Below are 72089 nucleotides of genomic sequence, written 5' to 3'. Positions count from 1 at the left end.
TTGTCCTTTCAAATAATTTAAGCATTTGCAATTTTTTGGAAATAGGTCTTGTCCCTATTTGTATTATTCAGAAGTAAAGCAAGTCTCTCTCTCTCTCTCCCCCCCCCCCCCAGTTGTATGCCACATTTGGTCTTTGAAGATAGTCACTTTTTTAAAAACTTTTAATTTTGACACAGATAAATCAGGAGTGAAAAAAAAAAAAAAAAACATTGCATTTCAATTATAAACTTTCAAGTGGTTTATTTGGTACTTATTTCTCAATATTCTTTGATCAATTCAGTTCTAGGGTGGTTTAAAGTTTTGTTGTAAAGTAAATTTGGCACAATTTCTTTTTATAAGACCTTACCTAGAAAATATAAATGTAAATTGTTTAAAGGTGGAATTCATTTTTAAAAATCAAAATGTCATATTTCACAAATGATTGTAAATAACATTCATATGTAAATACCAATTAAAGTAAGCAAATTTTTACAGAAAATGTATATTTATTTATGAGGCAGTGCGAAGCAAAGGGATGTAAGTGCCAACATTAAAAATTTGTAGATAACCAGTACCTGGAGATGAACCTCTCTCCTTTTTTAATGCAAGAGATAGTACTAGTAGACATGTTACATGCTGCTATACAGCACGACTTACAAAAACTTTTCAACAAAAGCCTACCTAGGACTCTAGGACTCCCTAAACTCAAGGGAAAACACAGCTCCCCTCTCATACCAACAGTCCCCTATTGACAAAATTTCCAAGAAAAGGGATGAAAAACGTTAAGCAATTGTACCTGGTACTGGTTTTACTACAAAAATTGCCAAAGGAAAACAAGAATTAAAACTTGCTTCTGTGCAAAAATTTTGACATATCAAGGATTTCGAAAAATAAATTTCGAGATAACTATGGAAAATACATAGGGGTTTTTATAGAAAATGCTGAGGAAAATGTTTTTTTTTTTTTGAGACATCAAGGGTTTTGTGATAAGGAGGTTCAAGCTATCAAGGTTTGATGTACCGTCAAAGAAATTGTAAAAGTCTACCTGTGGCGGGCCGAGGTGGCGTCCAGGAGACTCCATTGCACCTACAGCCTTGAAATTTGGTACAGAATTACTTGGAGCATCGGGAATTTGCACCTGGAGTTTTATTTTTGAAATTTCGATATATTATTATTATTTGTAACTATTTTTTTTAAAGCTAAAATTTCTCATAAATTGCCTATTGAGGAGATGAAAAATTTCCCACACTCCCTCAACATCATATGAGGCAGTGAGAAGCAAAGGGATGTAAGTGGCAAAATTAAAAATTTGGAGATAACCTGTACAAATGGTAGGTGAACCTCTCTTCTGTTTTGGGACAAAAGATAGTACTAGTTGCTGCTATGCAGCATGATTTAGAAAAAAAAATCAATGAAAGTCTACCAAAATTGTTATCTTTAAACGCGTTTTAAAGAAAATAAACAACAACAGAGCATGGGTGCAAGACCTTCCGTCTTGGACAAAATTTCGGAGACGGAGGTCGAGACGGAAAGAAATTCGATGACTGTTTGCTATAAAACATAACTGGACCTTTCCATAACCACGAATTTACATCAACATTCTCCCGATTTTCCGCCATGGACTTGTTTTGTTTACAACGTGCTTTTGGAGGGATTGCTTTTAGACTCGCGCCGTTTGACTTTTAATTTAGGTAGCTCTGTTATTTTCAACTCACTGCATTGCAGACCACGGAGTTGCTCGCTAATATCTCGAATTGATCGCCTTTTGTCTCTATTTTTCTCTTGCTATTTTCAATCATCCTTTCGTTTTTTTCTCATTTGCGTTTTTTTTTGGAAACTTTACACGCATAAATGAAAATTATGTGCGCTCTTAAATTGTCTTAGAGTTGAATCTGAATCACCGGTTGAGAGTGATTGCTGACAGAATGAAATGTTTACGCCACATCAAAGGGCCTCCACATGACATGTAAAACGGGAACTGTCAGGGATTTTGAAGATTTCAATGAGAATGGGAATCCTGGAGAGAATCGGAGGTAAATTTCAAGCTGGTTTGAAACACCGATGGGCAACTGTTCTTGAATTTTTGACATGTTTCTGGTAAAATATTCTAAGACTTTAGGAATCACTAAATTCCAATGACTTTACATCTAACACTCGCTAGAATGGAAATATGGGGGGGGGGGCTGAGAGAGAGAGAGAGAGAGAAAGGTAACAAAAAAAATAACGGCAGCACGAGTTTGCGAAAAAACGCTACTCTTGCAAAGAGGGTAAGTCTGCAAATTCCCACGGTACTGAAGTCTTAAAATGTTTATATTTTGGAGAATCTAGGGGGGGGGGCACTCAAGGGCCCCAGAATAAAAGATCGAAAAACTTAATTGTAAGCAATTTTTGGATCTAGGAGTGACTTGGGATTTCTCCTCTGCAAACTCTAAATAAAAGGTCAAAAATGTTTAGGCTGTCTTTAATGATGTAAAAAAGGGGAGGGTTAGTTAAAAAAAAAATCGGAAACTGGAGTCTTAAAAACACCACTATAGGCAATCTTCGGTGAATTTATGAGAGATCGTTTCGGTGTTCCAACCTGAAAATGTTTTGCAGCTGATGTATTAATAACTATTTAACGCTATACTTAAATGACTTAAGACAAAGGGTATTCGGGACCCTCTTCCGAAAAATGTTTGTAATTGAAGTTTTTAAACTTTTAGGCTGTCTTTGGCAATGTCAAGAGGGGGGGGGGCTCTCTTTAGGCGAAATTCCGAAACTGGAGTCTTAAAAGCACAACTTTAGATTACCTTTAATGAACATAGAGGCAGAGGGTGGGGTTAGGGGTCCCTCTCCCCCTTCAAAGCTGAAGTATTCAGAATTCTGCTTTAGGTAATCTTTGAGGGACTTAAAAAGAGGGAATTCAAAGGCTTTCTCTCAATAAATTTTAGAAATTAAATTCTTTAAACTTCAGTGATGAAAAGGGAAAACCGCAAATTTAGTGAACTTAGGGGAAAGAGTTAGGGGGAGGGGGGTCTCCCCCCCCCCCCCCCCCGAAAATTTCTCCATGCTGAAGTATTGAAATACTATTTTGGAGATTTTTGAGTGAGTTAAAAGTTTGGGATAAAAACTTGGGAATCTTTCTCGAAACATTTTCGAAATTAAAGTCTTGAAACTTTGGTTGTCTTTGGCGATGTGGGAAAGGGAGTTGCTCTTTCAATATAAAAATAAATCTTAAACAAATTTACACTGCCTGTAGTGTGTCTGCTTCACGCATAGAGAGGGGGGTATTCCGCCGCCCAGCCTGAAAATTTTCATTTCTGAAGTTTTAAGAACTCTGTTTTGGGCTATCATTGGATGACTTATGTGGGAAGGGAGTCGGAAGCTTCTGTCAAAAAGTTTCCGAAATTAAAGTATTAAAACTTTTAGACGGTCATAAGTCATGTACATAGGCAAAGGGGTTACTGTTCCTTGGAAAAAAATTTAGAAACTGAAGCCTTAAAAACTCAAACTAAGGTTGCGTTCGGGAATTCTCTTCTGAAAATTTTTTGATCCTGAAATATTTCAAACGCTTCTTTAGGCTGTATTGAGTGCCTTTTGAGGGATATGATTCGAGGGCCCTTCCCTGGGGAGAAGAATCGGTTCCCTATTTTTTTTTTAATTAATGAATATTGGATAATGTTCCTCGTTTAAAAAATATATTAAATTCCCTGTAGCTGTCTTTTATTGCTAATTTTACCACCTACAATATTATAAAAGAATTCTTTTACAAATAAAGACTGGGGGGGGGATGGTTCCAGTTACCATAATCGCCCATACCCTTCCCCCACATTTCCTTTATCCCGTTCACACCCAGCGTCACGTGGACGCTGCGCAACAATTCCTCTCTTATCAGCCCAGCGGCACGTATCCGCTACGCGCTCTGATCGACGCTGACATCCCAGCGTCACATATACGCTTTCTGGAAATGGAACGATTGAATTGAATATTTAAACGATAATAGATGGCGCTAAATGGGTATAACTTTGATCATATTCGAGTCACATGGTATTTGACCTTCATGTACACGCTTTAGTTTCTTATTTGGACCTCTCAATGGGATAGATTTTTTTTTTATGTAAACAACAGTGAATCACTGCTCTGCGCATACAATTTATGAGGTCTCAATTGCTCTTGTTTATATCTTTGCTTCTCTTTTTTTGTTGCGAGTAATTGAAAAAGTTATACATCTAGCTGAATAAATTATGGGGCAGGGGGAGGAAGGTTAAAATATTTTTGCGTATGTGTTCCAGACTTTTGGGATTCCCCGTTCGATGAGAGTACAGGAATGATTTCAAGCGGCACTGAAGTTTATGATTATTTTTGAATCCTTTCTGATATTGTTCTTCTTTATTTATTCTTTTTTATTTGGAGACTGGAACATTGCAATAAAAATGGTTAGCGAAGTGAGTGAAAGGGAATGTTTTCGAGAGAATTATGAAGCAATTTTGAGACTTGTTGCGTGGGAATTTAACTAGTTTAAATTCGTTGACCTAAGTTGTTTTAATTAAAATTACATAAGGAACATATTTTTTTTGCTACATTTCTTTTTCTTTGATTGCACACTCACGATGTCTAACTCTAACTTTGTTTTTGTGCACATATTATTTATCTTTGTGCACATAGTTAAAGTTTTAGTAATCTGCTTGTTTCACTCCCTTCTAATAATGTAATAGTCTTTATATTAATAATTAGTAATCAGTAGTACATTGTTTAAGCAAATTTAAAATTTCAAGTCATTATTTTGAAATGCTGATTTTATATGAATATTTTTGTTCAGTTAGGCTTAACTGCTGTAAATGCTCGGGCCGATGGCGGCGTTCCATTTCGGAACGTTCGGTCCCGTAGCAGCGCTTCGTTTTCCATGCGCTGGTCCTCAAGAGGTTATTTCTGGTTTGTTCGAGCTATCTTGGGTAGACTTTCTGATCAGAACCGATTTATTTTGGGAAAAGTGAAAATCTTGTGTCCCAAGCGATTTTATTGCTGCAATAAAAATGTTTACGATCGGCAAAAAACTAATGACGGGGAGCCCCGAACGCTTTTACCCCTAACATCATCCAACATCATCTGAAATTGCGCTTTTGGAACTTCCATTTCGAAATATTGCCGAAGGAAAGTTTTTGAACTCCATCCCTTCAAATGCATTCAAAAAGCGTATAAATGTTATGAAAGATGGAGTACAATTTCGTTTTTAAAGCTTCAATTTCAAAATCTTCAAAGCTTCAATTTCGGGGAGAGCCAGCGGGCCCCCCCCCCCTTCCTCATATATCTTTGAATGCCCAATATTGTGCTTTTGGATACATCAGTTGGAAAAATTTGATGTAAGAGAGTCCTTGAACCCCTTCTTTCCCTGAACTTTACCAAAATGGCCTACCATTGCGTTTTTTTGGACTTTAAATTAAAAAATTTCTAAAGGAGAGCCCTTATACCCCCCCCCCCTTATTGGCTGTTTTTAGATTTTTGGAAGTACGATGTCAAAATGCTTAAATATTACAATTTAAACAAGGTCCATGTTGTTAAAAAAGACAAAAGCTTAAAATTCAGATTAAACACAGATTCCAAAACTGCCATTGTTAAAATCTCCAACATTTTTTTTTTCCAATGGCACATTTAAAGACAGTTGAATATCAAAAGGATAACAACAAAACTATAAATGAAAACGAGCAATCCAATAGCGTTCCCAGATGGATGTCCGAGGGAGAGCAGGACATCTGGATCAAATGAGGCATGTCCATTACTTCGTGGAGATCACACAAAGTGCAGAAAGGGTCAGGAACCACGTTGATACGACAGAGATGTTTTCGTAGGCAATCATGGCCAGATAATAAACGAAACATGGTGACAGATTTCATCCTAGGCCAATTAGGGACATTCAGAATCAGCTCAAACATTTCTCCAACATTTACACTCATAAATTTTTCCTAAAGCACGCATGTGGGGGAGAGGAGGGAGGGGGGGCTCAAAATGTTCTCCGTCTTGAACACATCACCAAACTTGCACCCATTACACAGAGTAATTGGAGGATGCAGTTTCTATTCAGATTTTGGTTTGAGCTGACTGAAAATATCAGATATTTTAGATATTTTAAAACCTAGACATTCTATCATAGGCGGATTTAGGACTGAGTTCCTGGAGAGGCAGGATTTTTTTTTTCTTTTTTTTTCTAGCAACATTTTAAATTGCCCCCCACCTCCCCCCCCCCCCCATGTTTTTGTCTGTTTTCCTGTGATGCATAAGGCCATGCTTTCCTTTTTTTTTTTTTTTTTTTGTGTGTGTGTGTGTGTGTCGTTTTCATTAATATGTGTTTTCATACTGTCCTTTTTGAATTGACCTTATGAGAGGTGACTGGTATCAAGAGTGACGCATGGCTCCTTTTTAAGTGGGATATAGAATATCTCCAATTTTAGAGAGTCCAGGGGTTTCTCCCCTGGAGGAAATTTTGTAAAATGGATAGAAATTTTTGCATTTTGAAGCCTTATAAGAGTTAATTGGATAGACAAAAATCTCGGGGGAAAAATGGACAAATTTTTTTTTTTTTTAAGTTTCATGATTTAAATGTGCTTTGTGATGTAAGTTAATACTTTTAAAAAAATTAGAAAATATGTAACATGAGAGTAACATACTACAGTAGGCACCGCTTAATGTGATTACTTTGGAACAAATACAATTTGATAACAATAACCGACTGATAACACTAACTGAAAAGAATCCAGGGGACACAAAATAATGATTTTTTTTTCAATTAAGGTGCATTTATTTTGGCAATCTAAAATTAAAATTGCAATGACTCGAACAGTTTTAAATTATAAATTATTAAATCAACAGAATGGAAATATCTGAATTATAAAAAGTTGAAGCTAAATTATGCAATTTTTAATCACATAGTAATAGGTGAAGTAAAATATGACCGTTTTCCCTGACATTTGTAAACTAGTTTGAAAGCACATTCAGCTTTTCTATCTTTTCCAGCATGGTTTTGCTTGTTGTTTAAATTTTAATTTAGCTTTGCTTTGTTTTCATTCTCGACACAATTCTTCAATAATTTACAAAGTAATAGCAACAATGGAGGTCCTACATCAATGCTTGCAACATGTCCAGCGACTGAATTTTTTTAGGTGCGAAAGAAAGTTTTCTTAGGGGGTGTCTGTGGTCGCTGGGGGCGAACTTTCTGTAGCTTCATTCCTAGAAAAATTTTGAACTGCTATTGAAAACCAGAAAATGCTACACAGAAAGTTAGTCTCGTCAGGTTTTGCCTATGTATTTCTGCTAATTGAGGTATAAAAACGGAGAAAAAATTGAAAGTTTATGAAAAAGTGATAACAATAATTGAAGACACTGATTACAATATCCGAATTTTTTAACGTGTATTAACATACAAGTGTTCCGGGACTTCGTGATTCTGATAACATTAAGCGAATGATAACATTAAGCGGGATCACATTAAGCGGCGCCTGCTGTACTTATTAGAACAATTCATAATTTATACACTTGATAAGAAATAAAATAGAAGCATACTTTGCTTAGGAGTTGTCTAATTATTTTCAAGGTTTGAATGGTTAGATTAGGAGTTTTGGCATAAGAGCCCTAGTAGGTTATACTGCGTCAATTCTTTTCAAGGATTTTAGAACATTTAATAATTAAGGACCCTCATTTGCCCTTTCCAATCTCTGAAATTGAGTACTAGATTATACAGTTGTACAGTATTATTCAAACTTTGTTTAAAAAGAAAAAAAACAGCTATTTTAAGTTTAAAAGAAAAAATAAATTATAGAATTCTCTCACTACAACAACCTTCTTTTTAATTATAAGCAGCGCAGAAAACGAAAAGAAATAGAGGTAGTGTATCATTTTTTCTGGGCTAAACAGATTAACAATATGCAGTAGAAGCAAGATAAAAGCAATCAATACAAAAGAATTTTCAAACTACTGCATTTGGGATTAAATAAGTAGCAAGATATGAAATATGTGAGACACAAAAATTTATTTCAAGTAATATATTACAAATGAAAGAACCATGATTTTTACACTTTTGATGCAGGATGTAGCAAGGAGCTGAATTTGACATATTTGAGCATTCCCCCCCCCCCCCACCCCCTGCCATTTGTTAGAAATTTTAAAATTTAAGGTTTGTAGCCACATATTTCCAAATATTCAAGGTTTTCAAGCACTTGAAAATGAAATTAGTTTTTTCAAGCACTTCCCATTTTTTAAGGAACAAATCATGTAATTTTTTTGCGAGTTACAGACCCACTTCAAAGCAGTAGCCCGAAGCTATAGCTTGTTTATCTTATAGGCAAATCTGGCCCTATATGTAATTCACTCTTACCTGCAGGTTTTTGTAATTTTTACCAAAATTTGTCAGTTTTTACGGTTAAAGGATTTTTACAATTTTACCAATATGAACGTGTGAATTCCAGAAGGTTCTTCAAAATCTTTCGTCTGTAACAACACAAAATATCTAGTCTTTTTGAAATCATGCAAATAGAAAATGAACATTCTGAAAAGAAAGAAAACAAATCGTAACGAGTAGATCATTCTGTTAGCGCAAATGGGGGAGGGGGGGTTCCCTTTGTTTTAGGTTCTAATTTAAAAATAATCGTCAGTTATTCTAAGTGTTGCAGCTGAATGTATAGCTCGTTTAGCCTATATTTTCATTTATATACTTGCCCAAGTGGCTTTCAATCCAAAATAAAGAGTATAGGCATATTTTCAGCACCCTAAGTGAAAGCTGTACTATTTGTATTTAAGGTCTCTTTATTTTCATTGAACTATTCAAAAAAGAAAAAAATAATGATTTTTTTTGTTTTAAGATTTTGGAAGATGTGTTGTTACTATTTTAGGTCCTCCCAAAACTGGGGGGCATCGTCCCCTATGCCCCCCCCTTCCCCTATAAATCCACCGATGCCCTTCTAAAGTAGTCAAAAAAGAAAAAAAAATAATGATTTTTTAAAAAAGTTTAGATAGATGTGTTGTTACTATATGAAGTCCTCCCAAAACTGGAGGGGTAATGCCCCCTCTGCCCCCTTAAATCCACCCATGCATACTATAAGATAGCCATTTGTTTATAAAACTTTTTGAATGCGATAATAGCAAATTTTCAATCATATTAGATATGTTTTTCTGATTTAGAAAAGTATTATCAAATTTTTGTAATGTCACTTTTACTCATTATACTATATCTTATAATGACTCCTAAGAAAAGGATTTTCCTCGAAATTTAAAACTCATCAGTTACCTGGATTTAAATTACAAAAGTTCTTAATAAATCTAGGGAAAGGGAAGAAGAAGAAGCGTTGGAACGTGCTCGCAAGACGCAGCAACAGCAGCAGGCAGCACAACAGCAGCAAAAAGAAGTTGTGGTTTGTAAACAAGAATTGCAACAGCCAGTAACACCTGTTGCTCCCAAAGTTGAGCCTCCATCCCCGGTGCCATCCCCTGCTATAAGTGAAAGGGAGGAACTTAGGAGGCTTGAACAAGAAAAAAGGAGAAGAGAAGCAGTGAGTGCATTATTTATTTTCTATTGAAGTTTTGCAAATTATACACATGCAACAGTACTTGTAAATAATTTTTAAAGCAATGATTGTAGCTGTCCTATTATTCCTATAGTTTCTTTTCTATTTTTAATCAAAAAAAAAGTTTGCTTTTCTGTGTGTACACACACACACATGGGGCTTGATTTCTGACAAAAAAAGAGGAAGAGCTCAATTGTCTTCAGAACAAATCCTTATGACCATATAGTTTGAGTCCTGTCCAATAAGTGGATATTCACATAACCCAAAGTTTGTAAAATCTGCCCCAATTGTTTCGAACTTGTTTTAAAATTTTGACACATTTTACTCCAAAAATGGCGATAATTGCCAGTTTTGTATCAGCCTGCACCAAAAATTAAAAATAATAATTGAAAGTTTTGTTTTTAAAAGCTCTTTAAAGAGTCACAAATAGGCTACCAAAGGTTTTTGCATTTTGCAGTGCTAGAACTTCCAGTACTAGAATAAATACAGAAAACAAAATGCTAAGGCATAAAGTAGTGTATGCAGAAAGTTTCTATTCTTACTAATATCTTTCAAGCTAAAAAGATTTTTGATGCAAGAAAATTTTAACAAATTTTTAAGCCTCTCTATTATTAAGCTCTATTTTCTTAATGTCTTCCTCGTATAACTAAAACCGCTGATTTAGAGGCATGCCAACATCACAAACATGCATCGCCCACCTATGATGTGCTTAAAGTTTTAATTTGTTGCATCCTAAAGATATTTTAATTATTTTAGAAGTTGCAAGTTATTTTAGTCCATGACACTTAAAGTAGCCTATTTCATGCTTTATTTTAATACACAGTCCAGTCACATTCATGTGACCACCACGTACTTTCCACGTCAGAGTTAAATATCCAATCACAGAAGGCAGGTCGCAGCACAGTGCAGTTGAGCATATATAAAGGGTGTGTGAGGGCTTCGGGAAACATTTCAATCGTTGGCGTAATGCAGAAACGAAGCGATTTATCCGAAGTCCAAAAGAGCATGATCATTGGCTTTCGGGCCAAGGGTGGAAGCATTTCCGAAACGGCTGAGTTTGTGAACTGTTCGCGTGCCGCCGTGGTAAAAGTGTACCGTGCATGGCAAAATGGAACTGTCCAAAATTAGAGACGTGGCAAATGTAGTGCACCACGGGCCATAGATGACAGAGGCGAGCGACGGTTGCGGAGATGCATTCGGGCAGATAGACGGGCTACCGTTGAGCAACTGACCACCAAAATGAACCAAGGGGCTACCAAAAGTGTCTCCCAAACTACTATTCAGCGAACATTGCTACGTCTGGGCCTCCAAAGCAGACGCCTGGTTCGTGCACCTATGCTGACTGCTGTTCATCGATGACGAAGGCTAGAATTTGCACGTCAGTACAGCAGCTGAACGTCCACTGAGTGGCGACAGGTAACGTTTTCAGATGAATCGCGTTTTATGCTCCATTGGACAGATGGACATTAGCGTATAAGGCGTGAAACCTTTGAAAGGAACCACCCTGCAACCATTGCCGGAACGGTCCAAGCTGGAGGCGGGAGCATTATGGTCTGGGGAATGTTTTCCTGGCACTCTCTGGGTTCACTGATCATTGTGGAAGGCACGATGGATCAATACAAGTACGCATCTGTCCTTGCGGACCATGTCCCCCCTACATGCGCATTGTTTTTCCTCAGGATGATGGCATCTTCCAGCAGGAGAATGCGAGGTGCCATACAGCTGCCAGTGTACGTGCGTGGTTCGAAGAGCACCAAGATGAGTTTACCGTCCTCCCCTGGCCAGCTAACTCACCTGACTCACCCAGCTAACCCAATTGAGCATCTGTGGGACCATCTCGATCGAGTTGTTCGCGCCATGGATCCTTAACCGCATAATCTAGCGCAGCTGGCCACGGCATTAGAGTCGGCATGGCTCAACATCCCAGAGAACACCTTCAGGGACCTAAGGAACTCTCTTCCTGCACGTCTTGCTGCAATCCGCTCTGCGAAAGGTGGTTATTCTGGCTTTTGATAGATGGTCACATTAATGTGACTGGACTGTGTAGTAGGTGTTGTATTATTCCTTAACTTGATTTAGCATTGCTTTAAGGCCTTCCAGTTTTTTGACCCAATTTTTCTTCATTTCTGCTACATAAACAGGGATAAGATTTTTCCGGCTTTTGCCGGATTATTTTTAAATTTTTGGTTCCCAAATTCTTATTCTTTCTATTTCCCCCCTCGAATCTTCATCCTCCACGATATCTGCCGAAAACGTATATTTTAGAATCATATCAACGACATCCAACACTTGCTGCGTCGAAAGTTACGTGCCTCTTCACAGAGCTTCTTTGACTTTCCTAGTGCAGCTGTGGCACATTTTTATCTTTGTGCAGGACATGACTGTTTGCCTGGTTATTTACATTGGCTCAAAGTTCGGGGCTCCCCCCCCCCCCTTTCCCCAACCCTTAAGTTGGTTAACCCATATTTTTTTTGTCTCACATCTTGACTCGTGTTCTACGCTTTTGTTTTTATCTTGCAATGATGAAAGATATTGGAAGGCATGAGATTTAATGACGTCTTAGCCATTCTTCTTGGCTTTTGCAGGGATGAGATTTTGCCGAAATTCCGGCTTTTTCTGTTGACTTTAAAAATCTTTCCTCCTTTTCCTCGCCTCTTTCAGGCCTTATTTTTTTTCAAAAATGGGAAAAAAATAAGATTTAAAAAAATTTTCAGTTCTTGATTACTTATTCTTTCTATTTTTTTCTTTCAAATCTTCATCTTACACAATATCTGCTAAAAATGTACGTTTTGGAATCATGCCAAGGAAGTCAAAGACTTGCTGCATCAAAAATTGCATGCCTCGTTTGAGATTTCAAACTTTTTGCATCCTGCTAGTAGTTCAATTATTTTTAATGTTGGGTGGTTTTTTACTATGTTCTACCTTATATCTGCTTATTTTATTCATCATTTCAATTATATTTTTATTTCTTTAGTTTATTTGAGAAAAAATACAAAAATCAATCAAAAAATGTGGCATAGCACCCACAGTCTCGAATTTTATTGAAACTTGGCATGGTTTCTTTTTTGATGTATTTACGAAAGTGGAAAAATTATTTATGGTGAATATTAAATGGCTTAGGCTTTACAGCCCGTTAGAAGTTTTGAGATTTCATGATTAAATGAGGCAGCTGCAAGTTGTTCTTTTGATTCCGAAATCATATTAGGAAGTTTTTAAAAACAAATTTTGGCTTCCAATGCAAAGAAAAAGATAACCAATTGTTTATATTCATATATATATATATTTCTTTTCAATTCTTACTATGAAAGGTATGTTCTACGACATAAATAAATTTTAGATTTTTCTCTCTGTTGTAAATTTTTACTTTGCAAACAGACCTAATTTTAAAATTTATGTTCTCACTCGTTTAACACTATAAACTCAAATATTTTTAATGAAAAAATGTATTTTTCTGACACTATTGTATGATGCAACTAAGATTGACCTCTGACTGCCCAACCCTTTGTTCAAGGATTGAAGGATTAGAAATTGTTGCCTCTTTTTAAAAATTTTGATTTATTTAGGAATAAAAACTCTCGCAAGAAATGGTACAATGCAGTGAATTGTACAAAATTATTACTTATACTTGATTAAATACGTATTACCTTTAAAACTGGTAAATTAGCCATTTTTCATTGAATTTTGGAATATCATGTCTTCCAGGTTCTATTTTGATGCGGTTTTAGATATCGTTCCTTTGACTAATTTTTGGATATCATTCCTTTTACGTTTTTTTTTTTTTTTTTTTTTGGATTTCCTCCTTTTTGCTCTCTGACTGATGACACTCTCATCCCTGCATAAAGAAGCCATATTTTGGAACCATACCAACATCCAAGGCATATTTCATCACAAATTGCATCCGTGCTTGAGTTTTCAATCCTTTTGCATCTAGTAAATATTTCAATTACTTCAAAAGTCAAGAGTTTTTTTTAATTGGAACTAATTTAAATTGGCATATTTTATATTTTGATATATATTTTATTTTTGAAATATGGTTTAAATTGTTATTAAACTATAGTCAGACCTCGATTTAACGAATTCATAGGGACCAAAACTTTTATGCTTTAAATCGGGGTTATTCTTAATATCGAGGCGAGTAAAAAAATTTAAATACTGCACTTAGCTTATCTAAAAGCTCTAAGAATCAACTGTGCAAAAACATATATAATTAGAAAATGTAGACTTTACTCAGCATTTAATGATTTATTGCACTAGTTAATTTGAAATTTTATACATTTATTTTTTTTAAACTACTTGCAATGGATATTTGATAATTTCCTTGATATTTGACTCGAAATAGTTCTCTTTCGACTTTAAGAAGAAAATACTGTGTCATTTACAGCCTGCTGCATGAGATATGTTTTTAGTTTCCAGACCGTGAAAAGCATTTGAAAAAGTAACAGTTTTAATGGGAGTTTCATTATCGCTTTCTGCATCAGAATCGCTATTCATTGGTTTCCCCCTTGCCTATCAAAAATTGCTGAATCCAAGAAAAGTCTTTCTGCTTCGGACAATATGGGTTAAGTAAGTCATTTGGAAAACAATCCAATATTTCCTAACTCAAATTAACAACAAAAAAAATCGGCTGTTAGAATAATTCATAAATTCGGGGTTTAATATCCGGTAAATAGGGGTTTTCACCTTCATTTTAGTTGGAAAAAAAGAAAATTTCGCGAAATTTGTTAAATCGGGGTCCGACTGTGTACTAGTTTTACTTTGTAAATTCATCTAAAGAGCCCAAAATCCCTTCAAAAATTCACATTGCAACCCATATATGTACCAAATTTCACTTGATTTCACGAAGTAGTTTTTTCCACACTATAAAAACTCACATACATTGCGACAGAGAGACATTTTCCAAAAATGGTCTTAACAGATTTGTTACTCCTCTAACTGTGCAATTCTGTTGAAATTCGAAAAATTTCATGCATCCAATATTTTCTTCTATATATTAGACATAGAAGAGAGTAAAAATTAGGACAAAAGGTTTTCCTCCGAAAAAGGCAAAAACTAAAAGACAGCTGCTGAATTTAGAATTTTTATGGGTATTTCTAGGTTTTGAAGAAAGTTTTTGTGATGACCACAACATACTAGTTAATTTTGCAGAAATATGAATGATATGTTGTTTTTATGACTCAAAAAATGAACTGATATCTATTCTTTTTTTTTTTTTTTTTTCCAGAGAGCCAGTCATATTGATATGAACAGGCAAAGTGACATAATGGCAACTTTTGAAGAAAATTTGTGATGGTTTTTGTTGTGCTTTTAAAAGGTAGCTGGCAGTCTACTTGAAAGTTGAGTCAAGTTCTTGTACATAATATGCAAAAAAAACTCGTGGTGCTGCAAACCACATGTTAATATATGCTTGTGCAAAAATGTGTATATTTGATGCAAGCACATGTGTACTGTGGTAATTATCATGGATACATATTCTGTATGCCTTGAATGCAATATTTCATTCCTTATCATCTGGGCTTTTTATGCCCAAGCAGTCAAAATGCAGAGACATTTTAAAGCGATTCACTTTGTATAAAGACATTGTTCATCAGAGAAATTACATCATACGAGAGGTAGGAGCGAGACTCAGGATTATGTTAATACTCATCTCCATACATGATGAATCCTCAACTCATCTTAAATTTTAGCAATAGTGAAAAAATGTATTTAAAAAAAAACTAAGAAAAATATACTGCTTTTCTACTTGTTCATTTTGCAAACCATAGTGATGTGAATTTTTAGAATTAATTTTGCGGAATTGGAGAAATAGGATTTATTTGAATATTGTACTGTGCTAAAGCAAGTGGAGAGAATTAATTGTTCACATCCAACATTCTACTTTTCAAAGAAGAAAACACTTGTGAGAAAGGGATCAGTACCTGCAAGTCCTCAGTGGCTTAAATTCAAAAAAAATGGGTGCAAATATCATTGCTAATGAAATACACAGTCTTTCCAATGTAAACCCAGTATATATATATATATATAGAATTTTGTAACTTTGCCTAAAGGATGAAGAAAATTAATTTATTGATGAAGGATTGTTTGTCTGCTTGTGTATATATTTTGATGTTAGTGCAAGGTACTGTCACTTCAATAGAAAGTATGTCCAAGAGAAAACATTTTTGTAACTGTTGCATTACCTTGCATGTCCTAATATTTTAAAATATAATTTGACGTCTCACTACCTCTTGTCTTATTTATTTGTCATAAAAACATATAAAATGCATTTATTTTATTGCTAACGTATCACAATTGTTTCATTTGTGGTGTTCGGTAGATAAGTGTTTTTATCTCATTGTAATCAATCTACGTCATCAATAGCGTATCATCAAGCTCGGACAGTGTTCCGATTTACAAAGTCATTTGTTTATTTTCATTTGTTGAAAAGTAAATTATAAAAAAGATTTTATTTGTGTATCTTTGCTTTAGTCAGTAGATAATGAATTCACAAATTGTAGATCTACTGAAAAAGCATAGAACCAATCTTCGTGACAAGTGATATTGTCTTTTTCTGAATACTTTTTACAACTGAGCTTTTCTAATAAAATATTCTAATGTAAAACCCTAAATAAAAAGCAATTACATTTCATTTTCCTTTTCATGTGTTAAAACACGTAAATACAAAGTCTCAATTTCTCATCTTCTTGTAAATCATGCCAAAATATTTTTTCCATATTTTGAATAAAGCATATAAATACATGTGTGGCGCACTCAGTTACAGTTTAGGTTTCCAAGAAGTGACAAGCAAGAGAACCTTGGACAATGTAGGTAAATTCATAGAATTTACAAAAAAAAAAAAGCTGCACTATTGCCTTTTATCAACTGCATGCCCTATGTACAGAAGTTGACCATCTGTATGTTGTAATATTTAATAACTGAATTTTTAATTATGCATTCGTATACAATATGCTGGTCATATTTAATTTTCCTGGCTAGACTTATAAATTTTCATTTGTACTTAAACACGTTGAGGTATTGGGTGGCATCAGGCTTGGAACCCTCTGATTCACTCTAGCGCCCCATTCCAAAGCTCTCTGCAGCCAGTTCAAATATACTTACCAAATAATATTTTTAAAATGCTTTGTTCCTATCTCCTTTCAATAAGGCAAAATTTTCCAAGTTACACATTCATTGTTAGAATATAACACATAAATGGTGAAAAAAAATCTTTTAAATCAAGGAAAGCTTCAGAAACCTTGACTATTTTCAAAGCTTGAAAAGTTTCAAAAGTTGTTCTATCCACAATTTTATGCTTTCTTACATTAAAATTGATTTGTTAACTTTACAACAATTCTCCTCTGCTCTGTGCCAAATCCACAAAACTGCTTTCAAACTTATGCGCGAACTTGATGCGTGCGTGTGTTGTGTAGTGATCCTCTTCTCTAAAAAAAAATGGGAACATTTTACCCCAATTTTCGAAAATAAACTTTTCAAAAAGAGGAAATAGCAAATGTTATGAACTTTCCTGCAATCGAAAATGGGCATTTGAATCGGGGGGGGGGGGAGGGATTTTAGTACAAAAAGGTTTCTTTCTGCAAATGTGAACTAAATATTTCACTATGTGAAAAAATTGACTTTTTCTTTTTTTTAGAAGTTTTATGCAATTTAGTAGCAGAATATGATTTTTCTTGTAAAGAACAGTAAGTCTGCTTATTTGAGGTTTGTTATGCACATTCTCAGATTTTCAATCATTCAGATTGAATTTGGTCACACTCAGTCCGGATAACCGAGATTTTACATGACATTAAGTTACATTTTCATTTGATGAATAGTTTTATTTAATATATACAGGGTGTTCCGTTTTAACCTGCAAGACCTTTATTTTCACAACCGTTAATCCTAGATGTATACTTCCAATTGCAAAAATTTTCAAAATCAGATGTAGAGTTAAGATATTGAAAGTTGGAAGCAAAAATATAAATGAGTCAAAAAATATGAAATTTAACTTTTTTTATATGGGCCCTAGTTCCTCTAACTAATATTTAGAGAAATAATCTCCATTGAAAACTATTACTAACACAGAAAACTTGACATTTGTGCGACCAAAACTCAAGGAGATATTCCATTTTAAAGTTTTAAGGGACCATACGAGGATGAGACTGAACTTATCGCTCTTTCAGAAGAATGACAGGTCGTCAAAGTGAGAAAAATAAATGCAAATGTTTTGCCGTGGTACACACAAACACTCGACAAAACCTCGAATAATTTGAAAAGTCACACTCTATGCACAAATGTAATTTTAAACACTTGTTAACCCAAAACGTGTTATTGACAGCGAGTGAAAAGTGGTGTAAGTCGCAAAATGCTGCGTTTCATAGCTCGGTGAATATTGATCGTACTTATTTCAAACTTTTTGTGTTGTAATTATTTTTCAATGGAGAATTTTCCCCTAAATATAAGTTAGGGGACCTAAGGCTGGTATATAAAGTTAAATTTATGTATTTTTTGACTCTTTTTTAATTTCACTTTAAAGCCTTAATATCTTAACCCTTCATCTGATTTTGAACATTTTTGCAATTGGAAGTATACATCTAGTTATAACAGTTGCGAAAATAAAGGTATTGCAGGTTAAAACAGAACACCCAGTATGTTCATACTTAAAATTTTTTACAAGAATTCATTAAACAATTTTCATTTTAAGTTATTGTTTTCGATTTTGTAAAAATATGCACACATTATAGTAACAAACTGCGTTTGTCAGAACTTTTTTTTTTTCCCATTTCTTTGCATAGTGCCTTATTTCTTCATTGTGTTCATTTTTAAAATGTTCTGAATAGGGTAGCTACCAACAATTAAGAAGCAATTAATTTAAAAGCTTTCACTGGCCACTGACTAAAAATATGAATTTTCAGGTTAAGTAAGGGAGAGAAGATTTGAATACATATTTTTTTTAAAAAAAGGTCAAGGAAAGGAAGATTAAAACCTAGTCGGGAAATATTATGTAGAAAGATTGTACTGAGACAAAGGAAAAGGCAGAACTTGTAACATTTTGAGTTCTCAAGAGGTTTTTTAAGTTAAGTTAGAATAAATGATTACCTTTTAAAAAAATGATTAAAATAACTGATTTAAGCCCTTAACACCCTGCTTCAAAATGATATAAGTGAAGCGACATCTTGACAAAATATATAAACGGTAACTTATAACATACCTGCCGAGCTGCCGACTCTAACCAATTTGTTCGGGAAGACCCATGTTTCGAAGTCTTCTCTCAGAATTCCCCCAAAAAGGAACTTTTAGTGAGACGGTTTGAAAAACCCTACCTTAAAATGATTCCAATAGCAAAACATGTTCATAAACTAGTATGAGAATTTATAATCTATGTTCGATCATTGTCCAAACATGTTAATGTCATTTTCCTTATTTTTATCATTTTTCCCCCAAAAACATTAGGTAAAACGTTACCGATTTTTCTTTTTCAAACCTAGGTTCAGATTTTCTGTTTATTTGTGTACAGTAGACAGAATCCTACTCTGCATCGAACCATGTGAACGTAATTCTAAAAAAAAATCCTTTGTAATTATTTACCAGTGTTAAAAGAGCACACGTCCCAGCCTTTGTATGCACCAGGCAAAGGTTTTTCCTCTCTCCTGTAAAGTAGCAATTATGTGACTTACGCTAGGCTGACTCTTAGATACAAAATTAACTTCGAAACTTTTATGCGGGAGCGTTTTCCCTCCCCTGGCCGACATCATTAAAAATAGTCTCAACTGAATAACTAACAGGGTAAAGCTCTTAAAACTTAACCTGTGCTTAGTTTTCATAGGAGCTCACAAGAATTAAGCTCCTGCTTTTTTTCTGTAACAAATTTTTACTAGTTGGGCAATAAGCAGTGGTCTTCATCAACCCTAAACGGGTCAAAATGTCGTCAGTCTAAGAGGTTGCCGGTTCAAAATTCACTCATTCAATTGGTACAAAAAATGTAAATGTACAAAAATGCTGTTTAGCGTCAAATTTGCAAATGTCTCCATTAAAAAAAAAAAGGACTGGACTAAATGAGTTTCTTGATAAATTCTAAGAAAATTCTCCCGTTTTGATTCGTAACTCTCGGCTGTTTTTCAGCAAATGAATAGTATACAAACAAACGCACGTTTCCTTTTTTACGTGTTATCTTATTTTTTTTGTGACTCGCTATCTATCAATTGTAAAACGTTCTGACAGCGTTCAGTTCTGAAGTGTGCTGAATTCTTTTGGACCTTTCCTCAAGGATAATGTGCGTGACCGATTTTTTACGGCCACTCTACCTCAAAACCTGTTGCAATAATTCAAACGAAATTTGGTACCCGCTAGTACTTGCATATAATATAGGGCTGAGTGGTGTTTTGCATCAATTCGTTCAAGGTAGTGGAGCAAGTTAACGTTTTCATTGATATGGGTGACTGACACTTCTCAAGAAATGATGGCAGGGTGGTGACAGATCAGGGAAAAGTCAGAGAACTTTATTGATCAGGGAATTTCAAAAAAATAAAAATTCAGGGAAAAATGATCAAATGAAGAAAAAAAAATTTTTTTGCTTTGAAAAATTAAATATCCTTTTCTCCTATGCATTTTTCGCCAATTATTTGTTTTTAAAAAAGTTAAATTATAGAGGTGTGATTATATACTGAAGCATATTTGTCCATCTTTTCTCCTCAAGTTCAAAATATAAAGAATCTTAAGTTATTAAGCACAGGATGAACTTCCTAAGCTGCTCTGTCTGTAAAGTTGTTTATTTTACATAGCTTGAATTTTTCTGCCACATTCCATGCTACATAAAATAAACAACCTACAGGCAAAGAGGAAGCGGTCATTAATGACTTGGCCCTTTTGCCTTTACTCATTGTCTTGAAGCAATTAGCATACTGATACTGTAATCACAATTTCAAGAAAAAATCTTTGTTTTTTAAAATTCATATTGCTAAAAGCTTAAAAGCTATTACTTGGCATACATGAAATACACCGCCAGCTCAGTCATTTCCAGCCGAGGACTTCACTTTCGCGCTTATTAGCACTCATCAGCCAGGCATAGGAAAGTGACTGAGCTGGAGATGGAAAACCTCTTAAGGAAGCCAAGAGTGCCAAACAAACTGGTAGCTAAGATAGACTTAGCACAGACCAGACGAGTGACCGAAGCAATGGTTCGGTTCAACTCGAAAATTGATGGCAAGGCATGGTATATTCAAGAAATGGCCATAACGGGAGATTTTTCCCCGAGTAACGAATTTTAGGACTAACGCGAATTCTTCTTCTGCCGTACGCTTTTTTTTTGGAAGGAAGTATCGGTTTCTTTATTGTGTCCTAAATATTGATTTCGTGAATATATTTTATCCCTATTGCATCACTGATAGCGAAAGTTCCCTTCAACCATACTAGTCCCCGCATCACTTTATTAGTGCGTCAAGTAACTACTTGGCGTCTTTCTTTTTTCTATCTAAAATATTAAAGTTGATGAAATAAAATGGCACCTTAGTTCACTGTTTCAACTAAAGTTTGTAAAGATGCTTAACTAAAAAGTACGTCGGCAGTAGCACAATATTAAGTATAAGTGATGCACGTGCCATGTAGTTTTATTATATGTCTTTCCCTGCCATTGATCATTTATTTTGTGCATCTTAACAGTTTTTTTTTTTTTTTTTTATGTTGAATGAAGCAGCTTTTTTATGTTTTAAATACAGTAAAAGTACAGTTCTTAACTATAATGAACTTTAATGTTTTGTTGAGGAATGCTTTACAGCCGTTTGAGGGGTGTTTATAAGTGTCTTAAAGAATTTGGTATGTTTCAAAAAAATCTGTATACATACCCTTTTCTACAACGCGAAATTTCAACTTACGCTAAGAGTCTTGGAACGCAACAATCGCGTAAGTCGGGACTCAACTGTATTGTTTTAAGGCAATCGTTAATGTAATTCATTGTTTTGGCGATTTGTTTTGAAGGAAAAGAAACTTGATTTGTTTTTATCCGAGTGAAATGTACGACATTTTCTTCTTTTTTTTCTGACAATGATTTTTGAATGTTCCACAGGATTTTTTTTTTTTTTTTTTTTTTTTTTGTTTGACGGATGGATTATGATAGCGTGGTTGCTGGGCAAGTTTGGCGATAAACAATAGAGCTGCGAAATTATTTTTGCACTTGAAAGATATTATTTTATGTCTTTTTTTTGTTTATTTGGCGAAATATTTTAAATTGCAGTAAAAACCGCTTCACTCCCTAAATTCAGTTTTAAAACTGTAAATCTAATTTAATGATTTGACGAACAGTTTTAAACTCCAAAGAAACTTAAATAGTTTTTATTTTTTTTTTGAAAAGGTGTGTACTCATTTTATACAAAGAAAAACGATCATTTCACATCAGAGGCAAAGGGGGCGTCAATTCTTTTTATTCAACGGACTTAAATTAAATTTTTAGCACGGGCATCGCTGTGCAGGTACTGCTAGTTAACTATAATAATGATACAATTCTTTTATCACCTGTGAAACTGATATTTTTATCCATTGAATAATATTACTTATACAAATATTTGGATGGGGGGGGGGGGCTTAGTTCAGCACTTAAGGCAGCCTCTTTAGAACTAAATAGGCATAATGATACATTTTGACTTGAACCAGGAATGCTGGTAGTCTCACTGAAGGATAGATGAAGCTGAGCTTCATCTTTATTTAGTTTAAAATTATTTTTATATTTTTCTATCTTCTAATGCTTCTTGATAGCGAGAGAAAAAAAAATTTAAGCACTTTTCAAAAGTATGAAAATATTTTTCAAGGTACTATCCTAAATTTGCACTATAAATATTACATGCAGATTTCATTTAATGCTAACATATAAATAACAAAGTAATGTCAGAAGTATAGGAAAACAAACTGCTTTTTCTACAAGAGACACTTTGATAAAATATTTACTGTTCTGAAGATTTTCGTAAAAATCCCCGAAATGCTTAATCACAAAGAGAAGCAGATCACATAAGGCTTAGTTTTGCAATTTTCATATTCAAAGTATATTTTCAAGAATCATAAAACTTAGATTAAAAAGAAAAAAAAAACATCTATGATTGCAAGGCCATGAGTGCTTTAAATTTTTATGGGGGGGGGGGACAATTCCCCTCTTTAACAGGCATCATGAAAAATGATGTTAATAAATTCAACTTAATAAAATTTTATAATTCAACATTGTTTTAAATACAAACACAAAGCTAAAATGGTCATGCACACAATTGTTTACATTTAATACCCCCCCCCCTACAAAACAGTAATAACCAAAAATAAGCCAATAATAATTAAAACTAAGTTTGCAAAACTAGAAATTTGAATTTAAAACAAAATATTAATTTTTTAGTTATTTAAATAAAAATTAAAACGAGTTAATCTAATGTAGCATGTCAAAACAACTTCAAATTGCCAATAATATAAACATATTTATTAAATACAAAACGATTGAAAGCTCAAATAAGCAAATTTTCACGAACCAAATTCAATTTTTGCATATTTCCCATAAAATAAATTTATTTATTTTCTAATAAATTAAACATAAAACATGCTAATCTAAGGTAGCATTTTGAAAATAACATTCGATTGGGCAAAATATTTTAATATTTTCATGATGCAAAAAGATTGAAATTTCAAACACTAAAACTCATTTTCCGCGAAGTCCGAGTAAGTTCAATGTTGCCATGGTTTCCAAAATAATTACTTCGTTAATTATTGAAATTAAACGAAAAATAAGCTAATCTAAAGTAGTATACGTAAAAATAACTTACTATTGTCATAAACATCAAAATATTTACAAGATGCAAAAGGATTGAAATTTCGAACGCGAGAAGCAGTTTTCCGCGAAGTCCGAGTAAGTTCAATGTTGTCATGGTTTCCGAACTAATTCCTTCGTTAAGTATTGAAATTAAACGAAAAATAAGTAATCTAAGGTAGCACATATCAAAATAACTTCCTATTGTAAAATACATCAAAATATTTACCAGATGCAAAAGCTTTGAAACCTCAAACACGAAAGCAATTTTTCGCGATACTGCATATCGAACCTACTTTTCATACTTTTTCAAGCACTTGGAAAATAAATTCTTTTTTTTCTTCAGGAAGTAGAATAGAAGGATCAACAGTCCATGGGCGGATTTATGGGGGGTCAGAGGGGGGAAATGCCCCCCCCCCCCAGTTTTGGGAGGACTTTATGTAGTAACAACACACCTTCCAAAAATTAAAAAAAAAAAATCATTATTTTTTCGTTTTTGAATAGTTCAGAAGAGCATGGGTGGATTTAAAGGGGGGGGGGGGGCAAAGGGGACAATGCTCCCCAGTTTTGGGAAGAGTTTATATAGTAACAACTTATCATCCAAAATCTTACAACAAAAAAAAATCATGATTTTTTTCTTTTTTGAATAGGAAATTAAAGTTTATTTTTTCTTTTAAACTTAAAATAGCTGTTTCTTACAAAGAGGTGAACACTACTGTACAAGTGTATAATCTACTACTTAATTTCAGAGGCTGGAAAGTGCAAATTATTGATAGGTTCTAAAATCCCTGAAAAGAATTGGCGCAGTATAGCCTACAAGGGCTCTTGAATGAAAAACCTAATCTAACCAACCAAACCTTGAAAATAATTAGACAAGTCTTTGAAACTCCTAAGCAAAGTGTGCTTCAATTTTATTTCTTATCAAGTGTATAAATTAAGAATTGTTCAAATGGGTAATATGTTACTCTTTTGATACCTATTCTCTAAATCCGTGCACCATTTCTTTTAAAGTATTAACTTGCATCACAAAGCACTTTTAAAGCGTATATCTTTAAAAAAAATTATTTGCCTATTATTTCCAATTAACCCTTATAAGACTTCAAAATGCAGAATTTTATATCCATTTTAGATACTTTCCTCCGGGGGAGTAACCCCTGGCCCCCCTAAAACTGGAGATATTCTATATCCCACTTAAAAGAGAGCACTGCGTTACTCTCTTAATACCAGCCCCCTCTCTTTTAAGGTCAATTTAAAAAGGACAGCATGATTACACACAGTAATGAAAACGACACATAAAAAGTAAAGAATGGCCTTACGCATCGCAGAAAACAGACAAAAACATGGGAGGGGGGGGATTAAAAATATTGCTGCAAAAAAAAAAAAAATCCTGCCCCCCCCCCCCCCCCCCAGGAACTCAGTCCTAAATCCGCCTATGCAACAGTCGAGGCCCATTCCTTTCTGATTCAAAGAACCCCGTAAAATTTGAATGGGCCCCGACTGTTGATCCTTCTATTCTGCTTTAGAATTTATGATTTGTCTTATCTGTGTACTGTTATATATAAAACTATTTCAACGGTTTAATTATTCAATAGTACTTAATAACATTCTAAACTACTGGGCTTATACATTTTTCTTCTTAGCTTTTTTTGGTTTTTATGCAGTTGGGTTTTTTGTTTTTATTTAATAATTTTTATTTTACACTTTTTAGTTAATTTTCATTGACTTAGTTATTATGAATATAAGAAGATACATTTCGCAACCTTGTCATTTCATTGGGATAGTTTGTTTCTATCGTGAGGTTTGTTAAGTAACTTGCGGTGGTCTAAACTACTAATAATTAGTCCCTCTAGGGACCTAACTCGGCTTAAAGCTACATGTGCTTGACCTTCGGCAAAAATGCGCGAACTTAAGTCCACCACAGCACAGCTATATAAACAGCCTGTATAACACATGATGATGCGAAATTGGAAGCGTTGTCAGTCAAATCTTTCTCGCAAAACTAAAAAAGCCTCTCAAGAAAGTACACGACACGAAACTCAGTCCATTGAATCTAGGGAAAAACAAATGCAACATGTTAGAGATGAAAATCGAATTAGTAGACTCTCTTTCTTTTGGTGCTTATTGCACTGGTTTATTTTGATAAGGACTACAACCTGAGTGTCTTGCCTTCGTTCCTCATAATATATTTTTATTACAGTACAGAATACATATAAAGAACACACGAAAGAATTTACATCAGAAAGAAATGAAAGTACATCCGGAGCGAGGGCGTCTTGACCCACCGCCTCAAGTGGGAGAAGCAATCGCTTAGACCACTCGGCCAATGAGACCCCAATTAGTAGACTTAGTAAACAAAAAATTTCAGGCTGCAAAAACTACCTGCATTTGTCGCACGCAAGTAGCATGAGACACAGTGTGCAACACCCAACGTGTGCCAATCCCAAACTGACAAAATATGGCAAATGGTTGTTGATATGGTGAATTTTGATTACTGTCATGTGTTTAGTGACACTCCCAAGGTTAAGACAAATCGATTGACGTACAATTTACCAAAATTGGCCAAGGCGTTCAGTCTGCAGAACGCCACATAGGAACAGACATACCTACATAGAATTATAAACACATTACCCTCCTTTGCATCGCAAACGCGCAGTCGGGTAAAAATTCAGGCAGCGAAAACTACCTGCATTTGTCGCACGCAGGTAGCATGCGAAACAGTGTGCGACACCCAGCATGTGCCGATCCCAATCTGACAAAATGGCAACTGGTTTTTCAAATGGTACTTTTGATTACTGTCATGTGTTTAGTGACACTCCCAAGGTTAAGACAAATCGATTGACGTAAGAATTACCAAAATTGGCCAAGGCGTTTAGCCTGTAGAACGCCACATAGAAACGGACATACATACATAAACTGATAAACACATTACTCTCCTTTGCATTGCGCACGCGCAGTCGGGTAATAAAACAACACGGTACGCACTGCATGCAGTAAAATTAAAATGATACACAAAATAGTACTGTACAGTAGATACAGTAGCAATATTCACCTTTTATTTAAAACGTTTCAATTTATGGCTACATCTCCTCTACTGGATCTTTTTATTAATCCACAATGCAAGAGCGCGCGTAGCTTCCATTTTTAATTTGCAAGACTGCTCTGCAAGCTTCAATATTGAAACTAGTAATTTCTAAACTTGTACAAACATCTTTTTGTTTTGACTTTTAATTGTACATATAGAAGATTCACTCATACTTATTTTCGCGCTACCTTTGACATTTTGTAATAGTTCAAGCATATCGAGAATTTTAGCCTTTTTAAATTCAGAAACTTTCTTTTTCTTCACATTTTCAAACTTTAGATGAAGGTGACACTAAGGTGTCATTATGGTTACTTGATGCACTAGACTAGTTTGGTGTGGGAACTTTGGCTGTCAGTGATGCTCAAAGGGACATAATAACATTCACGAAATCAATATTTAGTATCCAATAATGAAGCTGATACTTCCTTCTAAAAAAATTCATGTTGTGGGCGAAAAATTCGCGTTAGCTCTAAAATTTGTTACTCGTGAAAAATTCGCGTTATAGCCATTTCGCGTGAGTCGGATCGCGTTGTAGCGGGAGTCGACTGTAATAATAATAAGTACAGACTTATTAAATCAAATCTTTTATTTATTCGAAAACAGGATTAAAGAAAAACTTTTTTTTTCCTTTTTCAGGTTTAAATCTCAGTTTTGCAAAGGAGTTTTAAGACAAATAACTATGATTTCACCAGAAACTGCTTTGCTTGGTAATTTGTATAAAGTGCTTACATATTATTTTTCTTCAAACATATATATATTTTTTCAAAACAGTGAATTTCTCAATTTTTCTTTTACAGTGGAACTCCAGTAATCCAAACCTCTGATTATACGAATCGCTTCCTGAATTCAGAATAAAACAAAGATGGAAATATAATGCAATTCCCAAAATAATGATACTGTCTAACCGCTATTGCCCTCCCGGTTTACTTCAACTGAGATATTTAGCAAGAATGACTTTTACTTAAAGTATGGTTCATATTTACTGTACTATGGTACAGCAATTGTCAGTATGCTTATAAGTGTTGCATTTAAGTAACAGTTATAAGTGTTGCTTTTAAGTTTGATCAATTAAAAGCTCTTTTTTTAATTAGTTTTTCTTCCATTTTCGACATATTACATATATTATTTAATTAAAATAGACCCTTTCTCTGAAAAAAATCCAATTATCCAAATGGATCTGGTCCCAATTAAGTCGGATGATTGAAGTTCTACTAATTTTAGAACAATTTTACTGTTTTCAAATAGTTGATGCAGTTAAATATTTTCATTTTTTGAAGAAAAAAAATTAATTTAAGAAAACCATCTGGTGCCCAATAATAAAAGAATATTTTTGTTGCTTTGAAACAAGCAAGCCCATTACCAAATGGCACAACATTGAGAGTCATGGATCCAGACAAAACTCTTCATGTAGATCAATTCCCACTTTCTACGCAGGCAAAAGCCCAAATGCAGCAGCTACGGGAATCCAAAGTTGCTAGTTTGGCATATGCAATGTGTTTACTTTGGAATTATACTTTTTGTATTCTTTTCTTGCTATTTCAGTACAATTAATGCCTTCACAATACAGAATAAATTCCGCATCCCCTATGTTGTCAGGGTTGTAAGAGTTTTAGTCAGTGGTGGTTTAAACCATGGAAAAAACCAGCTTGGATAAAATCAATTTTGTCCAGGTTTGGCCATTGGATTGGATATAGGAAATAATAAAATTTTTAATCAAAATTAATTAGTACATAATTAAAAGACATATGAAACATCAATCCTATAAACAGTCATTATTCATTATTTAAGTAAACAGTTAATTTTGCACCTTAGGCAAGTAATAAATGGCAGCATGTTAAAGAAGGTTAGTCACATCATAGGATGAATACGTCATGATTTTTCAAAAATGTGTTTTGAAAAGCATAAATAGCACAATATATAGTTTTTATAATTTTATGCGCACAAAATGAGTTTCAAGTTAAATCAAAGTATATTACTTATTTTCTAATTCATTGAATACATGTTACAAGTTTTGGGAAGAATAGCTATTAGTTTATATTGCAGGCTGTTTTGTATTCTTAATAAACGAGTCTCTTTGCTGTGAACAATTTTTAATGTTAATACTAGATGTATCGCCCAGCTTTGCACGGTCTACCACTAAAATAAAAGTTATGTCAAGGGACGCATGTTCAACAATCAGACTTGAACAACAAAAAATCAGTAAAATTTTGCAACACATTAAGAAAAGTTGCATTTAAATCAATAAATCAGTTAGAAAAATTATTTTAATCAAGATAAACAGACATCATATTTCTTTTAATTATGAATTAAAATATGCAACATTATGCATACAAACTGTATGTGTGTACATATTATTGTGCTTTTATACAATACAGTTTTGGCCAGTTCTATGGTGGTTAAATCCAGTTTTTACCGTTTTTGCCACTGGCATGGCCAAAATAGGTTTTGTGTAGCCAAACCTATAGCCCTGTATATTGTACTGACAAAAAGTGGCAATTGTGTTGGAAGAGCAAATATTGCTGTAAAGGTAACATGGCCATAGCCAGAGGGAGGCGAGATCAGGTAATACCTGTCCTGGCATACCCCGATATATGTATGCATGCTTCATTTTTTAGGGCCCCGTCTATAAAATCTCATGTCCAACCTAATATTCATTCCTGGCTAGAGTCCTGGAAGCTCTTAATTCAAATGACATAGACATTGCATTCTTGTTGCTAACAAAGCAACTTTAGACCTGAGTTGCAACCAAACCACTTACCAGATCCCATACCTAGTGCAAATTGACCAAAATCCAAGTTTGTGTTCCATTCCTTGATTCCTTGAGGTTGTGCTATTTGGTCATCAGCTACTGACCATGGATAGGTTAGAGCTGAATCTAACTACCACATTTGTCGCCTAGGATTAACAAAGTGGCAGTTCCACCTCTTTTTTTAAACTTAAAAGATCAAGTAAGAAATTTAATATAGGCAGGGTGAGAAGAGCTGGCTAATTCCGTCATACCTAATGTCAATTAGGCTACATTTTGTAAACTATATTCATAAAGGACAATGCAACAGTTGATACCAGAAAGAGTTTATATAATTGAGTACATATTAAACATTATGATTTGTAGTCATGTGATGTATGTTGTAAATTGGGCAATTTGAGCCATAAAACTTGAATGGTTTCTTTCAACAAAAGTTATTTCTGCATTGTTTCAGCAATAACAGATCTTTCAAGTGAAAAGTCATAATCATCTGTATATGGTTTGTACTTGTCCACAAAACTAAGAACTTGTCCCATGCCTTGCCATAAGTTGTCAAGTTTCGCTGATGCAGACAGAGCAGCGTTGATTATAAATGGTACATCCTGAAGAGGCACATTCTGTACGTATGTTTCTTCTTTCCTTGTGGCAACTTCAGGCATTTGTGCAGGAGGAAAGTTATTAGCGAAATATTTATTGTTCTGAAACAGAAATAAACTGTTATGTGGCATATGTGAAAATCTACTTTGAATATATCTTTGGGTAACATGATAAAGATTTAAAATATAATAGCACACTTTGAGCTGAAAATATGTATGCAAAGGCTCCAAATATCATGAAAAATAGTTAAATAACAATTAATAAGCTAAGTAGAAACATCTAAGCTTTTTTTTAAAAAAAAAACCTAAAAGAATAAGAAAATTACAATATTTTATGATGATCTTATTCCCCAAACATAAGTTTTGCACAGTCAATAACATTTTGCTACATTTTGCCGTTATCTATTTTCCACATTTTTTGATAATTTTAGTGAGCATAACTTTATGGTAACAGTCCTTTAGTGGGATAGCAATATATTAATCAAAAATTCCAATCCAATTTATTAAAAAAATAAAGTAAAGGAATGAGTTGAAGACATTTAGCCTCTAATCAGCAAATAAAATTAACTTATTAACTTACGAGATATGGAAATTCACTAGCTTCTTTTGCAACAGCTGCTTGTTCACCTGATGACTGACCAACAAGCACAAAATCGTCTACTTCTGAGCCTGAGTTTTCTTTTTCTGATTTATCCTTTTTCTTGCCAAAAAGTACATTTTGGAACACATCAAACATCTTCACAGATACTCAACTCCTTAAAAATAGAAGGGGATGCATTAAAAATGAGCATTTTATAAGCAAAATTGCACACAAATGCTTTTGCATTCAGTGGCATACTGGGCCTCCAGGAGACCGGGAAAATTCCTGGTGCACCGGTGCCTTAGTGCGCCGGCGCCTCCGTCTCTTTTTTTATGAATTTTGTATCGGATATTGCGGCGCCTGGTACCATAAGATTTATTGTATGAGATGAACAAATAAGACGACTTAACATTGATAGACATAGTATGTCAATCTAAGTGAAGGTTCATTATCATTATTTTTCATGTTGGATAACCTTTAGATATTTACATGTTTCATGTCATTGTTCCTTAACGAACGCTAGAATCTGTGACGTAACTAGTCTTGGAATAGAGAACGGCACGTGTAGTGGGCGTTGCCCATGACGTTACTACTTTGACGTCGATCCTTCTAGAACATGTGACGTCACGTGCACACGCTTCGGGCTTGGCCACTGAAGATCACGATCAGGTAGCATTGAAGTTAAGATATGCTAATGAGATTTGGAATATAAGCGAGGCAGATTTGGAATATATGAGAGAATGATGGAATGAGATTTGGAATATAAGCGAGATCAGTTGATCTCACTCTCACTTCTTGCACAGCCAAGACGCGTTGGCTCATGTCAGGCAAGCCAACTTGCTGTTCGTTCAGCAAGCTTAGGCTGTTAGCCTTTATGTTTAATTGAAGTAGTATGACGTTTGTCCATTGAAGACTTCGTTCCCCATGAACGATAGTCAGGTCAGTTGATAATTACTTCTTAGTCTAGGTCAACGGGGTATTTGCAATAATGGTATACTTATTCTTATTCATTTTTTTTGTGGAAGCCATATACTATGTTTTTATCTCTTAATAAATTAATTGATGTTTACTAAGCTATTTGTCTTCTATCATACTGATTCACGAACTCGAATTTCACACTCTGCTAAATGTATTACGTTGTTTGGGTAAGAGTTAGTTTTAATCATACCTTCCCATCCAACAAGGGGTTATGGGCCCAGATTGCCTTTCCCCTGTAGAGTTCTTTGAAAGTGAATCAGTTGTAAATTTTTTTTTGAGGATAAAATTTTATTTTTTTTTCCAGCAATTACCGCTATGCAAGAAAGTTTTATTCGGGGAGACCGTAACAAGCGATGTGTAAGAAAATTGTGTTAGTCGTTTCCTTTACCGATGTTCTTCAGTCAAATTACGAAATTTCATAGCTATCTCGGATGTTTGCGGAAAAACTAAACTAGTTGATATTTGAAGCGGCATTTTTACGGTGGTCTTTTTCTACTTAGTGGAACTATAGGATTTTTCATGTAAGACTCTTTCTTTTTCGCGCATGCGAATTTAAAAATCCAGATTTATAATGGCTACTTCTGAGGTTACCATAGAGCAGAGGTTCCCAACCGGTGGTTCGCGAACCCCCAGGGGTTCGCGAGGTGCAGGAAGGGGGTTCGCGAAAATTTCGGTGCAATGGCGGATTTTTCCTAGTTTGGTAAAAAATTATAAAATATTCAATTTGCACACATAGTTACTAAATTTTTTTTTTAATTTGAAAACGCACCAGACTCTTGTATTAAGCTCAAAAAAAAAAAAAAAAAAAATCTTTCAGTGGTTTTATAATCTTGGTTAAAAAGAAATTTTCTCATTTTTTTTTTCGATAGACAACAAAAAGAGATATCCTTCCTTCTTTATTGCGAGGCGCCATGCAGAAACGTTGTATTAAGCTGTGGCGGGGATCACGATGACCTTAAAAAGGCGCCATCGCGTGGAGTCAATCAAACAATATACATAATATACATATGTCGAAAAAAATAAAGAATTCTCAAACAATGCATCATAGGGGTATTATTTCTAATCTGGTTGAAATATAACTCGGGAATTTCCATCGAATTCAGTCATCGAATAGCAGACATGACAGCAAAAGGCTCCAAACTTAAAATTTATTACTGGATTTTACCCATCTGTTCGTTTTCAAAAATATATAACATCAGCATGCTCATAGTTCTGGGGAAATAGTTGTTAACAGACGTATTTAGAGATAATTTAGAGATGCTTGAAAATAAGTGATTTTGTTTGCAATTGGTTTTGCTACGTGAACTTGCTACCTGTTTGTGAAGTTATAATCGTGTTGGTATTTTTTATGATTTAATAACTTTCTGCTGTTATGGATCGATGGTTGAAAACTGGTAGTTTGGTTGAGCGACAAATGGACAAGCAGTCAATCGATCAACCTTCAACATCAGCAGTAACTTTCGAATCAACACAGGATATTGAAATAGATAGCTGTAATGAACTGCCGCCTCCCCCGACTAAACAGAAAAGTGAACTAGGGGAGAAAAAAGGAAAAAAGCGAAAGTATGACAGTGACTATTTACAAATGGGCTTTTATTTTACTGGAGAAGAGTCTGAACCTAGACCGCTTTGTCTTCTCTGCAACGAAGTTCTAGCGAACAGCAGTTTGAAACCGTCACTTCTGAGAAGACACCTCGAAACAAAGCATCCGACACACAAGGACAAACCTATCGAATATTTTAAAAGAAAATTGGAATATAATAAAAAGTGTAGCGTCTCTACGTTCCTGTTAGAATCCAACGAAGATAGTAAAATGGCCCTTGAAGCTTCATATCGAGTCAGTTATAGAATTGCAAGATCTGGACAGCCACATACAATTGCAGGAAATTTAATTGGACCGTGTGCTAAAGATATTGCTAAGTGTATGCTGGGAGAAAAATCAGCAAAAAAAATTGACCTGGTTCCGCTATCAAACAATACAGTATCACGCAGAATTACTAATTTGGCAAGTAATGTGGAGAAAGAACTTGTGAATAGAATAAAAGAGAATAATTTTGCGATCCAGCTTGATGAGTCGACTGATGTAGCAAACGCTGCAATATTACTTGTCTATGTTAGGTATATTTTTAACGATACAATTTAAAAAGATGTACTATTTGCGAAACCTTTGAAAACCAACACAACTGGAGAAGCAATTTTCGAACTGGTCAACAGTTACTTTGAAGAAAATGGAATAGATTGGTCTATGTGTGTGGGTGTGTGCCCAGATTGTGCAAAATCAATGACAGGAAAATTTGTTGGCTTTGTGGTACGAGTAAAGAAGATTAACGAGAAAATTGAATGGACTCATTGCTGCATTCATAGACAAGCATTAGCATGTAAGCGTATTCCCGCAGAATTATCCGCTACTTTGAATGATGCGGTAAAAATTGTAAATTTCATAAAATCACGTGCCACAAACTGCTGTCTATTTCACGCGCTTTGTGAGGAATTGGGAAGCCTTCATGTTACTTTACTTCTTCACACAGAAGTTAGATGGCTTTCCCGTGGCAAAATTTTGACACGCTTATTTGAATTGAAGTCAGAAGTCCAAGCATTTTTTGTTGATCATCCATTTCACTTGTCCACTTGCATATTCGATCCTCTTTGGATGCAAAGGCTTGCATATTTAGCTGACATCTTTTCAAAATTAAATGAATTAAATCTATCCTTGCAAGGTGCAGTTGTTAATATTTTCGTTGTATATGATAAAATTGAAGTTATGGTAAAAAAATTGTATTTCTGGATCCAATGCCTGGAAATGGGTGAGTTTTCTTGTTTCACTTCTCTTAGTAGTTTTTTATCAGAAAACTCAATGAAACTTGATGAAAGCGTTAAAAGAAATGTATGTGAACATCTGCAACATCTTGAACTAACTTTTGAAGAGTATTTTCCTAATAGGCGTAACGTCCCTCTCTCAAACAACTGGATACGCAATCCTTTTGAAGGAAATCCATGCTTAGAGAACACCCTGACATTACCTGAAAAGGAAATGCTCATCGAGTTATCCTTTGATAATTCATTGAAAACTACCTTTAAAGAGCTCTCGTTAATTGACTTCTGGCTCAGTGTAAGAAATGACTATACCATTTTGTCCAAAAAAGCAATTCGAATTTTATTACCATTTTGTACAACATATCTGTGCGAGAAAGGATTTTCCTCCTATACTTATCTCAAAGATAAATACCGAAGCAGATTGAATGCAGAGCCTGATTTAAGACTCAAACTGTCAGACATTGAACCAAACTTTCAGTTTCTTTGTTCCGTTTCAAACAGCCACAAATATCGCATTAAGGATTTTTCCCCAATTTAAAGTATGCTTAAAAAAATAGTTGGTTTATAAAACTTCTTGTTTATAATTTTTCTTGTAGATGTAGTTTTAACTTTTTATTAATGTTTGCACTTAATGATATTTTACAATTATATTTTTGTTTATTGCAATCAAATGCTGCAAAAAATGGAAAGCAAACATGCTGTTTTTTTATTGTTTCCTACATGTTACTAATTTCAACATCAGGGGGTTCGCGAACTTTTTTGCCTGTTCCAAGGTGTTCGCAAAGAGAAAAAGGTTGGGAACCGCTGCCATAGAGCCACTTACGAATGAAAATTATATGGAATAGGCGATCAATGCGAAATTCCTTCTTATGGACCGGAATGCGTGGTCCATTGTAGATGGATCGGAAAAAGTGCCTATTATCAGCAAGAAAGCCGAAATCACCTCTAGAGATGTTCGCGATTACGAAATATGAAGAAGAGCCGCGCTGTCAATAATTTTTTTAAATATCAACCAAAGTTTAAAGAAAATCATTGAAAATATAGAAGATCCTGCGGAGTCATGGAAGAAATTAAGGGATCATTTCTTCCCTAATAATCGATGCGTTCAATTGCAAAATTTTAATCAATTAAATCAGTGCCATCTTGAAAAGGGAGAAAAGTTAAATTTATTCGCCGCTCGCCTTCAACGAATTTTTGATAACATAAAATTAGCGTATCCAGAGTTTCCCGAGGATTACCTGACGTTTCACCTTCTCCAAAATTTACCTAGATCATATGACAATATTGTCCAGAACATTCTCACACGTCCTGCAGCTGAGTTTAGATTTGATAAGATTGTTATTGATCTGATAGTAGAAGAGGGTCGCCAGAACCTTAATATAGAGAAAGAAGCGAATTCATATGTATATATGACAAAAATTATCTGCCACTCGTGTGGCGAACAGGGCCACATTAAGCGTGTATGTCCAAGCCAGAAAAAGGGTCATCCACCACGGAACCACCAAACGACCCAACGAGGTTATCCCCGAGAAGTCTCACCCCTGCAGAGGAGTAACAGACCCAATAGATGGAACCGAAGTTGAGGTCGCCGATGGAATTCCAAAGGACAGAGACGATCATTTTCCAACAACAGACGTGAGTACGAATTATATTTTGTCGCTGAAGCTAATTTAAGTCATTCAGGCACAGGGCAATCTAGGAACCTATTTACCTTTGATACAGCCGCCTCTCATCATTTTTCCTTTAGAAAGGACTGGTTCGTGAATTTTGAGAAAGTTCGAGATGTTTGTATGGTGGTAGCAGTAAAGGAGAAAACCTTTCCAATTGTCGGAAAAGGCGATGTTAAAGTTAATTTTGGTGAAAAAACTGTAATTTTACAAAATGTATTGTATTCTCCCCAATTACGTCATAATATTTTATCTGGTACTAAATTTGACCAGGGTGGTGCAAAATTTGTAGGGGGAGGAGGTTTCGTGGAGGTATCTAGCCAAAAGGGTCCAATTTTTAAAGCAAAACTTGAAAATGGCATGTATATTGTTGAAACTGTGGATAGTGAACACCTCTGAGAATAATCATGTAGATAAAAACCCCATTCCTGAAAATAATTCAGTAGATTTGGAAACTTGGCATAAGCGATTTGCTCATGTGAACATCGATTCTATCAGACAAACCGGTGATTTAAAATCCGTTAATGGTTTATCCAAATTAAAAAGTATAAAACTAAATTGTGACAATTGTAAAATCGGAAAGTCCAAACACGTTAGTTTTAAGTCTATAGATAATATTCGGTTCGAAATGACCAATCGCAATCATTAAGAATTGAAATAGTAACAATCAATGAACTAAAGGAATAAAAGTGACAAAAAGTATTTTTTTACGTTAAATTTAAAAAGAAAATGAAATCTTCGCATATTATTGAGAAACATCCAAGATCCTGTATCATAATTTACCTAACTGAAGTCAACCGAAATGTACGTTTCAAACATTTTTGATTGGAAATAAAAAAACGTATCGTTACAAACCCATTACAAGATTTAGTTCAATAAAAAATGAATAGATGAATAAACATAATAGCATTATATAGGCCGCTGTAATATATTTTAAAAAGAAAACAAGTTAAAATAAAATAATAAAACAAGTATAAAAAAGTAGAGTGAATGAGATTTAATTAATGTTATGAATTAATAATAAGTTCTAACTGTTTGAATGTTTTAAAGTGAAGGTAAACCAAAACTTAAACCCGAGATTTAGGAAGCATGATGTTTAACAGGGTTCATACTCTATTTGGATGAAAAAATTCCATGACTTTTCCAAGACTTTTTCATGACTTCATGAAACTTTTCATGACCTCGCTACACAAAGAAAATAGCACTATTTAATCTCAAACTTGGTAATATATGGAAATTATGGAAATGAGCATTAGCAAAACGTCTATATGAATGCCACAGCCTTATTGAAGCACTTACTCGTAATGGAAAAAATATAAGTGCACACTTAAAAAACTAAACTATTCTTATTTGTCTTCATCATATAAATTTAAGTAAAGTAAAAATGCAGTGAAGCGAATATGATGATGCTTAAATGTCTGATATTTCTTTAAAAACAGACAGAATGATATTGAATGTGACAAAGGTTGAATGAGTCATCACTAAGTTTCAATAAATTTGCTTCAAAAGTTACCTTTTAGTGTCAACAGTGCCTTTAATCCACGTAACTTGACAGTATTTTGGTTCTTTAAACTAAAGCCACATAGTTTAGTTCTTTATGTTTTTCTAAACCAGATCTTTTTTGAAAAAACCATTCAGTAATGAATCAATCTTCTGATTCAAAAGTATATTTGTTTTGTTTACAAATTTGCATATTTTCAAATGCATATAAATTAATAGGTTCAGAAATTCCAGAACACGTTTAATTCCCGACATTGAACGTAGCAGTGGGTCGCATGGAATAGTTTTGCATGCCCTATGTTGGGCACTCCTGTTTTAGAACATGAGAATCGTGAAAAAAAGTTCCCTGACTTTTCCCTGATTAAGTTCACCAAATTTCCCTGATTTATGTTACCAATAATAATGGTTTTCGTTCTTTGCTCTACTTTAAATCCAATGTATGTTTGTATAAAATGAAGTATTTTAAACGTTTTAAGTTGTGTAAAGTTGTTGAACTAAAGATATATTTTAAAAAGATGCTACTTTTTTAATAAAATGGTTTAAAAAAAAACATATCAAGTCTATTTTTTTGGGAAAAAACCCCGACAAAACAGTATATTAAGTTTTTCTATATGCAAAGATTAGAGAAAATTTTAAAAAAAACTTTACTTCAAGAAACCACTTAGCATAAGAATTTTAAGAAACTATTAAAATTACTCTTAAAAACATATGTGTATTTATGATAGAACTAAAAAGTAATTGAAATTATTTTGAACTAAGTTTTCAAACAGTATAATAATTGTTGCAAGAATAACAAGTAATAGTGAAAGAATAGAAATAATGTAGTTATTCTTATATAACTAATTGACATATTTATGCAAAACAGATGAAACCATTTGACATTCATTCATAGGGAGCACGTAACTAGAGGGGGGCAGACGGGGCTCGCGCCCCGGGCGCCAGATTTCAGGGGCGTAAAACTGACTAAGTAAATGCATGAATATATTTTTACCCAAGGAAAAAGTGAAAAAAAAAAAAAAAAACTTAGTTGAAATTAAAAATAGAAATTAAAAACCTTCAGGACAGGCACAGGCTGACAGAATGAAAAAGATAGACGGAAAGCAGGTAGGCAAAGTAAATGGCATAAATCTATTTTAAAGTGACCAGTTCTTGTTACATCTCATCTAAGAATCGCCCAAAAGCAGCGGAAACGCTTGAATCTGCTTCATGCACAATAAAAACCATAATAAAACTGTCAACGTGATGTCCCTTTACTATATAAGAACGAGAGCTAGTCTACCTTACTGGCCTTAGGTAAAATCGCTTTACAGCGTTCCCTCGGACGTAGCCCCTTTTTAGAAATTGGAGCGAATTTCCACCCCACAATCTTGATCCTATAGAATAATTCTCTAAAGAATTTCTCTGTGGTACGAGCTCTCGTACTACATATTTCTCTGATAGAGAGTTTTGCCTTTTTCATTTTATTATTCCACGGTATTTTTTGCTCATCTTGTGTAGTTTTAATTCAGTTTAAAAATATTTTTAAAAGGCAATCTGGTCAGGGCCTGATTACTGAATAGGCCAACTAGGCCGTGGCCTACGGCCCCCAAATGACTGAAATAACTTTAGTCTATGGCTAAAAATGTTTCATCCAAGCGCTAAATTTATATAAATTTTTGAATACAGGGGGCCCCAAAAAGTACTTCGCATAGGGCCTATCGATATCTTAATCGAGTCCTGCATCTGGTGCTGAATTTAGGAGGATTTAGCGCGCATGGAAAAGAAGATCATCAGTCCTCACCTTAATTATCATCTTGGTTAAATGTTTAAGACGTTTGGTAAGCCATTGTTTATCTAATTTAAAAACTTCGCACTATAATTATTGAGATTCAATTCAAAGTTCTGAAGGCTGACAATATTTTCTTCAGAAAACATTGCTTTTTTAGAGAAAAATCGGGCTAAATTGAGATATTTTCTGCTTAGTATGAATATAGTTTTGCTACTCATAGTATTTAAAATTTCTTCAAACATCAACGTCAATAGGTGGGAAATCAGCCAGTTTTCACAGCTCTCAAACTTGAATTTCGTTTCGGTACTTTTGATGCATATTTAACATTAACACATTAAATGGAAGTAACTCGGAAAAAAGGGTACTGTGTGAAAGCATGTAATAATAATATTTTAAAGAAGCGTTTCCCTCCCCCCCCCCCCTTCCTTTACTGAAAAAAAAAAGAAACTGGAGGCACAGATACGTGTTTCCGTGTTGCAAAGAACTTTTTTTTCCAAAAGCTGATTCCTTTATACTGAGAAATGACCCTAATCTTGTAGCTTGTAGCCCCCAAAATATGTTTTTTTTTTTTTAAACAAGTTTTGTGGTATGCGGAAGACAAAATGTTTTCCCATTACTATAAAATGTAGGAATTCTGGTGCAGTAATTTTTGGTGCCTCTCCCCCCCCCCCCCCTCTCGCTCCCAATTTTTTTCTCTTACTCTTTTATCAGTTCTAAGGAAACATGAAGTTCATGCAATTTCAGTAACACGCATTTGTTTTTGTGGAGTAACGAAAGTTACTCGTACATTGCAAGATAAGTATTGAAAATTCATTTTGAATGCATTTTATGTAAATTTTACGCCTGATTCATATGTAACTACTTCATCTGCGCAATAGTGTGCTATTTGATAGATAAAATATAGATTAAAATGCTAGGGGTCTGCCGCCATCTGCTCCCTATGTTCACTTATCCCCTATTATTGCTTTGAAATCTTATTTGGCTCTCGATGGTTGAAATTGTCTGTTAGGAAGAATTATATTAAAATACCCGTTAGAGTTAAAGCAAAATGAAATTCCCGCTCCCCCTCTTGTAGAAAATAGAATTTAAGTTAAAAGCTCATTATAATTACTAACAACTTAATAGCTCATTATAATTGCAACAGTAATAAAATCCCGCTCCTACACAACGAAAAAAAGAACTTAATAAAAATACGCATAATAAAATCTATTTTAAAACGAAAATGCTTCAAAGAACAATCTTACCCCGGGGTTTAAACTAAATTACACAAACTTTCCCAGCGATAGGGGTTAAAGGGCTCCTGAGTCCTGACCAATTTTGTACGTTTGAAAAACCGTTTTCAAATTCATCTTCTCCAATAACATTTCCCTTTAGCTCCGTGCTTGAATTGAGTTTAGCCAATGACTTCCGATGAGATAGAAACTCCTATATTGATTCATTTACTGTTCTAATTAAATGAGAAAATTGGATCAAGCTTCACCTGATACAGAGAAAAACTTTTTTTAGACTGACATAAAAGGGGTTGTGGTGTTGTGAAAGACATAAAAGGGCTGTGAGAAATCTTTCAGCCCCTTAAAAGTATACATGGGAAGGTTTAGATTAAAATATTTCAAAAAAGAAAAGAAAAGAAAAAATACCCTTAATTCGAAAAAAAAAAAAACACTCCGAGGTACAAACCATTGGGGTCCGAAGTAATTATGTTCGAAATGTCAAAGATGAGGTGGTTATGGGGTCTCCTGGGCGTGGGACAGCCACAGATCCAATTTCTTTGACGTTATGTTTTTAAAAATACGTATAGAGCGGTTTTAGAGATTTTTTCAGAATTGAAATATTAGTATGTTATAAAACTGTTAAAGATCCACCTTTTGTTTTACCATTGAGATGGGTATCACCCGGGATGAATCCCCCCTTCCCGTCGTAGAGACACTATTGATAATTATGTATGTATGTGGGCGTGTTTTCAGTGGATTTTCTGTGTAATTTATTATTGAAAGGTCATATGCGGACATTATCAAAGAATTTTTTTCAAGGGGGGGGGCGCCAAAGCGAGATCTTGCCCCTGTTCGAAAATGACCTAGTTACGTCCCTGGAGCTTTTCTCTAATCAAGAACATAGGTTTTAATGAATGAATACAGCATTTTAACAATAAAAAAATAAAGATATTTACTTAAGTACACAAGTTAACTTTATTTCAAATGATTTCAGTACGTAACGAAAAAAAATCTTAGATTGCTTTTGTAACAGGGCAGTTCTCAAAAGGTGGGAACAAAAAAGTTAACTTTGAACAATTTCAAAAATTTTCAAATTTGACATCAATTTTGCTTTTATTCTATAGTATGCATACCTGGAACACAATATATGAACATGAAAAGACAGCAGGTATTTGTAAAAATTGTTAATTAGCAAATTAAATCAGCAATCTGTAGGTAACAGATTTTGGACATTGTTGTCCTGTAAGTAACGTATTTTGGACATCATCATAATGCAAGTTTCACCATTTTTGACAATTGTCAATATGATTTTTAACTTTTCCAATGAAAATTTTATTTACTATTTTTTGAATTTTGCAATTTAATAGCAAAGAGGATATTAATGAAGTACTTGAATGGCTGTACATACTGCTCTTTACATATAATAAAGTTTTGGAATGATTTTGAATAAGTTGATGAAAGGTTAAAAAGAAAGCTTCATGGAAATAACTATACAGACTCGTAGTTTGATTTATTGAGACAAATAAGGAATAAAAATGGAGACAAATAAATACGACATATACATTTTTTACACAAAAAAATGAAATTTTAAATGCAATGTTTTAAAGGCACTAAGTTTGCAAAACAAGAAAAAATGCAGACATGTGTTTCTGTGTTACAGGGAACCTTTTTTTCAATGGCACATGCATGTGAATTAAAAGGCATCAAACAAAAACTGTTTTCATTTTTCTTTACATTTTTCTTTACATTCCCTTTAATCCAGAAACACATGTCTGCAAATTTTTGCTAATGCTGTCCTTTTCTAATGCTGTTGCTGTTAAACTTCAGTTTTTTTTTTTTATAAGTTTATTTACACTAAACCATTTTTTGGATACAGTGAGCTATAATTTCTTTATCAAAAGAAAAATCTCCTCTTGTAGTAATAGGATGAGGTGGAGACGTTGATTTCAGAAGTATATCTTCGTACTGCAGTTCTGCAACATCTGTCTTCTCTGGGTAGCGAAATCTATTACAATTAATATCACCTTGAGAAGTTAAGAAATTTAAGGAATACATCTTAACACTATTAATGGTTGTGATTTTCTCAATAACTCCTGGCCATAAATTTTCATCATATATGACAAAACACCAGTCACCCATTTCATATTCTTCATTTAATTGTGGAGACCCAGTATCTGGAGCAGAGCTGATTATAGAAAAAAATTTTTGTTCACCGGCTTCTCTTGTGACACATGGCTGCAAATTTTTGCAGTGCATACAGAAACACGACCTCGGTCTTATTTCCACAAGTCCAATGTCATTTGTTGCTCGAAGTGCGTGAATTTTTTGAGTGCCTTTGACAGTCTTAGCTGGTTGTCTGGTCACTTGTCGAGCATGATCGATTTCGGCTTTTTGAACTAAAATTACTGCCCGCTCAGTTTTAAATTTTTTTCCATTCTGCATCGATGTTGGCATTTCCTGGCAAATCTGGACAAAGTCTTCCGCTGACTGAATCAGGCAACCTGTATGGACAATTTGCCTATCAACCCATGTTTTGATTACTGCGCCTTCTGCATCAGAAGGCCCTTTTGCATGTCGAGAGCCAAAAAAATGGTGTTCGTAGTCATATTGAAAGGTTTGAGGGTATAGTGAATAATCAAAAAAAGCTTCACAACTTTTATATTGGCTGGCACACCCATCAGACCATCCGACATGACGCTTGATTTTTAGACTTCTTTTGGTTATAATATGGTTAACTACCTTGGTACGGAACACATCGGCTGCAAAATGATCATGTACCAAGTCAGATGTAGCTAAAGTTACACCTTCCCTTATAATTTTCTGTGTTTGAGGATCTCGATAAAAACATACAGTAGGATGTAAAGTTATGCCCTTATTATCCCAGTATGACAATTGAGGGTTTAACTGGTATTTGACTCGAAAATTTTCTGAAAAGTCTTCTACCGTTACCAGCCATTCGTCACATAAGTTATCGATCAGAGAATTAAATTGCTGCAACTGCCACATTGCATTAAACAAATGCATGCCAAAAGGTTTCAGTTCTTCACGTAATTCGCTCAGTAAAAGTTTTACATCTCCACATTTTTGCACTAAGTCCTTCACAATTTTAACTTTTTGGTTTGACTTATGTGACTCTGATGATTTCAGAACTAATCGTTCAGTTTTTTCATACCGATGCCACTTTGTTGGAACATTTGCACAACAGTTTTCAATTTTATCCAATAATTCGATATTTATTTTGTTTTTACAGTCGCCACTCTCTTTCAGCACAAAACAAAGACCTTTCCTGGCACATACTTAGTTCATATAACTCATATACAGTGCTTGGCAATTTCGGAAAATTAGGCCCATTATGAGGGGCAAGGCGACGAAGACAGTCCAATTTGTACAATAGATTCACACAATATTCACACATGCATGTAATTAAGTCTTTTGACCCTGTAATTTTTACATTTTTAGGCCGCATTCTTGCAAAACTGCTGTAACCTATACAGTCCTTTGGAAATTCCTTTTTATATCGATTGAATGCATTTAATATAGTGGTTTCTATTAGGTACATAACTTTAAATTTCTTTTTTTTTTTTTTTGCACGGCAAAGGTCTGCTTATGTCTCCTCTTTTGTAGAAATTAATAATTTTTTCTCAAGGAACTTTCAAAACTTTATGCTTGTATGGTACACTATTTATAGTTTGTTTTGATCGTTTAATGATCTTCAGAGAAACTTGAGAAATGGTTTTTAACATTTTCATCCTGCTTAAATCTTTTAAATTTCTTTTCTGTTTTAAGATGCTAGCCTGTCTCTTGATTTCTCTTTCAATATGACTTGGATCTTTTGTCTTCTTAGGGCTAGGTATTCCAATTTTTCTTAAAGCATGCTTTTTTTCTGTAGAACATGATCGGATTAAACTTTTTATCATGCTTGCATATTTAGTAGGAGATTTGGGCAGGCTTTTACGTATCCTTGATGTTCGGGAACGTACTGATGGAGATATTGATGAGTGAGAAGGAATAGTACCGACACATGAAAGCAATTCTGCTTTTGAATTTTGAAGCTCTTTCTTTGCAACAGCCACTTCTGTTTTAGAATTTTTAGGCTGTATTTTTATTGCAGGTACTTCTGTTTTGGAATTTTGAAGCTGTTTCATAGTAGCACGGTTGCTTCTATACTTCTTTTCCCTTTCAAGAACCCTTCTTTTCTTTTGATGGCTCATTTTAGCCCTGGATTCTCTTTTCCTTATACGATCATATTCTTTTCGTTCTTCTGGAGACATATCTTTAATTTTCTTCTGAAAGGTTGAGCGTATTGCAGTGCGATTCCCAGCTTTTCTTGTTTCACGCAACTTCTGCATACGAAGACGGGCTTGTTCTTTTCGAATGGTTTTCTTTTCTTCAGATAATGTGTCTCTTGTTTTTTTATTTCTTGCAGCTTCCTTTATTAAATAACATTTGTATTTCTCTGGATTATTAACTTTCATTTTCTGCAGATATTTTCCAGACGTAAAATGTGCTTCTACCAGAACCTCACTTTTTGTTCTACTTCTAGGAGACATAATCTCGTGTGAGCATTAAACTTTGCAATAAATCCGTTTTCAAATAGGTATTAAAAATCAATAATGACTTCAAAAATCATATAAATACACGTTAATTCCACAAAAGAACTTAACTAAATTGTTTAAAGAACTTTTTCAAAACATGTTAATTCACAAGACTTACTATCTCTCAAATTTCAAGATAGAATGAAAATAACCAACTGATATTTGTTCACAAATCAACTGCAGACGATTTTTTTAAAACTCTAAAAAATTCGAGAATTAAAACAATTATTTAATTTAAAAATGATACAAATGTAAAAAGTGACATCAGTTTTAATAATGAATATTCTTTCTATTGTCATCAGAATTAAAACGATGTCTTAAAAAAAAATATTGAAAAAAGAAATTTCTATTTGGAGATCGTTCAATTATGTTTCCAAAAGAAAGGAGAAAAAAAACCCCTAAACTAATAAAAGCGGGGGGAGGGGAGGGAATTGCTAGCGCAGGTGATAAAGTCGCCAAAAGTGGTACAGCTGACGATAAACTACATTTGTCAGACTGGAATTCCCCTCTGGTAACCTTTAGCGTATCGTATACTGTGTTGTCGCCAATGTCGCCAGCGGAAGTTTGCTTGGCGATGTTAGCGCAAAATGGCTTTCGTTCGATCATAGAAAGCCATGTTACTACTGTAATTTATGCATTGTTCAATGTGTAACGTATTAATTATGCAAAATACCATTAATGGATTAAAGAAGATAACATTATAATAACCTTTTTTATTGAGGTTAGAAGACAGTGGATCATCAAAAATTATGAATAAACGGACAGAATTATCGGCATCAAGATCGTAATGCCATTTGGACATCTCACATGTATGTTCAAGAAAAATCATTTTTCTTCTAAGATACTGCATAAAAGCTTATGAAAACACTTTTAAACAATTGAAAATTGATTCTGAGGATCGATAAATACCTTTAAAACGAAAACATCATATACTTAGTTCTCAAATAATAGCATTTTAAAGATCGCAACTTTTGGACATACATCAAATTTCAAACTTACGTTTTTTAAAAATCGTTTACAAAGAAAATAATCTATCTTTATTTTTGTTATCTGTGTAAAATAATAACAAAAAGTTATTCAGAGTAAGATTCATACCTTTAATTTTTTTTGAAACGTATGGAAATAATTAAAAAAAAATTTTTTTAATGGTACATTTGCTCAGTTAACGTTTTGATATATCCAAAATTGTGTCTTTTAGCAAAGAAAATATTTTTTAAGGGCATTTGAAGAGCATTTTTTCCATAAATTATGTCAATTCTTGTCTCTATACAGTATTATAGTTTAACTGAAAAAATTCTGAGTTAATTAAAATGAAAGTTATTTGGTGTTGAAGCTTCAAAGTTGAGGTCTGTGTTTGTTCCCACCTTTTGAGAACTGCCCAACAAACAAATTTGAAATGCAGGGGAAAGAAAAAAGAAAAGAAAAGCAATTAGTTAATTTCAAAATATATAAAAGAAGAATACAACTCGATTATAAAATTAAAGAATCACTTAAGTCTGAAGAAAAGAAAACCTTTATAATCTGCGGTGACAACAAATAGTATAACGGCAAAAAAACAAAGTTTTTTTTATTGAAAGTTCAATTTTAGCAATTAAATTTAAAACACGAAGAAGTAATAACTTTTAAGCTTTTATAGTATTAATTCAAAAACCAAAGATTTCTTCTTGAAATCGTGATTACAGTATGATAATTACTTCGAGAGAATGGAATAAAGGCAAAGGAGCTCGGGCATTAATGAAGGCTTCCTCTTTGCCTGCATGGTCGTTTATTTTAAGTAGCATTGAAAACGTAAAAGGTAATTTCAAGCTAGGTAAAATAAACAACCTAACAGACACAGAAGCAATCTTAGGAAGTTCATCTTGTGGTTAATAAGTAAGATTCAATACTTTGACGTTGAGGAAAAGAGATGCAAATATGCGGCAGTGTATAATCGCTCCTCATTAATTTTACTTTTTTTCTTTTTGAACAGATAATTGGCGGAAAAGCGCCTGGAATTAGAGTACTTAATTTTGTAACGTAAAAAAAAAAATCCTTCATAAAATTAATTTTCCTTGATTTTTTGTAATTTTTTCAAAATTCCCTGATATTTCCCTGACTTTTCCCTGATTAATAAAGTTCCCTGACTTTTCCCTGATCTGTCGCCACCCTGAATTAAGATAAACTCTGATAAATTTAATAATAAAGTCCTTACGAGTGACGGAATCAAACTCGCATGCAATTGAATTGCTTTTTTTTGAGTGGGAGTAGCAAAAGTAAGAACATGAAATTCTGCTACTACAGAATATGAAATATAAGAAGTGTTGAAAATAACAGAAAATTCAAAATAAGTGATGTCCAGGAAGTAAAATCACATCGCAAAAAATGGAAAGCGGCTGCAACAGAAGTGGATGCAATGAGATTTCAAAATTCAGATTTGATTTTTGGATCATTCAATTTTCCACCTTTAATAGCTTTTATGTGCTATACTGTCAAATCACTCAAGATTTTTAATGCTCCTTTAGCTATTGTTCCTTTCTCTTTATCCAGGAAATTTTTCCATGACTTGAAATAAATTTCCATGACTTTCAATGAAAATTTCAATTTTCCATGACTTTTCCAGGTCTGAAATTCTGTTATTTTTTTTCCATGACTTTCCAGGATTTCCATAACCCGTACGAACCCTGGTTTAAAAAGAATAGGAGGGGAAAAAAAAGACTCCAGAAACATCACTCCAAAATGTGAAAAGTTTTCTCTTTGGGGCTTCAAACTCTTGTATTTCAAATAAATAAAAATATCAGGCTGGGAATTTAAAATTTCATTTTCGAAAAACTAAAGCACTCAAATGGGTTTAGAAAAGAAAACTGGGGGAGGGGAGCGTTTTCCACTACATTTTTATCAATAATAAAAACAAATACGTAAAAAGAGAGAAGAGTGGGAAGTCCCCAAACTTGATTCCTTCGTTTTTAGTCGCCAAAGGAAGCCGAGAAGCGTGTTTTTTAAATTTTGATTTCGAAAGAATTCCGAGGAAGAGTTCCCTAACCACATCGCCTACAGTCACCTAAACCGGCCTAAAATTACTTATTTAGGTCTTCAATTTCAAAAAGCTTCCAGGAGAGCGCCCCACTCAAATATTCGAGAAACGCAACCACCCCATCATCCAAAATCGTTTAAAATTTTGGTTTTAGGACTTAAATTTCTGAAAATTCCAGAAGTCCCTGAACCTCTCTTTCCCTTAATATCACCAAAGATAGTCGTTTTTAGGGCTTGAATTTCTAAAAATTCCAGAGGTCCCGAACCTTCCTTCCCTTCTAATATCATCAAAGATGGACTAAAAATGTGGTCGTTTTTAGAACTTCAATTCTGAAAAGATTTCCAAGAGAAGCTCCCGAATTACCTAATACATCGTTGAAGATAATCTGCAATTTTTTCCTGGAATTTCAATTTTAGAAAATTTTCAAAGGAAAGCCTCTGAACCTCTCTGCTCACTAATAGTACCAATGATCGTCTAAAAACTGTTTTAGGAGCTAACCTTGAAACTTTTCTTGGGGAACGATCCTATCACTCGCTCTAAAATCATTAAAGATCGTCTTAAATTTTGTTTAAGGGCTTGAATTTCGAAATGGTTCGGGAGAGAGCTCCCGGGAATTCCTCTCCCTTACATCATTGAAAGTACACTGAAATAGAGTTTCAAATTCGGAAAAAATGCCCAACCTCTTAACGTTATCAAAGATGGCCTACAATCATGCTTTTAAGATTTCACCTGCGAAAAATTGTCGGTCCTTTTAATGTTACCAACGATAGCTTACAGACGCGTTTTTACCACGAAAAAGCGTCGCGTTCGAAAAATTCCCGAGAGTGGGCCCCCGAAACTATCCTTCCCTAAATAGTCCCTCACCGCAAATAGTCTAATTGCCTTTTTACCGCTTCAATTTCGGGGAAGAGCCAACCACCCTTTTTAAAATAATTGGATATAATCCACAAGTGCGTTTTTAAAGTTTCAATTTCGAAATAGGTCGGGGAGCATCATCAAACCTCTTCAGCCCTTAACATTACCAAAGATAATCTAGAGATGATCTTTAGCTATTGCAGTTTTAGAATAATCTTTAGAGATCGTCTAACACTACATTTTAGGGGCTACAATCTCTAAAAATGTCCCGGGGAGGGCCCCGGATCCCCCCCCCTCCGTACCTTAATTAAGATGGTTGTGGATAACAATTGAACTTTAACTTTTCGATCCAGAAAAATGGACGAGGGAGCACTCTATATCCTCTTCTTCTTCAAACTCCTCTTTTTACTCGTTTCTTATTTATAAAAAACTCATCCACAATTTAATTTTTAGAAGTTCTAACTTCAAAACCTTCCTTTCCCCCAAAACACCCCTCTTTCCAACATCACCGAAGGAAGAAAAAACTTTCTCTCATTTCAACAAATGGGGGGGGAGCGCAAAAGTTTCAGTTGTCTTGGGGTGTTGACGATTATCTACTCCTCGGATAGGAAGTTCATAAAGTTTAATTTTTTAACTGAGCTTGGTAAAGGGGGGGGGGGTACAAAAATAGGACAAGGCTCCGGTCAAGTGTTTTTCCCGGTACACATTTTTGACCCAGTACGCCACTGCGGTCTTCTGTGGCAATAGCTATTTTTGTTGTTTAGCATCACGGGCTTTCTGTGGCAACAGCCAAAACGTTGCATTAAACTTTAATGGAAATTTATCTATAATCGCAGCAAATAAATGATGCACTGTAAAACTATTGAAACTTCATTGATAAATAGCAAAACGGCAGAAATTGTGACAAAACTAATTTTATTTCCTCCTGAATGAAAAAGAAAATCAATAAAGTAATGAAAATTTTTATGAGACAATGAATCAAAAATATTCTTTACTGTTGGTACAGAAAAAATTTCCAATTTTTTCGTTAAAACTAAGAAAAATCATAATAGCAAAGAACTAAAGTATTTATGCAAACTCAGAAATTTCAATTACCAGAAAACGCATTTCAAAGTGAAATCACTTCATATCAGCATGCATATATTTGTATGAATTTAATTCATAAGGAAGTCCAGCAGCAGCCTCAAATTCATGAACCTATACAGACGTATTATTCTAAAAACGTAAACTTTACGTTAGATAACGTAAAAAAAAAAAAACATACATAAATACATTTGAAAGATAAAACCTACCACAACTCTGAAATGAGATGACGCATCAACCGCAAACAATAATGTCAAAAATACATTGCATTTACAGATAAATTTACCTAATTCCAATTTAGTACATCCTCAATATTTCTGTTATGATATGATGAAAAATTAGATCCTTTCTTTAGAAACAACACCAATCTAAACGAACACGAACAGAAACTTTTGTTTTCTGATGTACTAAAAAACTGCTGCCACTTTGAGGAAAAATAAGAAAAAAATTTTGCCAAAAAGAGTATAAGTCCCTCTAAATCCTTAAATTTCACCAGTCAATGCGCATGCGTCTTGGCGCGTGCTTGGCGAAATAAAGAGCGATAAACATACAAATTGTCTTAGTACTTAAACGACGTTATAGATCGGAATACTGCAAAACCATAGACTAATAATAAGGACACGTCGGTCAATGCAGGAACGATCCTGGGTCCATGGTTACCATATTGGCAACTTCATCTATTTCAAGGCGAGTTCTTATCAATATAACGAACATGATGCCAAAAAAAAAAAAAATACCATAAGCAATACAGTTGCAGTTTATTTTTCCTTTTTCGAAACACTTCCTGAAGGAGTATGTTCTTTCCGATTTTAAGTGTACTTTTTTTCATGTATTTGGTATTTTCAAGAATGGTAAACATCATTAAATGCAAATTAGTTTAAGAAAATAAACTGGTTCGTTCTGTATTCTAAAGTTATATATTTTTGAATTATAATAAAACAAACTAAGTGACGTTACAGTTTTTTCGCATTTTTTATGAAATTCCATTTGCACCAAAAAAATCTTTCCTAAATCAGAGATGCTCCTCTTCCCCCTCAAGAACAATGACGTCCCCTATCCTCAAATGCATCACCAAAATGAGATCCCCTAAACACGACAAAGACAACTTTTAGCAAACCCTCCTCTCCCTAAAAATTTCAATCATGCTGTCTGCTCTGAAGTCCCACTCGTTTGCACTTTATTTATCCATTTTATTTAGAAGCTAGACAGCTTCACATAGATAGAGGACTGCGTGCCAAGCGCCTTGCGTCCGGACACACACACAGGAAAGATTTACAACACTAGAGAAGGAAATAACACTCAAGGCACAAGCGGGGAATCGAACCCACGATCTTCCGGCTTGGAAGAAGAAGCTTCTACCACAGAGCTACGGAGGCCCCCTCGTTGTACTAACTACCTTAATTTTGATAACATATTAATTAACCCCCTTGAGTGCCCACTCAAGGGGGGATCGTGGCACGAACCGTAACATAGAAATTTTAAGGGGGTATCCTGGGTGCTGCTCCCGATTGGGGGGATGGGGACAACTACGAAAACACATAGATGCAGAGGGGGTACCCACCTTGGGTGAGGTCATGGCGCACTGCACCATCGAAATTGTTATGGAAGGGGGGTATTTCGAGTTGGTTATTTTCCCTGTTATGGGGTCTTATTTTGGAGGGGGTGCACCCTTGCTTCTTAAGGGGAGGGAGAAACCCCTAGATGCAGTAATTTTGCAAACTTTTTCTGCAAAATAATAGTTGTAACATTTTTCATTAGAAATGGTTCATTAAAAATTTGAATATTTTCTCTCTTTTCTTTTTTTGTAACATAGATCCAGCATACGCAACTTTCAAGAGAAACAATATTAACTTTTGTGTACAAAAATGAACTGTATATTGCTTTTCCAACCCCATGCCGTTATGCATAAGCTTTGGAAAAAGCAGCAATGAATAGTTGGATTCTGTGGCAATAAATATTGAGAGTTCAGCGATTGGTAATAAAATGATATGTATGACTTATTAAGAACGTGAGTAAATAGCAAAAAGTAGTACTTCCTTGCAAATGAAGAAATTCACAGGACATCAGTGGACGCCCAAAAACAGAAACCTTAGATATTGGGCTTTGGGGGGGGGGGGAGCACCTTCATTGGGAGTCTCAAGCAATTCTCACTAATCTTTTGAGTGCTTATGAAAACACGGAGATTGCTAATGAACCACAAGTAAGTCCGTCGTCATTTAGGGGGGTTCGGGGCATGGGCGCGCATAAGCAAAATTTTAAGGGGGGGAGGGGTCAGATATTTTTTTCCATGGTTTAGTAAGATACTTTCCGCATAGAAACCGATTTCAGTACAGATTAGAGTTATTAAAATTTGACATTTTTAATAATTTATTCATTAATGGCTGGAGAAATGTTTTTTACTTTCTTGCTAGAAAAAAAAGTACTAAAAGCAAGGAAGTTCTAATTTCTAAGGTGGGGCTAGAGCCCCCCACTTGCCCCCCCCCCTCCATGTGGACGAAAGGAAGGAAGGTCGAAAGACCCCCTTACTTTGGAAAAATAATGCTTTTTATTAGTTTATAAGTGGATAGCGGGCGTGTTTTTCGTTGTTTTCCCCCCAAGTCAATTCCCATTGAGTGCACACCCCCCCTCCCTCCATGTCAAATTTCGAAATGAAGGACCGCAGAAAAATATTTCTGATTGTGCTGCCCCCAATAGAGAATATGTTAGAATTATTACCCCCTTCCACTTCAAAGAAAACGCAAGCGTACCTGGACTTAAGGCTACCCACCGATTTGTTACGTTAAACTATTTATTTATTAATTTATTGCAGCGAAAAGGCAAGGAGCAAGTTACTACTTTCATTAAGTTATTTACTTAGCCCAATTTATATAATATGTGCATATAAGTATACAAAGGGCAAATGTAAGTTCAAACTGACAAACTAAAAAAAATCCTATCCTCTCCTACTCCATGATTAACATACATTAAATTAACGTGACTAGGGGTGCACCCCCACCCTCCCCGTTTAAAAATTCCCTACTCTTGATTTTCTCCTGCAATAGAAACTGAGTATTTTCCGCATCGTTCCCTTGGTTTATTTATTTATTTATTTATTTATTTATTTATTTATTTTTTTTTTTGAAATGACGAGCCTGTCAGGTGCTTGTACACTCAAAACAGCCTTCATTAAAAAAAATAAAAATAATAAATAAAAACTATGATTTTTTAGTAATTAAAAAAAAAAAACGTTTAATACAGAAAAATGTTTTCATATAGCAAACGGATTAAGGAGAGAAAAAAAACGATAACACTTGTTTAAAATAGAAAAGAATTTTCCAAGTAATGTGTTTCATATGATACATGATAGAATTCTGAATAGATTAAAATTTGACAAACTCTTAATAAAACTCTATGTGAAACATGAAGTTAAATAACAATTCTTAATAAAACTATTTAATATATAAAGCTGAATAATTTTCTTGTGAATATACAGGTGTCTCTCGTATTTGTTCCGTGTGTAGTATCGAAATCGTGTTATACGAGACTTTTTTAAACTTATTAACATATTTTTTACACTAATTAATCATGTACATAGTAAAAATCATGTCAATATGTATCGAGTTGTCTCGAAACCGTGTTATACGAGATTTAGAAATAATGTAAATCAAAGTATGTCTATCGTGTTATATCGAAACCAAGTTTCATGAAAAACAAAGTAAAACCTCATTAGAGTTATCAAACATTAACAGAATGTATTAAACAAAAAAGAAATGTCTTCTTTATTAAAGATAACTTTCGTGTTATATCAAAACCATGAAGTATTAAATTGAAGTTTCGTACTGTGTAATATCGAAACCGTGTTGTGCAAGTACCCGTGTTATACGAGGGACGAATGTACTACAGTAAATTTGTTGAAATCGAACGTCAATTACATTGATTGTATTATAAAATAAAACCTGCTAAGTGTGAAGCATATGCAAAATATAATGCTGTGGTTTTATTTTAATTTAGAAGCAAAATTACCCACTTATAATTGTAATGTGTGTTGTTTAAATGCTAACACTGAAAAACACAATTACAGCATATAACCAAATCCAGAATAAAACATTCATAAAAATTGGATGATATGATAAATTGAGGAATGTCTCCACATGCTTTTCAGCACTTATTCAACATGGTGCGAATATTTGTAATGCTCTTGCTCAAATGTTCTTGACATTGAAATATGAATATAGCTTAAAATTACTCCTCTGTTAATTTGAAAGGATGATCTTTTTAAAATCCCCACGGAAAATACATGCCTAATGACTATCATGCTAAACTTGTTACCAAACTACCATATTATTTTTACCATTAACTACTAATATAATGCTTTTGTAGAAAACAATAAATTAAAGTACAAGAAAAATATATTTGACCCAAAGAAAGACAATCGTTTTCTCTTTTAACTATAGCTTTGAAATTTAATATTTAAATACATAATTGAAAAAAAACTATATATGTCATTGCTTTGACGGGATTTTTGAAACATATCTATAACATAAAGCATATATACCACTACTATTATACTTACTACTTAAGTTTTGCTGATACCTTTTACTTAAAATGCAATGTTGATTTAATGCTCATTTTCTTTTGATTCCCCTCACTAGAATACTTTGCTTAATTTCTACTTTCCTCATACCCCTAATTTCTTACACCATAAAATTACAGATAGTGATCTCCAACTTTTAATGCAAGCATGCCAAAGAAGTTTTGTAAATGTTTTTTTTTTTTTTTTTTTTTTGACATTTATGAAACTTTTGCACCAGGAAAAACTTTATAGTACTGAGCTAACTACAGGAATAACTTAGAGAAGCATATTCATTCTTGGTATGATAACAGCAAGAATTTGTTTTTAAAATAGAATAATACACAGATTTTTTTTAAGCCAGCTGTGTTATGAATACAAATTGAACATTCAACTTCGGGCCACATTGAAATAATTATTTTTATACTTATATTCACAGGAAGTTTGTGCATCAGATGAACTTAAAACTGATTTCTGGCTGCAAAGCATATACCCACCATTTCAAAGATTCTAATGGTTGTTCTTGCTCATTGAAAGGTCCAGTTAAAGCATTATTACCAGCAAAATTAAGACTTTGCAGCAGGACTTTAATAAAGTAACTGTCATGCAGTCTAAATTAAACTAGTGTTGTGCTTTAAGTTTCCATGAAATCATCCATCTTCTCGCTATTCAGGATCAAACAATTGCCATCTTGGTAAACTAACATGGAGGAACTCTTCTGAAAAATATACAATAAGCAAAAAAATGTATTCATAATTCACAATACAAATTGAACATTCAACTTTGGGCACATTGAAATAATTATTTTTTATACTTATTCCACAGGAAGTTTGTGCATCAGATGAACTTAATACTGATTTCTGACTGCAAAGCATAGACCCAGCATTTCAAAGATTCTAATGGTTGTTCTTGTTCATTGGAAGGTCCAGTTAAAGCATTATTACCAGCAAAATTAAGACTTTGCAGCAGACTTTAATAAAGTAACTGTCATGCAAAGTCTAAATTCAACTAGTGTTGTGCTTTAAGTTTCCATGAAATCATCCATCTTCTCGCTATTCAGGATCAAACAATTGACATCTTGGTAGACTAACATGGAGGAACCCTTCTGAAAAATATACAATAAGCAAAAAATGTATTCATAATTCACAATACAAATTGAACATTCAACTTTGGGCACATTGAAATAATTATTTTTATACTTATCCCACAGGAAGTTTGTGCATCAGATGAACTTAATACTGATTTCTGATTGCAAAGCATAGACCCAGCATTTCAAAGATTCTAATGGTTGTTCTTGTTCATTGAAAGGTCCAGTTAAAGCATTATTACCAGCAAAATTAAGACTTTGCAGCAGACTTTAATAAAGTAACTGTCACGCAAAGTCTAAATTCAACTAGTGTTGTGCTTTAAGTTTCCATGAAATCATTCATCTTCTCGCTATTCAGGATCAAACAATTGACATCTTGGTAAACTAACATGGAGGAACCCTTCTGAAAAATATACAATAAACAAAAAATGTATTCATAATACAAATAGAACATTAAACTTTGGGTACACTGAAATAAAGCATTTTCATACACATGTCCGCAGGAATTTTGTGCATCAGATGAACTTGGAACTGATGACTGACCAGTGAAAAACCCACAATCTCAAAGATTTCAATCATTGCTCTAACAATGACTGCTCACTGAAAGGTGAACTTATACTTCAGGTTTTATTGACAAATGTACCAGGTGCCCTACTAATTTAATAGAACAGTGTTTCATGCTTAAATAATTTAGCTCTTAGCAAACTACAAAAATCTTTCATTTGTTGCTAGACAAAGTTAAAGTTCATTAGAGATTAAAAATCTGGCATATAATTTTAAGTAATGAATTAAACAGCTAAATAGTTTCAATTATGTAAGGATTAGGAAATAAGTATTTTACTCATGATAAACACCTATTTGTTACAAATCTATAATGCTGGATAAGAATACCTAAAATGCATGAATTTTGACAGTAAATTAAACAGCATACTGATTTCTGACACCAAGAATATGAAAATTAATAAATGTTCATTTTTGGCACACCCGGGAAGGCTAATAGGGAGAATATTCAACAAGAAGAAAAGATATGATGGTTGAAGGGAAGGGGACTTAACAGGAAGAACCTTTACAGAGTTAATTTGCCGGGAAATTGAACAGTTAAAGGGCTATTCCACGGAAAACTAATTTTTTCCCGCACGTGACGCTTTGTATATTTCATAAAAAATAATAATTTAAAAGGATAATGAACAAAATTTTGTTGCTTAAGACATCACAAGCGCATGGTGACTTCTTTAGCCAAAACTTTCTTCAAAAATTATTTCTTTTTTATGAAATACAGAAACCGTCACGTGCGGGACAAAATGACCATTTTCAATGGAATAGGCATAGACATATTTTTTTTTCAGTGGTTTAAATAATTATTTCTCAACTTATGAGATATGTTTCCTTTACATTGGAACCATAGCTTTCAAAATCTGCAATTTGTTTCGTCATTGTTGTATTAATAGAGCAAAAATATTAGCTTATCCACAAGCAAGTTACCGGAGGTTGACTTTAGATGTCCCGCACGTGACGCATGTAAATAAATTTTAATTTAAATAACAAAATTGTTTCAGAAGTATCTTTGTATCAAATTTAAAGATTAAAAAAATTGCTTACCCCAGTTTCATTAAAATATTAAGAGATATGACGAAATGTTAATGAAATTTAAGCGTATTTTTCCCACATGTGACGGAGGAATGGCCCTAAATAGTTTCAACTATGCAACAGGAAAAGAAAATAAATGTCAGAATGAAGTCATTTGATGCTTAACTACATAGGAGACAGAATGAATCCTTACTTAAGACTTGATATCTGAAAGAAAGTTAATTTTGGCAGAAAATTAAATTTGCTGCTAAATATTCCGAATTGTTCAAGGAACAAAAATGCTTTACAGTACAATTTTCAATAGCGTTCATTAGAAACACATCTTTGCACGCTAATGGCTAACAGGAGGAATCTGCCTTTAAGAATAGATGACAGGAATAAATTTAATTCTGGCAGTAATTAAATTAATTATACATCAAAATGGTTTTACTAAATGAAGGAAATTAAACAATTTACTCACGATAACAAATTTCTAGTTGACGCAGATCTACGCACGCTAAAGGCTGACAGGAACAATTCTGACAAAAGTCAACACGTCTGAGAAAAATGATTGTTAATTTTGGATAATTAAGCAACTCAGTAGCTTTAATTATGCAAGGAAAAGGAAACATCTAAATGTTTCACAAAGGATAAACGTTTAATGATGTGAACACATGCACGCTTGCAGGAAGAATCCTTAAGGACGTCTTAAAGAAATGTACGTTAATTTAGGCGGGAAATTAAAAGAATCCTAATAGTTTCGATTATTCAAGGGGGGGGGAAGCAAAAATCTCAAGCACACGAGAAACGTTTATTTAATGCACACCTATGCAAGCTAACGTCTAACAACAATTTCCCATATTATATTAGATATCTGAAAGACGTCTAATTATGGCATAAATAAATATAAATTTTGTCCGGATAGAAAGTACAGATGCACAGAATGATAATCTAGAAAAAAACCTAAGGCCCCATAATAAATCTTAATACATGCTTTTAATTTCATGACCGTTGTACTGTCCAACCACAGATTGCATGGAATTTTCAAGCGTCCAGATCAACGAATCTATGTGAATAAGGGGGGAAAGTAAAAATTTGATGCGCGTATTCCGCTCATTTGAATGAGACTCTGCTTCTGCAAAAGCTGACATCGGTAAAAAATAAATTTATCCATTTCCGGCTGTAAAACGGTGTTTGTCATTCCATACAATCCGTGGTCAGACAGTAAGCATAAATAAAGGAACATGCTCTTTTTCAAAATAAAAAAAAACAAAAAGATACAACTTAATATAGTCACATCCAAGAAAATGTTTCACTCACTTTCATGCATATTTAATTGTAAGAATCTCATCATAATAAATACATTCATAACACATTACTCATTACTACATTTTTCAAGCCATTTTTTAAACCACGCACGAGGTACAGGAAGAATCCTTGTCGCCAAGTCTGAGAATGATATCATTTAGCGCCAAAATATAGGGTTGCCTCCCGTTTATCTGTCAGGATCGTTCCTGCATTGACCGATTTCCATAATACAGGTAGACCGAGCTATGGCAATCCTTTTGCTGCTCATAAACCAAACCATGTGACTGGTGGATATCCTAGCATGGCCCCACTGAATGCGCTGGCGCTTACCAGGCCTTGACAATTTTTGACTTTCCTGTGTTTTAAACCGGGGCAACTATTTCTGCCCTTGAACATGGCCACACTAGATGGAAAAACTTCAAAACTTCATATTTGCCCGTTATGATCGCAAGGAGGCGCCACAAGCCACGGTTGCATGAACCAATCAACGACAAGTTTCAAAGCTTGTTTACTTTAATTAATAAATGAAACAGAAAACAAACATCAATATTTCGCAAGATGCTCAGAAATATACCGAATCAACCATAGACTAATAATAAGAGTAGACCGAGCTTTCTCATTCTTGCTGAAGAAAATTGGTTCATAGATGTATCATGTGACTAGTGGAAGGGCTTGGCGAAGACTTTGGCAGCATGGTTGCTAGATGGTAGCATTATCTATAGTTTGGCACTCGACATGTATTTTAAGACAATGTGTTTTCATTAAAAAAAAATTCCAGGTGCAGAAATTGAACTGTTTTTCTTTTAATTAGGCGTTATTTTGACATTAGTAAGTTTTTGATCAGTTTTCGGTAACTTTTATTTCATTTGGAGCTGTCAGCGTTGGCGTGAACGAAATGGCGTAAACGCTTCGCGTTAACGCAAAAATGTACTAATCGGTATCTTTAATTGAAACTGTAGGTAAAAATCTTACCGTTTGCTGATTCTTCTTGGTCGCTTGCATCTTTTATTGCTAAGAGAGTTATTGAAATTGACTAAAGAAAATGTACAATACTATCTAAACGAAAAACTCACTATATTAACAAAATATTTACAACTTAGAATAACAAATTTACAAATCGGACTCAATAAAAGATCATTCTTCCGTGTTCCATAAATTCTATTTATTTTACTTCGCGTTGGCGTTGATCGTCTGCTATGATTAACGCACGCTGTTGCTAGGATATCCACCAGTCACATGGTTTGGTTTATGAGCAGCAAAAGGGTTGCCATAGCTCGGTCTACTCTTATTATTAGTCTATGGAATCAACCAATTCGAATCGAATCAGTAATGTTATTCAGCTGATTATTTAATGCGTAAATGGGGTATCTAAAGTTGGTTTGGCAATTTCCTTTAATTTAATTTTACATGCTCATTTATACTTTGTGCTTCATTTGTTGGATTATTTTACGCTTAATGGAGAAACTTAATTATTCAGAGGATTATTTTTTATTTTAATGGACTTTTTGATCTTGTTTCTATGCTTTCTTCGGTAGAATTACGGTAACCGCGGGTCGCGTTGGCGGTTTTTTTTTAAAACAGCCAAAGTTGGCACCTATGACTCAATGTAAACAAATTACTTCAATGTAAACAAAGGAAATCCACCAATAAGAATAGACCCCCCAAAAAATGGGCGGAGCTCTCGATGACTCAAACTATCACCTTGGTAACAAAGAGTGTTAACTTTTTTCTTTCTCTGATCGTAACCGCAAGGAAAAAAAATATTAAAATTCTTTTTCATCTTTTAAATGATGATAATGTAACAAATTATACAAAGAAACATATTATTAAACCTGATTTAGGAAATCATAAAGTATAGCTAGCATTTTTTAACAGAGAAAACACTTAAATACTTGGAAGACAAAAAAAAAGGGGGTGGGGGAGTGGATATTTGGAACAGATAATTGATAGTTTTCAAAAACATTCAATGCAAAAAAAAAATAATAATAATAATAACTTAAGCTGCTTTTGGCTGTCGTGCACATTTTATTCGAACGAAATACATACAGCAATGAGCGAAATGGTCAAAAAGGAAACGAAACATTATGTAACATTAACATTGTATTAAAATTAAAAAAAAAAAAAGCTAAATTAATTCAAAATACTACAAAATGACGTTAAAGCTCTGTTAAAATGTAAAATAACAGTCTAATTAAATGATTCAAGAACTCCATTAAAATTTAAATTACTCTACCAAAACACATTGAAACAAATTCTAAGGAACAAAAAAATGTAAAATAAATTCTAACAAAATTTAACAACTAAAAGTTGGATCGAAAACGACATTGAAGTATGAAATAAATCGTCAAATAAACAGAAAACGCCATTAAGTACAATTAAAGTGTAACAGTAAAACAAAAATAATCTATTAGATAAATTAAACTACACGAAAAGATCCAGTCAGAGAAAGTTATCATATAACTGCAAATTTTAATTTTATCTTACTGAATAATTACAATAATTAATAAATTTTAAATTAAAGATGGAACAATAAAACATGAAGGAAAGTACTTACGGCGAGCAAAATCTTTAAAAAAAGTATCCAAAAGATATGAATGACTAATTTTTAAATCAACAACTTAAAATAATTAAAAAACATTCCACGATGTAAAATTTTATAAAATATTTCGACGATCTAAAAATTGAAAAAATACAGTTTACGTTGCCAATTTTCAGAAAAAAATCAACTTTCAGAAATGTAAAAATATAATTGTATAGAATTAAAAAAAAAAAAGATTTATGAGACAAATCAATTACAATTTTTTGTATCGCCGATTGGCCAAACGAATAGCGAATCAGCTTTGTTGTAGGGTTGCTAATATTGCTCTGTCGCCAATTGAGGTAGCGGGTTGCCAGAATGAAATATTTTTCGCCGCGACCCGGTTACCGTAATTCTACCCTTTCTTCGCTTATAAGTCTTTAAAAAGACAAAATAGTTTATGGTATCGCCAAATAAGTACTTTATATGTAACTTGAAATAGTCCCTGACAATAAATAAAATTCAAACTAATCGCCAGTTTAAAAAATGCACTGGTACGTACCTATAACGGAAAATTACCCCCCTCTCCACCCTTTTTTCATTTTAAGAAATGCTAGATATTTAGAACTGCTCCTAATGCTATACAATTAGAGCAAGATTTACAAAAATTTGTAAGCAGATTCTAGGCTCCTGCGGATTCTTGACGGTCTACTGTGTATATTTTATTTTTCCAACAGAAAGTTCATATCCTAATTTTCGCCAAACTTGGCGATCTAATTTCTTGCAAAGTTTCTAGTTCAAAGCTCCTTTCTCATTCATTTTTCAAGTGCAGAAAATAGTTTTTTTATGACTAGAATTCAATGTTTACAGGATTTTACATCGCTAAATATTTTAATTTTCTTAAAAATACACTCAATTTGCGATAACTCAAAGTCTAATAACTCAAATATTACTATAACTCGAAGTTCCGACTTTTTTGTCTTTAATTTCATTCTAATTATTCTAAACAACTCGAAGTTAACTTCTTTCAACTCGAAGTTTTTTCCAAGATTACTCGAAATTTATTTCGAAAGAACGAAAAAAAAAAAGAACGAAGTGACTGTGGGAGAATAATTATTTCACCTTCACTTGCAATCCGAATTTGAAACGAATGAAGATGTGCACATTTCCTGAAGTAGAATCAGCTCTATTCAAGCGCCCACATAGCACAGTCACATCTCGGCAACGTAGCAAATACGTCGCACTGCGACGTCTGTAACGTCTCGGGCACATCACGGCACATTCCAGAAACGTCCCAGAGATGTTCTGGCAACGTGGAATTGTCCGACTTCAGTTACGTTGCAATGCGACGTGTATGGTTCGTCGCAATGTGATGTTGTCGTCGCATTGCGACAGCCCAGAGACGTTCTGGAGACGTGGAATTGTCCAACTTCAGTTACATCGCAATGCGACATGTATGGATTGTCGCAATGTGACAGCCCAGAGACATTCTGGAGACGTGGAATTGTCCAACTTCAGTTACGTCACAATGTGACATGCATGGGTTGTCGCAATGTGACAGCCCAGAGACGTTCTGGAGACGTGGAATTGTCCAACTTCAGTTACGTCGCAATGCGACATGTATGGGTTGTCGCAATGTGACAGCCCAGAGACATTCTGGAGACGTGGAATTGTCCAACTTCAGTTACGTCACAATGCGACATGTATGGGTTGTCGCAATGCGACAGCCCAGAGACGTTCTGGAGATGTGGAATTGTCCAACTTCAGTTACGTCGCAATGCGACATGTATGGGTTGTCGCAATGCGACAGCCCAGAGACGTTCTGGAGATGTGGAATTGTCCAACTTCAGCTACGTCGCAATGCAACATGCATGGTTTGTCGCAGTGTGATGTTTTCATCCCAATGCGACAGTCCAGAGATGTTCTGGACACGTGGAATTGTCCAACTTCAGTTACATGCACATTCATTGGGCTTGTGATATTGCTGAGGAAATGTGACAGCTCGCAGCTAAAAATTTCTGAAATCTTTTCTTATTTATTGGAAAAAAACAAAAATTTTGTATTTTTCATCAAGTAACATTCACAATAATTCTAAATGTTTGCTAAAATTGTATAGCTAACCATTCAAACAAAATATTTAAATTCCCACATAACACAAACAATTTGTACAAGTTAGTACACACTAACTTAAGAAGTACAAAAGAAAAAAAAACTCAGATTAGTTATTGCCAGGGGCGTGCAAAGGGGGGGAGGACACCTGTTGACAAAATATTTTTTAAACTAGGGATGAAAATAGGGATAAACAACATAAAGGGTAACGGGAAAGACATTTGTGATGGGGCCCCAAAATTTTTGTGCATGCCCCTGGTTGTTGAATTCGAATAGTGATTGTTCAATTTAAAAAGTAGAAGGAGCATTCCACGGTATTTTTGACATTTATGTAGAGTCCGTAACGTGACCTTTTTTGCCATAACTTTTTTATTTTCTGTTTGATTAGCATATTATTTTATTTTGATATTTTCCTACCAACACACCAGCTCAAATTAAAATAATTTGCAAATCAAACTGAAAATTAAAAAGTTATGGCAAAAAAAGGTCATGTTACAGACTCTACATAATGTCAAAAATACCTTGGAATGTCCCAGAAAATAATATAGCAAGAGAATATTGTTGCCTCAGAGTAACAGTAAGAAATGTAATCCCAGGAGTAATACTAAGATATCCTACTGTTGCTCTGAGGTGACGATATATATATTTTAGTAGCATTTAGACCCAATAATAAAATATTAATGCAAAAATATTGTTAAATTCCCAATATTCACGGTTGATACAAAATCTCGGTTAAAACGAATATTTTCTTAGTTAAGTTGGTTTGAAACAATCATAGAACCAAGCAAAAATGTTTGGATTATGGACGTGTTCTTTATAGGAGAAAATTGGATAATGCACATGTATTCTGAGACTATCTAGTGTTCCGCCCTCCCAAAAATTTATGTTTCAGGCCACTGCCCACTTTAGCGAGTGTTCAGATAGGGTCCACTATATATAATCAGTAGTGCCCCCCTAGGGTATACTCCATATAGTACAACATATATCCTATACCCTCAAGCTTCAAAAATTTTCACATTATGCATATGATCGCATACACATATTGTGCATAATTGATTACTGGGAGTATACTCTCAGAAAAAATGATAGGACCATCACTGTACATAATTAAATTGAAAATCTTATGCACAATAGGTGCATTCAAATGAAAGTTTAGGCTAAAACAAACAAAAATTTTTGACCCCTCCTCTGAAAACTTTTGGTGATGAGCGCCATTTTTTTGTCGAAATTATACATCATTTTGTACGACTAAAAAGTCAACCATACGTTAAATATTTTTGTATGGAGCATTAAGCCCTTATACCTGTTGTATGTGGACATTTCTCGGAACTTTCTATGTGTCAATGCGGATTATCACTTGTTCCTCCACTGTTTAGCATCCTTCTTTTCAAAAAATGGAAAATCTTAATAACTAACAGATACGTTCATACCGTAATAATGAATAGTAGTAATTCATTTTTTTTAAGACAACACTCATTTGTTTTTTTCACTATTTCACTTATTTATGCAACTGTTATAAATAACAGCTAATCGAACAAATTGTGGAGTTTGTGGCATTTCACATTAACTAAGTTCAACTGTACAGTAAACTCCCGATTATATGAGGAGTTAAGAGGCACAAGTGTAGTGGATATCAAAAATCGCGGCCAAACCGCTAAAAGGCTATAGAGAGGGACAACCAAAGGTAAAAAATATTCTTGCTGACAAACATGGCTTTATTGATACATAGTACAGTGAAACCTCCGAATTGCGGACAGTCAAGGGACAAGAAGTTTTGTCCGTTATTGGGAGGTGTCCGCTATTAGGAGGAACTACTTAATTTACTTTTTTCAAAATGGGCTGTTGTTTCCTTTGTGGAACACAATCGAAATGATTGCGAAAGGTTTACTACATTTTACGTCAAGAGTAATTAATCTGTTTTTTCTTAATAAAGGTATACTGACAGCACACACTTGTCTCAAAAAGCATTTAATCAATTAAAGTAATCAGTTAAAACAGTTTGACATCTCCTTTTTGCATTACAAGCCTGTTTCTCAACATAAATATTTAAATCATTTACCTTAGCAAGTCTTTCAGTGTCCCCTTTGCTCAGGAAAGTTTTTCAATTCTTTACTGTATTTCAGTGCTTCCGAAAATTCTCTACTTTATATGGCTAATTTATTTTATCTGGAGTATCACTATTGCATTATTAACAGTTGGCAATATGACCTTGAATATGGGCAAATCTTTTTCATGTCTAAAAATTAAATAACCCAACGAAACCACGGCGCCATAAAGCTGACTACTACCGGCGCCAGTCTGTTCAATTGCATCTCCCAAGAGCCCCAGTTAGAAAAAGCACCCAGTTTCCCCTTTTTTATCTTAACTTTTGAATAGTTATTGTGTACAAAAATCATTAAAATCTTAAGAATCATTAAAATCTGCCAATGGCATGGCAAAAACTGGTTTCTGCCAGCAGAAAGCCTACCCTGTGTGTAGTAGAGCATTTTTCTGTGCATTGTTTCAAAATCTTGAAAGTATATGCATATTTTATTTAAAATCACAACAAATAAGAAAGGTAGACTATGAATAAAATAAGTCTTATAAATGAGCAAAATGTTTATTAAGTACAGTAAATATTAAACAAGAAATTAATTCAAAGCTACCTATTTTGAGCAATAATGTTACTATTTTGAATCTTTAATTTGAAAAGTTAATGCCGTTCACAATAGACAAATTGGGGAAACCTCAACTATGTTTTAAAAATATGGTTTAAATCTTTATTTTTCTGAATGAAAATAACTTTTTGGATTACGTAATCTTGCGTGAGCCTGATTATTTTTAAAGTTATGTACAATTTTGTGCAATTATTAGGACTTCACACATCTTATATGTCAGTCATTACACTGAAATTATCTCGAGTAACTTGAAGATTTTTTAAAACTATATTTGACACAATCATATAAGCTTTTTTTAAACAGAGATACATGAAAATAAGAGAATTTTAAAGATATTAGGGTTTATTTTAAATTTAATATCTGTAAGTCAGCATGACTTGGTAGAGGATCTAGCAATAGATGGAATCACAGCACAATACAGAGATATACATCAATACTATTCATACTTACTTAGTCTGCATTCATGACATTTATAATGAATGCTTTATCATTCTAAGTTTATTGTACCAACTATAATTAGTTAACTGCTGACAAAAGGAATGGGACTGCTTAAGAAGACAGAAAAAGATACAACGGCAGAGAGAGTAAGAAAATACACTACTACCCTCTTTCGCTATCCATTTCTGAATTGAATTGTATTGCGCAGAAAAGTTAATATTTAATGTGTGCTGAAATACTGAAGACTAAGCAAATACACATTGGAGAGTAATTGTTTTCATCATACGTTATGCAAATAAAGTAATGAATATAAAATTTAACATAACTCATTCTATTCACACATAATTCTATTAGCTAACTTTTTTATGGATCGAAGACGATCCATCACCTACTAAAACTCAAAATTTTAAAATCAAATGTTTGAAGAGAAGCTTAACCGCTTAAGTTTAAAATAAACCAGCACACGTGTGACAACATTAAAACACAAGGCATAGAAAAAAATAATATCCTTCCATAACAAAGCTATAAATTCGGATTTTTTAAGTATTATTCAAACATTTTTTTTGCACTCAATAAGAGAATAGTACAATTAGTTTACGAACTTTCTCGTTTAATCAGTAATCATAGCGGGAAACCACAGAAAAACACGTTCGGTTAGGGACCGAAAGATTCTGAAAGCGTCAGGGTGAAATAGTGCAATATCTTCGCTTTTCTACTTGATTTTCTTATCGTTCATGCTGCCATCTAGCGAACACATGTATGAGTATCAATGAATATTAATTATAAAATAAGGTTGAAAGCCCTTAATGTTGTCTTCTTTTTTGTTCCGTATTCATTTATTCTTTATAATTAGCCAAAATATAAATATTTGAAGAATTAAAAAGGTTACATTTTGCGTTTATGATGGAAAAAAAATGAAAAATAGACTTTTTCATTTACATACATAATTATTTACTTTAGTGCAATCTTATAAAGAAAAGAGAAGAAGAATGTATTATTTTTGGTTACACTTGGTGTAAATGGATGAATAAATAAATTTTCAAATTTAGTAGCATATAAACATGATAAAATTCAAATTGCCTATAATTGTTAGTAATAATAAAATTATTCAAAGAGACAGGAATAAAGTAGCATTATTAAACGTTTTTTCATTTGGGTTATTCTGAATAAATACATTGTGCATTTGCATGAAATAGACTTAAGATATGTAATAGCTACGATTCATAAAAAGAGTAATTTAAAATTGGACGACAAACATTGGACGTTCTTGGGAATTGGTATTTGTTACATTTGGAGGATGTAAAATTAATCCTCTGAACAAAAAAATTAATGTAACCTCAACTAATGAAAGTATTCAATAAACTTCGGTAAAAAATATTTTAGAGATGAATAAAAAAAGGTATTAATGGAATTATTTTCTTCCTATTCATTTACTTTTTACACTTAGTATTCATTATTAATTAATGCCAGGTGAAAAATAACTATGTACAATAGAATAAAAGTTATTAAACTAGTTTGTTGATAATCATGTCTTTAAAAAGTGAAAAATGTCAGTTAATTAAAAGTGAGTAACAAAAATTTTTAATTGGAAAAAAAATCAAATTCGTTTACAACAAATTTAATGATGAACATAGTTTAAAATATGAGTTTTAGTTTTACATCAAATACAAAAAAAAAAAAAAAGCCCTCAAACATTTTACTCTGCTCATATGTGAAACATTTTCTATGTTAAAATTCTACATGAAAATATTTTTATTGTAATAATGATAAAGGTTATTAGAAATGACTACTTAACATCAGAGTTTGTGATTTTTTAATTTTCTATTTGAATCAAAAAAACTCTGATTTTCTTTATTCAGTTTTTTTTTTTTTTAATCTTGAAACATTTGTAAATTAGGGTTGGTTGGGGTACTGGGTCACTGCGGTAAGTGAGTCACCCCTCTAAAACTGAAATATGGATAAACAACTCTTCAAACTCTCTTCAACTCTTTCAAACTCTTTTGCACAGATCATGTTAAATTCCATCACAGTAATTGGTTTAACACATATTTGGGATTCGTGAAATTTTTCTAAGTCATAGCACTTAGTCAAAAAAAAATTCTGATTTTTTTTTTTTTTTTGCGAGTTCAAGCAACATTTTTCAAAGAAGTGTTTCAAGGTTAGTTTTTATTATTTTTATGATAGTTAATTTTTCACTTATAGTATAACTTAAAGTTCATACAGCAACAAGAATTTTTGAATAAAATATTATTAATAAGTGTTTAAGAGGAGGGGTCCCACTTACCCCGTACATTTTTGCTATGCGTGGTAAGTGGTATTACACCCATTTACTAAGTAAGTGGGTATTATATCTACCCCCTCACTATCGGGTAATTGGGTCCCCTATATAATAATGGGGGTCTCAAAATAAAGAGCAACTCTGATTAAGTATTTGACAAAGTAAGTTAAATATTTGAAATAAAAGACAACTATGTGGACTTAGTATAGGAATTGATAGTTGAGCTAAAAATTGCTAAAGCTGATGATTATGTATTTGTGAAACGTTCGATTTAAGTAGGTCTAATGTTGGAAGTTGATGATACAAATTAAAAATAGTGTTGAATTTTCAAGAACGAATAGAAATAGTGACACTTTTTTATTGGCATTGTGCAGATGATGTTGGGATAATTACTGAGGATGAAACGATAATGGTTCTTTTTTACAAAGACGCAGTCATTTAGTGTTTCCAATTATTTTTTTCATTTTATAATTTTGGCAAATTTACTCAAATTGATCTTAATCAACTGTATAACGTCCATTAAACACACCTTTATATGTAAAAGTAAAATATATATCCCTATAGACTTTCAATAAATTTCACAAATAAACTTGCTTTGTTTTTCGTTTTAAAATTTTCCGGGATACAGATTTAAAAGACAGTAAATATCTTATAAGTGGATGATGCATTTACAAAAATATAATTCACACTAAAAATGTACCGCACCGCATTTTTAGATATGCTTCATTTAAATTTAAATTAAAGGGGGTGACCCATTTACCCCTTACTCACGCCCGGCTCCTGGGGTAGGCGGCCGCCTTAGGGTGGCAGATTTTAGGGGTGCCAAATATGGAAGTATGAAAATCTGTTTCAGCGTCATAAGATTTACTGCTTCAAGGCTAAAAGTACAAATAATTTAGAGTGTGTATCAGTGCTTGGACATGCAAAGCATATATATATATATATATATATATATATATATATATATATACACTGTTAAAAAAAATGTATTCAAAAATGAAACTCTGAATGTATTCATTTTTTTTGAATAAAATTGATTCAAAAATGAGTAAATGTGACATCAAATACAAACATACGAGAAATACGAGTCATCATATACGAACATACCCAAGTCATCATATAAGAATACAACACATTATCAAACACTAATTCATGAATAAAGATGCATACAATCATTTAATACTGCAGCTAACGTTTCAAGAACATGGTTTAATAAATATTCATGTATAAATAGGAAATATAATAAGCGTGACTTCCAAGAATAAAACTCGCGAGCTTCGAACTCTTTTCTTATTGCGCATGCTACGCGTCGCTCAAGAGCGTGAACAAGTGTCGACAATGTTCATACGCTTTCGGCTCATATCGGAGCGATCGAAATGGCTGATCTCTGTTCGTCAAGAAAAAACAAGATTGGAAATTGGAAGAGTTTTCATCGAACTTTGAAAGTAAGTTTTACTTTTATTATCATAGTAAGGATAATAAATGAAGGGTTGTATCTAAATTACCCAAAAATTACTTGCCCAAATTGCTCGATAGCACATTCAACATCCGACTGTGCTCGGAACATATTTTTAAACATTATATTTTATGTGGATATATATGTTTTCAAACTGTGAAAGAAAGTTCATAACGAGCTTCGTAACCTTTATTATCGTAGTAAGGATACTAATTGAAGGGTTGTATCTAAATTACCCAAAAATTACTTGCCGAAATTGCTCGATAGAACATTCAACATCCGACTGTTCTCGGAACATTTTTTAAACGTTATATTTTATGTGGATATGTTTTCAAACTGTGAAAGGAAAGTTCATAACGAGTTTCTTAAATTTTATTATTTATATTTTACTCTTCAAATTTGAAAAAAAAAAAAAAAAAAAGCGAAAGCAACATCTTGCACAAACAGCTATGGAAGAAATTAGGTTCTCATCAAGCATAAATCGTTGCATGAATACATTTTTGGAACACTTGTGTGTTTCACTGCAAAAATATTTTTTCTTTCGAAATACCACTAATATAAAAACCTTTTTGCCGAAAAGTAACAAGAAATACAGATTTGAATTCAACATATTTCAGTGAACATATTAATCATTTATCGTTACATAACTATTGATAAGATTTCCAAATCTTTAGTATGATTCACTCGGCCATGCACAGGCTTGCTAGATTTTAGTAATGTTATCGGGTCGAGGGAATGCCCCCCCCCCCCGTAATCCTAAGCTTTGCTCCCTCGCGTAAATAAATAAAACGCGTATCTGCTTGTCAAATTTTGCTGAAATTAGTGGTGATGAAATTTAAAATTTAATTCTTAATTTTTATTCAAAACATTCTGTGTAACAAGAATACAAAATGTATCAAAATGGAAAACAAACTCTAAAAAAATATTAAACTAAACAATTTAAATATCAAATAACCCTCTTAAAAAATGTTTAAAAGTTCAGTTTAAATACAAAACGAAGGAATTAGGGGCAAAAGTAACTACAACTATAACAGCAGTAGGATATTTATTCATTCCACTTGATAATAAGTTCTCCATAACGAGACTATATTTGCTTACAATATGAAAAATTAATACCGTAATGTTAAATTGACAAGCAAACTATTAAGTTACTCCTATAAATTAATACATAGTTAACAATTAAAAACATTATATACTCAATTATTATGGATAGGAATTGCATTTACATGTAAGAGCTGAGAGAGAGAGAGAGAAATGCTTTTCTCTAACAATTTTAAAGTAAACTTCACATTTTTACAATAATTTTTGATTATTAATCATGCATTGTATCATTAACAAATACATCATGAGTTACTTGTATAAATTATGAAATGCATGGTGAACAATAATAAACAATATAGAAGGATTACTTAGGGATAATGTTAGTATTTACATGTAAGACCATGGTGCTTTCCGCCATTGAGAAAGCTTCATACTCTTTGTGAAAATAGAACTTCGTTTTTAAAGAAAATTTTACATTTTTACAGAAACTTGAGAGACATCAATGCTGCATTGTGCAATTTACAAATAAACTGTTAAATACTTCTAAAAAATTGATAAATGCATGGTGAGATATAAAAAACGTCATACATACATTGGTTTTGGATAGAAGTTGCATTTACATAAAAGAGCCGAGACGTTTTTCACCTCCTATGAAAAAGATCTTCATTTTTTGAATGATGCATTATGTAATTTACAAAAAAACCTTTCACTGCGTCTATAAGTTATGAAATGCACAGTAAGCAATAATTTATAAATAGTACTGCATCACATACGGTGAGCCATAACAGTCATTCTACGGTGAGCAATAACTATTTTACAATCACATATTTATATTATCTTTGTGTTTCATAATTTTGAAGTGCACAGTGAGCAAAAACTTTTTTACAACAGAATATTACAACTCTAATTACAAAATGTATGGGGAAAAACATTTTTTCAATTCTATATTACATACGGTGAGCAATAACTACAGTCGGACCTCCATATATCGAACTTCCACATATCGAAATTTTCTATGTATCGAAATCCCAGCAAATTTCTATGTTCATTACATAGAAAAGTTGTTTCTATATATCGAAAAAATCTCTATATATTAGAGATGTACCGAGTAGCACTTTGGCCGAGTACCGAGTACTCGGCTTTTTATTACTCGGCCGAGTACCGAGTACTTGGCCTTTCACTACTCGGCCGAGTTCCAAGTACCAATTATGTTTTAAGAAGAACCACCGACACACATGTGATGAATTTTGAACTTATTGAAATAGTAGTATAAACCTCCTTGTCCATATAATAGTTTTTAAAACTAAATTCCCGCTGAAATTTAATTACGCATTATATATA

At 33.6% G+C, this 72089-nt stretch overlaps 2 protein-coding genes across 3 annotated transcripts in view; one reads left to right on the top strand and one right to left on the bottom strand.

The window, feature by feature from the left end:
- Positions 1 to 16191, top strand: part of LOC129230533 (bromodomain-containing protein 3-like) — a 215644-nt gene extending 199453 nt beyond the window's left edge. The window contains 2 exon segments of the mRNA XM_054864940.1: positions 9269 to 9494; positions 14731 to 16191. Coding sequence (XP_054720915.1) covers positions 9269 to 9494; positions 14731 to 14796 — 292 coding nt within the window. The 3' untranslated portion in view covers positions 14797 to 16191.
- Positions 16192 to 26367: 10176 nt separating this feature from the next.
- LOC129234663 (uncharacterized) lies at positions 26368 to 50188 on the bottom strand. 2 transcript variants are annotated; one of them, XM_054868706.1, is made up of 3 exons: positions 49951 to 50188; positions 30261 to 30435; positions 26368 to 29782 (listed from the first exon to the last, which is right to left on the bottom strand). In XM_054868706.1, exons 2-3 carry the CDS (start codon positions 30414 to 30416, stop codon positions 29519 to 29521), a joined length of 420 nt encoding a protein of 139 aa, XP_054724681.1. In that variant the 5' UTR covers positions 30417 to 30435; positions 49951 to 50188; the 3' UTR covers positions 26368 to 29518. The 2 variants fall into 2 exon arrangements, with proteins under 2 accessions (XP_054724681.1, XP_054724680.1); XM_054868705.1 differs by having other exon boundaries at positions 26370 to 29782; positions 50028 to 50183.
- Between the last annotated feature and the right edge of the window lie 21901 nt (positions 50189 to 72089).

Source organism: Uloborus diversus, chromosome 1, assembly GCF_026930045.1.
Source record: "Uloborus diversus isolate 005 chromosome 1, Udiv.v.3.1, whole genome shotgun sequence".
NCBI lineage: Eukaryota > Metazoa > Arthropoda > Arachnida > Araneae > Uloboridae > Uloborus > Uloborus diversus.
The sequence above is the reverse complement of the archived record's forward strand: the minus strand, read 5'-3'. Positions and strand labels throughout refer to the sequence as shown.

Bases quoted from the DNA above. Each gene is read 5' to 3' on its own strand.
- LOC129234663 (XM_054868706.1), bottom strand. From the start codon at position 30,416: ATGTTTGATGTGTTCCAAAATGTACTTTTTGGCAAGAAAAAGGATAAA. The intron at 29,783-30,260 runs GTAAGTTAATAA...TTTCTGTTTCAG, and splicing joins CTAGTGAATTTCCATATCTC to AACAATAAATATTTCGCTAA.